Source organism: Gossypium hirsutum, chromosome D10, assembly GCF_007990345.1.
Source record: "Gossypium hirsutum isolate 1008001.06 chromosome D10, Gossypium_hirsutum_v2.1, whole genome shotgun sequence".
Classification (NCBI taxonomy): domain Eukaryota; kingdom Viridiplantae; phylum Streptophyta; class Magnoliopsida; order Malvales; family Malvaceae; genus Gossypium; species Gossypium hirsutum.
Genome location: NC_053446.1, coordinates 21,263,426 through 21,335,514, shown reverse-complemented (window position 1 = coordinate 21,335,514; position 72,089 = coordinate 21,263,426). Strand labels below are relative to the sequence as shown.

At 33.7% G+C, this 72,089-nt stretch overlaps 1 protein-coding gene across 1 annotated transcript; it reads left to right on the top strand.

The window, feature by feature from the left end:
• The first annotated feature begins 44,242 nt into the window (after positions 1–44,242).
• Positions 44,243–49,500, top strand: LOC107914603 (protein IQ-DOMAIN 14). Its single transcript, XM_016843549.2, has 6 exons — positions 44,243–44,980; positions 46,156–46,330; positions 46,795–47,208; positions 47,690–47,929; positions 48,094–48,222; positions 48,586–49,500. Exons 2-6 carry the CDS (start codon positions 46,256–46,258, stop codon positions 49,297–49,299), a joined length of 1,572 nt encoding a protein of 523 aa, XP_016699038.2. The 5' UTR covers positions 44,243–44,980; positions 46,156–46,255; the 3' UTR covers positions 49,300–49,500.
• Positions 49,501–72,089: the final 22,589 nt, after the last annotated feature.

The window sequence follows — 72,089 nt, the reverse complement described above, 5'->3', positions numbered from 1 at the left end:
AGTGACTAGGCTGGTTCAGTTGATGATATAAAGAGTACTTCAGGGTATTTTTTTCACTCTAGGCTCATGAGTTTTTTGTTGGAGGTCGAAGAAGCAACAAATAGTGGCATAATCAACAACTGAAGCATAGTACATTACAGTTTCTGTAGCTGTTAATCAAGCCAATTGGCTAAGAAAACTTTTGAATGATTTGAACTTGAGACAAATGGAAGCAATAGAAATCAAGGTTGATAATCGGTCTGTTGTTGCAATTGCAAAGAATTTGGTGTTTCATGGCAAAACAAAAAACATTTCAAATTAAATTTCACTTTGTAGGGGAAGATGAGCAATTAAAGGAAGTCAGTTTGATTCATTGCAATTTAGAAGATTAGTTTGTTGATATTTAAGCTAAGCCCATTAGATCTGCTAGGTCCGAAAGTTTGAGAAAGAATATTGGTGTCTGTTGCATAGATACCAAGAAGAAGTGTTGAATGTTAGCCAGCATTGCAGCAACAAGGTCTTTTGGTGCACAACCATGAAACTGAAACTTTTGCTATAAGCAAACTAGTCTAGTTCAGTTGTAATTTGTTTTGTTGATGTATAAAGGCTAGTTAGATGATTTGTTTATGTTTAGGTATTGATTTGTCTAATAAGTTAACATGTTTATGTGTACAAGTAATGTTTTGTAAGTTTTAATGTTGTTAGTGGAAATTGTTATGTATTTGGTAAAGTTTGAAACTTAAAAGTTACAATTCCTTTGGAATGGATGATAAGAATAATATTTTCAGCTTCTTCTTTTTTTAGTTTCTCATTTTTTCTTTGCTCTTTGTTGTTGATAACCTCAACAAATGTTCTTTTTAAATCGATTCATTATTGTTTGAACCTATTTTTTATTGTTTGAATCGATTCATTGTGGTTTAAATAGATTCTTTTTGGATTAACTCAATTTAAAAAACCTATAGAACCAATATATGGAATCAATTCCACAATATGAGGCTATACAAATTAAAGATTCTGATGACTTTAATATTCTACTCCTTCCAATCAACACACATACATAATATAATGCGTATGAGCAGATGCTTAAAAAGTAACATGAATAACTTGAAAAGTTGTTGATGAAGCTTTCAAGTATATAGCTTCCCGAAAGCTAGCATTTTCAATCTAAAGCCTTTAGAGAAGTATGGGTGTAGTTAGTGATAAGATTTATTGGGTTACCAAATATGGAGATTTGTTTCGCTAATGCAAGGTTGGAGCTTGAAGATGATCCCTAAAAAGCTAAGTCAAGTTGAATGGGTTCTTATAGTGCTTATAGTGCTTATGTTTACAGATGCTATAATTATTGTAAAGGATAATAGAGAGGAGTATATGGTTGAATTTGCGTTGTTTATTGAAAGTAAATTTATCAATAATCTACCAAACTTGGTTGATTTAGATATTACCATAACTACAAACCATGATGATATCTATGTGTTGGATTGGTTGAATGGAATTCCCTTTCTTGAACTTGAAGAAGTTATTGAATTTGATAATAGCTCAAGAGGACTACCATTGAAGGACCTTGCTAAGAAAGGCCCTTGAGAGGAAAAGTAATTTAAGAATTGTATGAACATTGTCGAAATATAAGGCGTAAGTTCAAGCATGGTGATAAGGTAGATTCCAATAGGGATATGAATATTTGATGGAGAAATTTGTCGGTAAGTGTTACAATAACTGAGGAAAATGAAAATGAAGATATATGTGCTTGTGAAGATGAAGGTAGAAATATCTTAGCAGTAGAACAAAGTGAGATTTTGAATAAAGAATAGAATAAAAAGGTGGGAGCAAATGCTAGTGTTAAAATAAGGAATTACTGAGGTGGAAGCAAATATGAACGTAATGACAATTGCAAATGAGAGCAAAAAGCATGAAAGCATAAATAAGATAGAAGAAGATGAAGAAGACATGGTAGAATTGGTATCCTAATCTCATTCGAGGAGAATGATACATTTTTTTTTTGGATATTAATCGAAATTTGCAGGTTCTTGCTATTGCTAATGAGGATGAGAATACTTAAGTTGATTTGGATGTTGATGAATATGTAGGTTTGCCTAATGTTAATCATGCTCTTCTTAATTCCCTAAGTTTGTTTATGCATGTGTTAATTAATGTTGAGGGTAACCTTGTAAATGATGATACTAGCATGGGTAACTTAGAGGGTAGTGGTGTTAGAGGTTATGTTAATCTAATGGGTTTGTTTGTAAATAAGAGGGTAAAGATATGGTTAAATCTATCGTTGATGACACTATTGAACATGGATTCAGATAGGCTATCCTTGATTGGCCTCTTGATTAGTAATGATTGTTTTAAGCTAGAATGTTAAGAGTTAGCATTATATCAATGCTAATAGTTGACCTAAAGATTTAATGTTTATTGTTGTTTTCTCATGGAAAAAAAGATTAGAGTGGAGGAATGTAAAAGATTAGCTGCTAAGTGGGATTTTAATCATTTTGTCGGGTCAAATTATGTTAGGAAAAGTGTTGGTATTATCTTTTTTATGAGAAAAAATATATGTATTGTGAAGTTATTTATAATGATAAAAAGATTCATTCTTGTATATTGTAACACCCTTTACCCGACTCATTAATAGATATAGAGAAAGAATGTGACATTAAAATTTTCAATTTCAATATCTAACCCTTGTTTACTTTTCTAACATTATATGGACTCCAAAAGATATTAAATCTCATTCTAAAATTTTATATTAGTTTTATATTATTAAAATTTTAATTAGAGAATCCTAAATCCCTTTTCCAGAGTATTTTTAGGCAAATTTATGATTTTAATAACAAAGATATCGGTACCTTATTCATAGTATCCAAACCTATACAAGATTACTAATCATTTTTAGCTTTGAAGTATTCATGTATCAAAACTTTAAAACACATGTATAGGAACTATATTTAAACCTTTTCATTAGCCTATGCAGAACCATTGTAAGATTTCTTTGCATTATCTTGATAATTTATGGATTAAAATATTAAATTTATTACACATATTAATCTTTAAATATACGCCGGCTAAATAGAACAAGTTCAAATATTTCTCTACAAAAGAATGTTTTGTTGATTTGAATTTCGAATACAACATAGATATTGTTGTTGTTTAAATTAAATGCAAATAATTATATTAGAACAATGGCCAAATACTAAATACTTTTAGATTCAGATAAATGAATTTGAATATTTAGAAAATTACAAATAACCAATATCGGTCATTGGCTTTTTTACAGTAATAATATAAAAATAATAATTATATACCAAATTGGTATGTCAACCAGATTATATACCAAAATGGTATATCCATGGCAATGGAGGGTGGTCTATAGGCGGCACCACCCTAAGTTCTAATAGCCAAATTTAAAAAAGTATATATATTTTAATAGGACATGACATGTAGATAGGTGGCACCAAGGAAATATGGGTTTCAGTTTTAGTATATACTTGTGTAGATATACCAGAATGCTATAAGGGGTGGTGTCATATCAATAGGCGGCACCAGTGACCCCTATCTGATAGGTGGCACCGGTGAAGCAGATGTAGGGGGTCCTTTTAATGGTTCTGGGTGAAGAAGAGAAGTAGTTTAACAAAAAAAAAGATATCAGAAGAGAAGAAAGAAGAGAGGGAGAAGAAAGAAAGAAAGAAAGAAAGAATGGAGAAGAAAAAAGAAGGATTATGATGAGGATAAATTATTTTGTTAGTATTGTGTAGCTTGTTTATTGTTATTTTTATATTGTTTTTAAGTTATTTTAAAGTTATTTTGTTAGTAACTATTATAAATTGCTTGTTTAGTTTAATGTTGATGAAGATTTGTTAGGTTATGAATGTAAATTTTTATAAATTTTTAATTTATTTTAAAGTCATTTTGTTATTAATTTTTGTGACTCGGTTAATTGTTTGTTTGGTTTAATGTTTATGGTGATCTGTTAGGTTATGAATGTAATCTTTTATTATTTTTTTAATTTATTTTAAAGTTATTTTGTTAGTAACTATTATAAATTAATTATTAGTTAGTGATGACATTAGAGAAAAATAGATAAAGACTGAAATTCAAAAACAAATTATTTTTTGTCATAGATATTGATAGAAATGGCAATAAATCTGATACTTGATAAGATAAGAACTTCAGCACAAAGGGAGAAAGTTGATAAGATGATGAGAGAATTGCAAGATAATAGAATGAAACAAAAAAAGACATCGTTCAACACCTTATTACCGTAAATCAAAGGATGCAATAAGTGTTATGGAAGGGTTATGAACTGATTAGAAAGAATAAAGTGCAATACTTGACCCTTAGAGGGACATTAATAGAATGGGAGCATCAAATCATTTTAGACCAACTTTGGAAGACATTGGTACTACGAACCTATTGGAATATAGTTATATACTTCATGAAGTTTATAACCTCTTACGGAGCAAGGAAAATAGCGAGACAAAGTGTAGATTCGTGAAAGTTGACTGGGAAGAAAAATGTCTTTGACATGCTATGGATGGATAAATTAATTGTTCAGAAATTACCAAGAGAATTTATAAATTCAATACCCGTTATAAAGAATGAAGAGGAAGACGATCCTGAGGAATTTCCAAATTGGATTGTAGAAGATGAATTTGAAGAAAATTCATAATTTAATATAGAGAATTTCCTGGAGGAAGATACAGAATCGGAGATGGAAGAAAACGTAGAAATGAGTTTAACTGGTTAAATGTAAAGATAAAGTAAACATTAGAGAGTAGAGAATTTTGTACATTTACGAAATGAGAACTGAAAAAGTCTGAGCTTATGAATAAAAAGTTTTGCATATTGATATAATGTTGGTTTTTTTTCATTAAATTTTTTATTTAAGTAATTTTTTTGCTGTTCGAAATTGTATTGAAAATTTTTATTTCTTTTTTAACATATTTAGTATAGAAGATGGATAATCAGGTTTTTTATGCGTTTATTTCGATGAAGTAATTTTGACAACAACAGTTGGATGTATATTTGAATGTCGCCAACAAATAGCAATGAGATTTAATAAAAATGTCTCGTTTGATGATATGAAGGAAATGATTAGTGCAAAAATTATTAAACATTGTGGGAGAAGAATCTCAAAACTTTTCTACAAATTTTCAGTTTCGACAGATCCCATCAAATTCACCATGATGGAACTTGTAGACGATGAAGACGTGGAGACAATGGTCACTCTTTATGAATCTAAATGACCAAAATGCACCGATTTAGTTATTTGTTGAGTTAGCTGGTGTGGAGCCAATTAAAGATTCCACTCCATTAGGTGAAGAATATGGAGCTCAAGAACTGTGTATGGTGGTTTCAATATTGTACGTTGATAGTCAATCAACTATAAGCAAGACCGACATTGATCTTAATGCTGCACCCGAAAGTGAAGTGGTTGGTGATGATGGATATGATAGTAGTGATCCTTCTAATCACAAGGTTGATAGTGATAGTGATCCCGATGTGGATGAGGTCCCGGATGATATTGACGAAAAAGGCGTGAATGACGATGAAAATGTTAACACATCTTCAGTTGGGAACCAGATTCAACGAATTTAGATACACAATAATCATTGGGCACACATGTCGCTTATAGACCCTGATGTGGCGTATGCAGCTAAGTTCTTGGAGTACTTTGATATGCTACTTGCTCACCGTTTGGCCGTAGATTACGATCCTAAGGAGTTGTTCGTGGGCCAGATATTCGAAAGAAAGGAAGAGTGCATATTTGCCATTAAGTGATATAATATGAATGTTGTCGAAACCACCTTTTTTTTAGTTTGAAAATGGGGATCGACTTTTAAAAAAGGAAATGGGAACCGCCACCGATCCTTTATTGAGGTGTGATCGGCTCACCTTGAAAATGATTTTGGTCTGCGCAATTTTAAGAAAATAGGTTCGGGAGTCAGTTACGCACGAGGGAGGGTTAGCTCCCTCGTAATGCCCAAAATTGGTACCGAATTGATTGTTTAATGTCATAGTGTCAAAAACTTGAAAAGATTTTAGAATACGACCCTTTAAACCTGAATAAAATGGATTGTATGATGAGACTCACTTATTTCAAAGAAATAAATTGTCACACTCAGTAAGTTAGAGTGCAACATTTTAAATCCTTAAAATTAAGTTTATCTTTTGACTTTTAAAACCTATGCATTTGAGAAGGATATCTGATTATTTGGGTCAAATGAGGAAATCAAAACCCAGTAAGTTAGGGTTCGATTTCACAAAATTCCTAAATATCGAATATTACCTTTATTTTTATTCATTATTTAGAAAAATCCTCGTCTCGAGAGAACAACATGTTATGTCCAATGCGTTAGGACATAACGTATCGAATTCCCGAGAATGAGCTTTTTATTTATGTTTTAATTAAAAAGGGTATTCGGTTTCTTAGATCCTGAGGAAGATTGGAATCCAGTAAGTTAGGACACAATCTTTTCGACGATCCCAAATTCCGAGTATCGCGTTATTTTGAAAGTTTTTGAATGAAATAACTTTGTAATTTGTAATCTTTTGAATGAATAAAAAACGATTGTATAATAATGTACAACTCGCAATGATAATTCATAGACTAAAGCGTGCACTAAGGAACAATGAATAATCAATGAATACAACAAACAAACATAACAACAATGATCTCTATTGTACATCATGCCAATATCAATATCAACATTCAAAAACTAATAAAAAACGAACCAATTAATGCAAATGCAAACCAAATGTATAAGTTTTGAAATAACTAAAAACAAATGATATGAAAGAAATGGAAATTGTAAATCAATAAAGCATGTACAAGGATTTAAAATAAATAATATACTAGAAAGTGAAATAACCAAAATAGATAATACTATATATATGATGTAGTAGGTGTAAAAAGTTGAAATAAGTAAAATAAAAAAAATAGACAATTTGAAAGAAATAATATATATATAGAAAAATAAGTGAAATATAAAACTTGTAGTCTATAGAATATTGTATATGCATGTACGTATAATGAAAATAATTTAATATAAACATTGAATATGTACAAAAATAACGTTGTATAAGAATATTATTACTTAATGTTTACATGCAGAATATATAAAAAATGGATTTTAAAAGAATATTATAAAATAAAAGTTGCTAAAAATATATATACTATATTGGACTAATGTGAAGAAAATGAAACAATATTCATTGTAAAACTAAATAAGGATATAAGATAAAAAAACAGTTTGAAATGATGATAAATAATAAGGTAATAATTATATATAGAATAAGTAAGTAGAAATATAATCAAATATAATAATATTAATAATACAAAGCGGTAATAATAATAGTAACAATAATAATATTAATAGAAAACAATCAGAAGGACCAATTCGCAATAAGACTGAAATGTAAGAGCAAATTCGAAAATAAATACAAGGGGTGCGAACCACATTGACCACGCGAATAACTAAGGGGGTCAAAAGGGAAATTAATCCCTGCCCTTAAAAACACTGCGTTACATAAGGACCGAAATGAAATTTGCAGGAAATTATGCGGCCCAATTTAAAGAAACAAAAGAAACCAAATTAAAATGAAGTGCAAAGATGGAGGACTTAGGGTGCAAATATCCTACCAAAGTGAAAACACGCGGATCCTCCCCGGGTCGGGTCACCGCGCGGGTCTCCATCTTATACGAAATTGTTCCGACTCTTATGATTCATTGTTAAAACGACGTCGTATCAATGTACCATTTAAACTAAGTTTCTGTTAAAAAAACATTTGCATCAACAAAAAAATAAAAAGGGCTTAAACTCTCTGCTAGGGTTTCTGACCCTAGCTTTCGCGCCGATCGGGGGCTCCTTCAGTCCTCGCCCCACCATTCTTGCTCGAGATCCGATCACGACGAAGCGAACGAGGACCACATCGGCATCGGTGTGAAGGTAAATCCCTCCATTCCTTTCTCTTTTATTTATTGTTATTAAAAATAATATAGGAAACAAAGATAAAAACTGAAAGAAGAAGAAGAAAAAAAAACAATCGCCTTTAGAAACTATTTTTTTCTATTACTTTTCAAAATTTTTTCTTTTATACAATATACGTGTCTATAACCCCCCTCTTACAGATATTTAAATGGGCCTTTATAGCCAAAAATGAAAAAAAATAAGATAAAACAAAAAATCAAAAGAAATCTGTCCTTTGTCTTTTATTTGCTGTCGATTTCTGCTCTTTTTGCTTGCTTGTCCTTCTTGAAGGTACGACGTACGGAGGGTGGACGTGGCGCAGCGCGTGGAGGCATGGTACGGTTGCTACGGCGCTGGGAGCCGAATGTTGCTAGGGTTCTTTGCTCCTGTTTTGTGTTTTGGGCTCATTGGGCTAAAGGTTTTTTAGGCTAGTGGGTTTGATGTAATTTGGGTTATCAGGCTTAATGTATTTAGGTAATTTAGGTTAGATTAATTGGGCTATCAGTTTGTAAATGGACTATTTTATGGGACATTTATTCTATTTATTTGGTTTTTGTAATGTATGTGGGTCGGGCATAAATTGGGTATTACAGCTGCCCCTCTTTTCTCGTTATCATGTAACGGGAACAGAGCAAAGACTTTAAAAATGGCCAATTTCTGCCCGGTCGCGCTGGATCTTCGTGCTCTTCTTCTTCAAGTAGCCTCATTCCAACCTACTGCATCTTCAGAGGTATAGGAATTGGTACCGCAACGTCGGGGAGATAGGATTTGTGGCTTCAATCTACTCCACCGTAACCTCAGGGAGGTAAAATCTGCCGTCTTCAGTTTGCCCCACTGCAAATTCAGGGAGATAAGACCTGCTTAATCAGTCTGCTCCGCTGTAACCTCAGGGAGATAAGAACTGATGCGATCTACTCTATTGCAACTTCAGAGAGATAAGATCTATTATTTTAATCCACTCCACTGCAACTTCAGGGAGATAGGATTACTGTCTTCAATCTGTTTAACTGCAATGTCGGGGAAACAAGATTCGCCGTTGTAACTTTAATCTGTTCCACTGCACTGCCAGGAAATAATATTTGTTGTTGTAGCTTTAATATTTTTAACTGCAATGTCGGGGAAGCAAGATTCACCGTTGTAGCTTTAATCTGTTCCATTGTACTTCCAGGAAATAATATTCGCTGTTGTAGCTTTAACTGCAATGTTGGGGAAGCAAGATTCACCGTTGTGGCTTTAATCTGTTCCATTGCACTGCCAGGAAATAAGATTCGCTGTTGTAGCTTTAATCTTTAACTGCAATGTCGGGGAAGCAAGATTCACCTTTGTGGCTTTAATCTGTTCCACTGCACTGCCAGGAAATAAGATTCGTTGTTGTAGCTTTAATCTTTAACTGCAATATCGAGGAAGCAAGATTCGCCGTTGTGGCTTTAATCTGTTCCACTACACTACCAGGAAATAAGATTCGCTGTTGTAGCTTTAATCTTTAACTGCAATGTCGGGAAAGCAAGATTCACCCTTGTGGCTTTAATCTGTTCCACTACACCACCTGAGAGGTAAGATTCGCTGTTGTAGCTTTAATCTTTTTAACTGCATTGTCAGGGAAGCAAAATCTGCCGTTGTAGCTTCAATCTGTTCAACTGCACTGCCAGGGAAGTAAGATTTGTCATCTTCGATCTATTCCACTACTGTTTAGGGAGACATGATCTACAATCTTCAACCTATTCCACTGCTGTCCAGGGAGATAGGACTTACAATCTTTAACCTATTCCGCTGCTGTCCAGAGAGATAGGGCTTACAATCTTCATCCTATTCCACTGTTGTCCAGGGAGATAGGGCTTATAATCTTCAACCTATTCCACTGCTGTCCAGGGAGATAGGACTTACAATCTTCAACCTATTCCACTGCTGTCCAGTGAGATAGGACTTACAATATTCAACCTATTCCACTACTGCCTAGGGAGATATAATTGGTATCTTTGATTTGTTTCACTGTCTATGTAGGAAGACAAGATCTGCTATCTTCAACCTGCTCCACTGCAACCGAGGGAGGCAAGGCTGGTATCCTCGATCTGTTACGTTGTCAGTGCAGGAAGGCAAGATCGACTATCTTCATTGATCTGTTCTCTGGGGAACATGACCTATATAATGAACCTAATTATGCCTAATAATTAGGATGACATGATCCAAATGAATCAAATGCTCCTAACTAGACATGTGTGAATGGTGTTTGCATGAATGCATAAATTTTTCCGAGAATGATCCTTCTTTATCCCTTAGGTTATCATTGCTCGAAGTTTATTAAGGCTTTATCACTGAAGTGCTATAACACCTTCCTTCTCGGCTGGCATTTTCTGAAGAAACATTTAGTCAGGTTGCCCCCACTCTAAACCTCAAAGTTCAATCCATTGGGGCGCAGAATTTGTACCATCATTCTCCCACTGTAAGCCAAGGGTAGAAATATGTGGCTTTTCCTCAATCCTTTCCTATCACAATTCAAGGATACCAGATTTAAATCTTTCTGGTCCCTTACACCATTCCCAGGGTGTCGCACCAAAGTCTCATGCTCAAATGAAGGCTTTCTTGTCCGAGGAAACCTCTTTCTATTGCCTGGTAATCATTGCTTGCTTGTTTATTTAAGCTTTGTCATCAACACAACATCTTGTCATTTTGTTCAATCAATGTTTTTGACAACAAAATCCAAAGATAAAGTCCAAATTTAGACTCTTCCTTCTCAAATTTCCAACCTTTAAATTTAGTGCGTTCTAAACAATAGTCCTGTTTCAAGTTTCTGTATTATTTAGAAACTTTTCAGAGTAATATGCAAAACTTCCTTTGTGAAAGTTTTATTAGTCCATTAATCATTATTCCAATGTAACATGCTTGCAAAAAGGGTCATATCAATGGATAAGAATAAAGTTGGCTCTGAGCATAGCTCGAAAGGAATAAATTATCAAAAATAGTAAAGAAGGATAACAAAGAAAGTGATTGGGAATGTGTATCTTGAAAACGAATGAAGTATTCCAAGAACAACAAATTTAATATAAATAGTAAGCAAATTGGGTGCCCCAGATATTGCAACTTGAACTTCTCTGTACAAACTTTCTAAAGATCATTCTGAGTTTGACATGTGTTTAGGAGATCTACAGTACTTTGTCGATGCCCCAAGATGTCGCCTACCCTTTCTTGTTGGTTCAAGTATAGCAAGATCATCATATGCCCCAATCTGATCAAAATTCAAGTTGCTTTGATCACCTCATGCCCCATTCCGATCAATATTTGAGCCACCCTTTTTGGGTTTTCAACTCAAATCCACTTTGCTCTCAAAGCGCCTCTCCATTTTCTTTTCTTTTTTTGTTTTTGATTTATTTTTATTTTTTGGACTCAAAGTGCCCTTTGCGGGTTTTCACCTTGGCCTCTCCATTTTCTTTTCTTTTTTTGTTTTTGATTTATTTTTATTTTTTGGACTCAAAGTGCCCTTTGCAGGTTTTCACCTTGGTCTCTTTTTTTTTAGGAATCAAAGTGCTCTTTGCGGGTTTTCACCTTGATCCCTTCTCCTTCTTTAGTTAAAGTAATTCTTGACTAAATCTGAGTTTACAGGATCTGGCAATTTTTACCATCCATCCTACTCAAGATCAGAGCTCCTCAGAAAAGGCTTTTGGCATCCATTTTCCTCTAAAATATTTTTTTGTAGGAAAGATCTTTCTCAACATTAGGTTCCCCTTATATAATTCTCTGAGAGGAACCTTTTTTGTTGTTGGCTCACATCATTCACCTTTGATACATCTGACTGTACTGAATAACTTTTAGCTTTTTCCTTCTGATCAAATTATATTCATTCATCCAACTCTTAGCTTAACTAATACCCAGAGAAAAGGGGTTTCTACTTCAATAGGTAGAACTACTTCCGTACTATAAACCAGAGAGAAAGGTGTTGCCCGGGTGAAAGTCTTGATAGATTTTGACAAGTAAGGAGGGCAAATGGTAATTTCTCATGCCAACCCTTGTAAGTCTTAATAATTTTTACGCAATTCATTTTTGGACAATACAATGATGAACTGTACTGTCTAATTTTGAATTGATTACAAACCTCAGCTATCGCGCTATCATTCAAATACAATGCATGTTCCAATGCCATCATCTCTGGAATTCAATATAAGCATATGATGACATTGACATATGAAGCAGCCTCTATCCGTTTGATGAAGTAATTAATAATCTCAAAAAATGAAGCCATGCCCATTAGAAGCCTTCGATGATGATGACGTCCAGGCCCCATTTTGCTCAAAATTTGAGTCGCCCTTTTCGGGTTTTCAACTCAAATCTGCCTTTGGTCACAAAGTGCCCTTTGCGGGTTTTCTCTTTGGCCTCTCCTTTTCTTTTCTTTTTCTTTTTTCATTTTGATTTTGATTTTTTTCTTTTTTTCTTTTTTTATTTCTTTTTTTTATTTTCATTTTTTTATTTATTTTTTTATTGATTGATTTTTTTTTATATTTTGATTTTTTATTGAATCTGAACTCATAGGATTAGGCAAGTCCTTGTTATCCCTTTCGATCAGAACCAATGTTTTTATAGATAAAGTCTTCCACCTAAGATCTTCCACTTTCATCCTGTATGAGAAAAATCTTCTTTGGTATCAGATTTCTTTCATAGAGCCTTTTAGGACGCAACTACGATAGAAAACTTTGGATCTTCCTCTTTAATCAAGATAAAATCCAACAGAAACTTGAAGAGATAGAAACTCGACTTCAAACAGGCAAAGCTATGATGAGTCAACGAGAAAGGCATTGCCCCAGTAAAGAATTACATCGTTTATACTGGAAATTTCTGACATCTTGCTGTTGTGCAGATTTCATTATCAGCGTTTAACCCGGGTATATCCTGGTAGGATCAAATGAAGACATCTTTGAACTCTAGAGGTAACTCAACAAGATCTTGCGTTGTCTTTGTAGTCAGGTCAATTCTAATCTTCACCAAGCTCCCAATTTCTGATGATTCCTTGTGATGTAGAATCTGTCTATCCTCTTGTTCTACTATCCTCAATAGGTCCGAAGATAAGCTATGATCTATGTCATTTTCAAAGTCATGAGGTCCCTCTAAACATATGCCTCGCTCAAAAGGAAAATCTGCGTCTGTAGCAACGTCATTCATGTAATTGATATCTAGGGACCCATAATAAGTACCAAAAAATATACAAAAGAATGTATAAATTTATGAATAACTATTTGAAGAAAATCCAAAAGAATGAAAGAATAATTATTCAAAAAAAATAAAATAATATTGGCTCAAAAATGAATGCAAAGATGCATTTTATTAGAATAATGACGTTCAGACATGAGCCTATTTCACAAAGGAATTTCTATCAATTTTAGGCTAAAAACAAAAAAAATGTTCTGAACATTACTCTAAATAAGCTCTAAAAACTGCAGGGATTTCTTCTGCAGTCCAATTGCTCAGAACACTCCCAAATTTATAAGGGCGGATATCTAACAAGGTCCCCTTTCATTTGTGTCTTCACATATGTCATTGATGTGAACACTTCCCAACACCTCTTCATATATTGCATTCACCCCATTTGTCAATCATGATTGGGTAGAGGGTTTTTTGCACTAGAGTCATCAAACTTGACAACACCAATGTTAATGAGCCTTTCAACAAGCTTTTTAAAGACGGTGCAATTTTCTATCGAATGTCCCACAATTCCCGCATGATAATCACACTATGAATTTGCATCATACCATTTGGGGTACGGAGGTTGCAAGGGCTTTGAGTAGAAAGGGGAAACAATGTTCGCATTGAATAAGCATTGATACAGCTCCTAATACAACATCGGAATTGGTGTGAACTGGAGCTTCTCAGTACCTGGTTTCACTCCAGATTCTTGTCTCAATGAACCTTGTTGACTAGCGACCCCTTTACCTGGATGACTTACTGACCTTGAGTAACCTATGTTATTCATCTCATCTTCCTTTCTCTTTGAGACTGACTTTTTGTTGCTCTCTCCACCGTCTATTCTTCCACTTCTGATGGCATTTTCAATCATTTCACCATTCATGATTATATCTGAGAAACTCTTTGAAGCACTTCCCAACATGTGTGTGATGAACGGGGCTTTCAGTGTGTTGATGAAGAGCATCGTCATTTTTTTCTCTAAGAGTGGCGACTGAACTTGGACTGCAACCTCTCTCCACCTCTGTGCATACTGTCTAAAGCTTTCATTAGATTTCTTTTCCAAAATTTGCAAGGTGATTCTATCAGGAGTCATTTCTGATACATGACTGTACTGTCTCATAAAAGCCTACGCCAAATCTCTCCAAGTACCAATTTTGGTTCGGCTCAACTGATTGTACCATTTCGACGCTGCTCCAATGAGGCTATCCTGAAAACAATGTATTAATAGCTGATCATTGTTAATATACCCAGTCATTCTCATATAGCACATGGTAATATGGGCTTCAGGGCAACTGGTCCCACTATATTTCTCAAATTCGGGCATCTTGAACTTATAAGGAAGCACCAAATCTGGGACCAAACTTAGATCTTTTGCATCTATTCCACGATAGCTTTCAATGCTCTCCATTGCCCTAAATTTCTCTTCAATCCATTTCCATTTCTCTTCAAACTATTTTGGCAATTCTTCCTTTACTTTATCCTTCTCAGCTATTTCATCAAAATTCGGGACAACAAGATTAATCGGATTATCACCGGGGGTTAGAGCTTGATCTAGCCTGGAAGTTCATAGGTATTGAAACACCAGCTTGAAACTACTGAGGCCTAATTGAAACAGAGGATCTGCGCGGATGCACCTCGGTCTAAACTTGTGCATGCGAAGGCGTAAAGCCTGGAGGATATAGAGGTTCATCCTTGTCTTCTTCTTCATCATTAACCATAGGGCATTTCCCCTTATTTACTCCTTTAGTCAGTAATTACGTCAGCTCAGTCATCATGACCTTTTGAGACTCCAACATCCTTTCTGTCATGTCATGTTGAATTTTTTCCAACTGCTCCTTCATTTGCATCTGTAGCCGTTCCTGCATTTCTTTTTGCATTTGCTCCAGTTTCTCTAATATTTGACCTATTTCTTTAGTTTTACGACGAGTACCGTAAGGGTGTTTGGTTGGTTGGTTTTCCAAATTAGCTGAAATAAATTTACCTAATTAGACTCTTTCAATGGATTTTATGATGTCATGTAATGCAAATGCATGAAATGAATGCCTAGAGAGACGTTGATTTTGATTCAATTACATTTAAAAACTTTACTAGAAAGAAAATTTCTTTACATAAAGCGAATATATATACGACCTCGCCCTCATATTCCAAGAGACAACATCGATCCCTTCCTTCATCCGTGTGCTAAGATAAACCTCGTGAATTCTTCAAAAGGGGTGCCTCATCTATCTCTTTTTGCTTGATCTTGGTCGCAATCTGTTGTCTGCCTATCCTCATAATGCTGATTAGCTCCTTTTTAGAATGTCGATGGCTCTTAGATAATCATCTTGAATCTTTGGGCCATGAGGTAAAGTCACGAACTTTTCCATCACCCTTCTTGTGTTTCTCAGAATATATTCAGGAAGCCGTATTATTTTCCAATTTATCAAGAAATCCGTATTTCATGACAAGCTTTCTAATTTAGTAATCGAACTCGAATCAACATCTCTTTCCTAAGATGCAAATGCAATGCAATCATAGTCAAATCAACACAAAACGGGTTAGTACAGACTACAAGCAAACAAAAGAATACCTAGTCAGGAAACTACTAGGGGTTTGGAGTAGTTCTACCTAAGGTGGGCTCTTAAGGTCTTTTACATGTGGTTTAGATCTAAAGTCAAGGTATCCGGACCAGCAGATTCCTCGATCTTCACCCATTATAGGCTCATACAGACTGAGTTCGGTTCAGGGGAATACATTTCCCTATGGTTGCACGAAGATGAAAATCTCATGAAGACATAGGTACGAATGTATTTCGAAAGTGATCCACTATCCTGCACGGAGGTGAAAACCTCACAAAGAAGTAACTTTTCACTCTCACTTAAAAGGGTAAGACTAAACAGCCTTTATGCAATATGATGCCAAGATATAAAACTCAATCCATAATATACAAACAAATGCGACAAGAGGATCGTAATTTTTCAAATCAAATTTTCAATTTTCGACAATAAGACAGAAAACAATCAATTTTACAGCTTGACTCTCTAAGTATCCCTAGCGGAGTCGCCAAGCTGTCGAAACCACCTTTTTTATTGGTTTGAAAATGAGAATCGACTTTTAAAAATGGAAATGAGAGTCGCCACCGATCCTTTATTGAGGTGTGATCGGCTCACATTGAAAACGATTTTGGTTTGCGTAATTTTAAAAATGGAAATGAGAGTCGCTCCCTCGTAACGCTTAAAATTGGTACCGAATTGACTGTTTAATGTCTTAGTGTCAAAAATTTGAAAAGATTTTAGAATACGATCCTTTAAACTTGAATAAAATGGATTGGATGATGAGACTCACTTATTTCAAATAAATAAATTGTCACACTCAGTAAGTTAGAGTGCAACATTTTAAATCCTTAAAATTAAGTTTATCTTTTGACTTTTAAAACCTATGCATTTGAGAAGGATATCTGATTATTTGGGTCAAATGAGGAAATCAAAACCCAGTAAGTTAGGGTTCGATTTCACAAAATTCCTAAATATCGAATATTACCTTTATTTTTATTCATTATTTAGAAAAATCCTCGTCTCGAGAGAACAACATGTTATGTCCAATGCGTTAGGACATAACGTATCGAATTCCCGAGAATGAGCTTTTTATTTATGTTTTAATTAAAAAGGGTATTCGGTTTCTTAGATCCTGAGGAAGATTGGAATCTAGTAAGTTAGGACACATTCTTTTCGAGGATCCCAAATTCCGAGTATCGTGTTATTTTGAAAGTTTTTGAATGAAATAACTTTGTAATTTGTAATCTTTTGAATGAATAAAAAAACGATTGTATAATAATGTACAACTTGCAATGATAATTCATAGACTAAAGCGTGCACTAAGGAACAATGAATAATCAATGAATACAACAAACAAACATAACAACAATGATCTCTATTGTACATCATGCCAATATCAATATCAACATTCAAAAACTAATAAAAAAAGAACCAATTAATGCAAATGCAAACCAAATGTATAAGTTTTGAAATAACTAAAAACAAATGATATGAAAGAAATGGAAATTGTAAATCAATAAAGTATGTACAAGAATTTAAAATAAATAATATACTAGAAAGTGAAATAACCAAAATAGATAATACTATATATATGATGTAGTAGGTGTAAAAAGTTGAAATAAGTAAAATAAAAAAAATAGACAATTTGAAAGAAATAATATATATATATAGAAAAATAAGTGAAATATAAAACTTGTAGTCCATCGAATATTGTATAGGCATGTATGTATAATGAAAATAATTTAATATAAAAATTGAATATGTACAAAAATAACGTTGTATAAGAATATTATTACTTAATGTTTACATGCAGAATATAAAAAAAATGGTTTTAAAAAAATATTATAAAATAAAAGTTGCTAAAGATATATATATTATATTGGACTAATGTGAAGAAAATGAAACAATAGTCATTATAAAACTAAATAAGGATATGAGATAAAAGAACAATTTGAAATGATGATAAATAATAAGGTAATAATTATACACAGAATAAGTAAGTAGAAATATAATCAAATATAATAATATTAATAATACAAAGCTGTAATAATAATAGTAACAATAATAATAATAATAATAATAATAATAATAATAATAATAATAATAATAATAAACAATCAGAAGGACCAATTCGCAATCAAGACTGAAATGTAAGAGCAAATTCGAAAATAAACACAAGGGGTGCGAACCACATTAACACGCGAATAACTAAGAGGGTCAAAAGGGAAATTAATCCATGCCCTTAAAAACACTGTGTTACATAAGGACCGAAATGAAATTTGTAGGAAATTATGCGGCCCAATTTAAAGAAACAAAAGAAACCAAATTAAAATGAAGTGCAAAGATGGAGGACTTAGGGCGCAAATATCCCACCAAAGTGAAAACACGCGGATCCTCCCCGGGTCGGGTCACCGCGCGGGTCTCCATCTTATACAGCGTTGTTCCGACGCTTATGATTCATTGTTAAAACGGCGTCGTATCAATGTACCATTTAAACTAAGTTTTTGTTTAAAAAAAACATTTGCATCAACAAAAAAATAAAAAGGGCTTAAACTCTCTGCTAGGGTTTCTGACCCTAGCTTTCGCGCCGCTCGGGGGATCCGTCAGTCCTCGCCCCACCGTCCTCGCTCGAGCTCCGATCACAATGAAGCGAACGAGGACCACATCGGCATCGGCGTGAAGGTAAATCCCTCCCTTCATTTCTCTTTTTATTTATTGTTATTAAAAATAATATATGAAACAAATTTAAAAACTGAAAGGAGAAAAACAAAAAAAAATAATCACCTTTAGAAACTGTTTTTTTCTATTACTTTTCAAAAAATTTTCTTTTATACAATATTCGTGTCTGTAACCACCCCTCTTACAGATTTTTAAATCTGCCTTTATAGCCGAAAATGAAAAAAAGAAGATAAAACAAAAAATCGAAAGAAATCTGTCCTTTTTCTTTTATTTGCTGTCAATTTCTGCACTTTTTGTTTGCTTGTCCTTCTTGCAGGTACGACATACGGAGGGTGAACGTGGCGCAGCGCGTGGAGGCGTGGTACGGTTGCTGCGACGCTGGGAGTCGAATGTTGCTAGGGTTCTTTGCCCCTGTTTTGTGTTTTGGGCTCGTTGGGCTAAAGGTTTTTTAGGCTAGTGGGTTTGATGTAATTTGGGTTATCAGGCTTAATGTATTTAGGTAATTTAGGTTAGATTAATTGGGCTATCAGTTTGTAAATGGACTATTTTATGGGACATTTATTCTATTTATTTTGTTTTTGCAATGTATGTGGGCTGGGCATAAATTGGGTATTACAAATGTGTTACTGGACTACAAAGTCACCGTGTCTAAACCGACATTATATATTAGAGAGTGTTGGAGGTCGACAGAAGGCTACAATTGGTGGGTACGATTTGCATTGATCTAGAAGTCGAAGATGTGGGAGATACGAAAATTTGTTGGGCCTCACATATGATAGAAGATTAGCAAAAACTTGTTTTCAAAAATATCTGTACGTGTATTATGCCAATGGTGAAAGACATGTCGACCATTAAAGTTTCGGTACTGATTGCCAAAATGCTGACATAATTCCAGTATCGAGTATCATACCAGAAGGCATAGATAGTTAAAAAGATGGCAATTGAGCAATTGTACGGAGATTTTGATGTGTCCTACAATGAGCTACAAGGATTGATAGCCACTATGCGAGAGTACGTGCCAGGGACTGTAATTGAGTTATAGACAGGACCTTATTACGGTTTGAATAACCAACTACAAGTAAGAAAAAAGTTTCCAACGGATGTTTTGGACTTTTGATCCATGCGTACGCGTATTTTCTCACTGCAAGCCGTTTGTGCAAGTAGATGAGACCTAGTTATATGGTAAATATACGTAGATCCTATTTCTCACGGTTGCTGAAGACAGGAACAAGAACGTGCTTCCGATAGCATTTGCCATTATGGATAAGGAGAACATGAAATCTTGGAATTCTTCCTTACGAACCTGCGGAGGCATGTTAGTAGTAACGATAATATTTGCATCATCTCCGATAGAGGGAAAAGATTAATTGTTGCATTAAGCATTCGGTGTACCATGGAGATCCGTTTACTGCATCCGGCACATCGCAGCTAACTTTCACTAAGATTATAAGAATGCAGATTGGCGGAGACAAGTTGTGAGAATGAGTAAAGGATGACCTTATATTTTCAATATACGTTTTAATGTTTTAGGGCGAGACTGTAACTTATGTTTTATTACTATATACACAGCGTACGAGTTAGAGCCACACATTTTCCAGAAAAGGATGACTCGACTTGAGCGTGACATGGAGGGTGAAATGAACACACCTTTTCGATAGTGGTTAGGTACCATGGAGTTATGGCAATAGGCTCAAAGTTTCAACGAGGGCTTTCACTATGGTTATATAACCACCGACTTGGCAGAGGGTGTTAACTCCGTATTGATGAAAACACGACATCTTTCGATTTCATCTGTGTTCTCGGCTACGTTCTACAGATTGGCTACCTTGATGCCAAGAATGGGGCAACAACAAGTCAACCAGATAGAGGCAGGACACGTGTTTGTTGAAGATGTTAGGGATGCAATGGTTGCAAACCGTCAAATGGCAAGGTCGATGAATGTAGAAGTATATTCATGACGTCTTGAAACATTTTAAGTTACGGAAACCATCGGTTGTCGACCCAGTATACCACCTAGGTCCTATGGAGTTGATCCTTGAAATAGATGGTGCGATCATAGGAGGTTCCACAAACTTCATTATCCCTGTGCGCATGTCCTGGAAACTTGTGCTAAAGTCTCACTCAATGTGGAACAATTTATTGATGAGGTGTACACCCTTGAGTGCACGTTGCATGTCTAGGAGAACGAATTCCCTGTCTTGCCTGACCTGTCTACATGGGAGGTACCTTCGACGACTTTCGAGCTTGTCTTAGACAGAGGATTGCGTAGGAATCTAAAAGTTCGTCAGAAATCATCCAGAATCCATAATGAAATGGAAATTAGGGAGAAATTTGACGGATAGCTTTGTGGCATATGCAGATTAGCTGGTCATAATCGGAGTAAATACCTGCAGTGAAACTACTATATTGGAAAATCATTGCAATCGGGTAGGAATTGAGTTAATGTACTCTAATGTATCTAATTTATATTACAAAGTTTGTTCCTCGTTTTAATGTTGCAATTAATCTAATTTAAATTACAAAGTTTGTTCCAAGTTTTAATGTTGTAATAAATCTCAATTAAATAAATACAAAGATTGTTTTTTTTTTCATTTATATTTTTGTAGAATTAAATAAATACAAACTTGACTATTTAAATTGTAAAAACCCCTAAAATTGATGGTTTGATGGTGTACTCCTAGGGGTATATTTTTGTGGAGGTCAACGTTCACGTTGCGAGTGATCGCAACGATCAACATTCTCTGTACCCACACATGAGGGTGTGTGAAACATAGAAGAAAAATCATATGTCCCAAATGCCATCGATGAACTTAAGTCGGGAGGAGTGAAGTACTACGGTGGATACGAGCCGAGAGGAGTGGAGTACCGCAATGGATACGAGCCAGGAGGAATAGAGTACTGTAGTAGATACGGGCCAAGAGAAGTAGAGTACTCCAGTGATGGTGGGTTGAAGATATCAAACTCTGACTGATTTCCATGTCCTGACGAACCTAGGATATAGTTATCGACCTGCAACTCTGGATGATAAAAACTATCCCCAGAATGTGTATGAGACCTCTTGGGCTCTAGCTCTGGCTTTAGCTCAGGCTCTGGCTCGTATGCCCCAAGTCAGTGCATGTGTAAGGGGGCTGCAATCCATTGCCCATAAAGTAAATACAATTTTTTCGTAATAGAGTACCACTGTATGTACTCTAACGAGGGTTGCAAATCAAAAGAAATATCCATCTGAGGTCTCTGCCCCATCCGATTGTCCTACACTGCAATATATTGTTGATGCACAACCCCCCAACTATTTCCATGTTTTCCCCTCTTGTTAATCCCATGGATCTTCCCCAATTGCATTGGCGAAACTGGGATATACTATATGCAACCAAACTGCCAGAGTACTCAATCCCCTTTATACCACTCCACTGTTGGGAAATTGATAATGGGTGTGTTAATGCACCACAGGTGTGAGTGAATGTAGGCAGATGAGGGAACAACAGCTGCAATTTCCAGTCTTTGATAGGGCATCCAGATGAACTGCACATTAATAACATGGTTAAATTCTAACACGGCTCAGTAAGATATACAAAGTAATTACGTGACACGAATATTGGAATAGCTTACCCCTTCCCCGACATGTTATTCAATCATCAGACGGTTTATCGAAATAATGTATAACCTCTCGATACCTGGATTGATACTCCATCTACGAAAACAAATAACTTTTCAGAATAATATCATTAGAAAAAAATGCCAATTGATTACTATAACGGGTACAATTTTGTCACCTATTCACTAGTGGAAATACATATGCTTGGTGACTAACCGATGCCAAGAATGGCATCTGGTAAAGAGCCCAAAACTGTAGTAATATGAGGCATCCACCTATGTACACGACAGAAGGCTTTGTTGTCTGGCAAAGCTCACAATACAACATAGCCAGTACTGCGGAACCCTAACTATACGAGCGGACATTATGAAAATCAGTTAATAGGGGTAAGTACATCAAATGAACCTTATTGTTGTTTGCATCCGGTATGAGTACACCCCTTATGATGTGCATAATGTACACTCGAGTAGTGCACATCACCTCCTGCTTAGTGACATTAATTGATAAATGCTCAAAATTAGATTTCAACCATGAAAATTTCAAACCTGTAAATTTTGACTCAGCATCACCGGACGAGACTCCTAGTAGGTTATATCAAAGGGGAGTCGACTCAGAGATCATACTTACGCCCGTTACCGCATTCCCGTTGATTGGGAGCCCAAGTTGCAATGCAACATACTCTAGAGTGATAGTCCACTCCCTACACGGTAAATGAAAAGTGTGAGTCTCCGGGCGCCAATGCTCAACCAAAGCAGATATTAAGTCGTACCACAAATCAAACGTCCAGGTCAATGCTACTAACTAGAATCAGGCTAACTCCAAGTATGGCACTAGTCGTTCAACTGGGGGGTATCCTAAACCATTCACACAACCCCTCAATGCGCAGTACAAGCCCTGGCATTATTAAATTACAGAAAATAGTTTTATAACAGAATTTAATTTCGTAAATAACATGGAGCTTTTTATAAGGGAACCCATGAATAAGAAAACAATATTTTACCATCTTATTAACTGTGTTTGATAAGTGACCATCGTATCAAAGAACCCATTTCGATATCTACAATTTTAAAACAAATTTTGATAATTAATTTCTAAGTTTGATCCATTTTAAATATTTATCAAAAAACCTAAATGTGATATAATAAATTTTACAATAAATACAGTACAAAAATTTCATTACAAAAATACTAAACAGTTTTGTCCACATCATATTTTTTGTTATGATATTGTAGTATATAATTAACAAAAATAAATATATCTCATAAATTCTAACTCAATGGTCTCATCTTTTACCTACATAAAAAAACAAAAAACTTATGTTAAAATAATAAAAATAACATGCCAATAAAAAAAATAACAGAAACATAACATAAACTATCTCAACATAATAAACCTAATAAATACGAATGTTGTTATTATTATTTTTTTGAAAAAAACATAATAAATTTAAAACACACATAACAAATAAATTACATAAAAAACAAAACATAGAGGATTATACATAAATACGAATATTGTTATTTAAATATAATAAAAAACATAAAAAAATTTACGAATGAAAATATAAAATAGAAACATATCTTACCAAAATAATATCTCTTTTTAACGAAATAATACCTTACAAAAATAAAAATAAAATCATAAATAAATCAAAAACAACTAAAAAAATTAATTTTTACAACAAAAAAAACCACTAAATTAAAAAAATACCTTTTATAATTTTTTTAAACACCAAACCCTTATAACCCCCAAATACAACTTCTTAATTTTTTTTCACACTCTAAACACAACCCTAAATTAAATCCCTTTTTCTTTCCCATTCTCTTTTCCTTCCCTTTCTCATTTCCTTTCCTTTTCTTCTATTTTTTTTCCTTCTCATTCTCCTCTCTTTACCTATTTTACTTCTATTTTTTTCTTTCTTTTTCCCTTGCTTCCCTTCCATTCTCTTCTTCTCTTCTTCTCTTCTTCTCTTCTTCTCTTCTTCTAAACTATTTTTTTCTTTTCAGATCATAATGGGATTGGGGACCATTATAAGGTCCCTAAAACACAAGTCATGAGACCAGTGATGGTCCCGTTCCATCGCTGTAGGGCAATGCAGTGTCCCATCATCGTAGAAGAGCTTGGTGCCGCCTACCAGTTGGGCTTCACCAGCTCAGTGCTGCCTACCAATTAGGCATCACAAACTCTCAGTGCCGTCTATGAGGTGGCCTTCACCTGCGGTTGTCAAGGTCACGGGGTTGGGTTGGGTTTTGGTGGTATATGGGTCATATTTGACTTGTATTTCTTTGGTGTCGCCTATCAACATGCCATATCTTATTAATATATATTTTTTAAATTTGGCTATCAGAATTTAGGGTGGTGCCGCCTATGCACTACCCTCCATACCATGGATATACCATTTTGATATATAATCTGACTGACATACCAATTTGGTATATAATTATTATTTTTTATATTATTGCTGTAAAAAAGCCTCTATCATCTTTATATAAATTTATTACGAAAAAGTTTAAAATTTGAATATTTATTTGTTAAAAATTAAATGTAGATTTTAAATTATAAAATTTGTGGTATATTACTTAAAATCAAATATAGAATATAATTAAATTGTTTAATAAATATAAAATTTTAAATTATGAAAGTTTTCATTTTACATCTTTATCTTTAAAGGTGGTAACGGGTAAGCTCTGATTGAGCTGTGTTTGGATTCGCATTATTTTGGGCTCGAATATCTCTGGTTGGGATCAGTTGAGCTTTCTTGGAATCAAATTTTTCTCAAATCCATATTTTTCAAGTTTGGGTTTTCTCAAACTCGGACCCTCTCGAATTCAAATATTTTCAGGCTCAAATTTTTTTAGGGTTAGGTCGAGTGAGCATAAAGAGATTCAAATAATTTGATGTTTTATAATTTATATTCGTGATAATAACATATTTGCCTCCCATACATTAGAAAAAATTTTAATGTGGTATCTAAAGTTTTTTAATGTCTAATGTGCCTCCTATACTTTGCTTTTGTTGTCTAAAAAAGTACCTGGGTCTAACGACGCTAAAGTATGATGTGGCAGTACACGTAGACTGCTAAAATAATACCATGTGGTACTTTACTATAAAGAAAGTTAATCAAGTTAAATAGGGGCATAGTAACAATTTTACCATTTTATTTCTAAAGCCAAAGAAATATTTATTTTTTCTTTCTTTTCTTTTATTTTATTTTTCTTTTTTTTTCCTTGACCAATTGACCAAAAAAGCCTTTTTTTTCAAAAAATTACAGAAATGGGCCGATTTTTTTTAAATGATGGGAATGGTCCGTTTTTACAAAAACGCGTTAAGTTGGCATCATTTTCAGGGGAAACGCAGAAAAACGCATCTAGCTCAGCGCTTCTTTCCCTGATGTCAGGTAAAACACGCTAACGTGGAAACATTTTTCTAAAAAGCGTCCACGTGGGTGTGCTTTTACCTGTGTTTTCCCAGTTAGGGTTTTTTAATTTTTAATTATTTAGGGTTATGGTTATAATTTAGGGTTTATGAAATTAGAGTTTAAGAGTTTTTATTTTTTTAACTGTCTAGGTTTAGGATTTCCTTTATTTTTAAGGTTTAGGGGGTCTGAAAAAATAATTTGTATATGATGAGTTTTAAAAAAATATTTTTGAGGGGTTGAGTTCTGAAGATATAATTTTGACGAGAGGTTGAGTTCTGTAGAGAAAAAATGCTTTAAGTAGGATGCAAAGTCAGCAAAAGAACTAAAAACGCTTCCAACTGGACACCCTTTCCAGAACTACTGCTTCTCAGAAAATAAATTTGATTAGATGGTTCTAAAAAATATCCTAGGATTCCCGGGATGAGGTTTGTGAAAAATGCCCTGAAGAGTGGGGGTTGAGGTTTATAAAAGAAAAATGCTCCAAGCAGGATGCACTGTCAGCAAAAAGCACTGAAAGCACTTCTAATTGGACGTCCTTTTCAGTACTGCTGCTTTTGAGAAAATAAATTTTATGATATGATTATGAAAAAATATCTCGGGATTCCTAGGGCATTTTACAGAAAGGAGTGAGATGCATTTTGTTAGTCTATAAATGACTCATATTTCAGCATCTGATGGCATAAGTTGGATCAATAGAAATTGAAAAAGTTCAAAAGAATAGAAGTTGGAGTTGAAGGTATAAGTTGATTTTCCGTGTTAATTTTATACGAAGCATTATATTTATTGCATAATTTTTTGATTTTTCGTGTTAATTTTGCTTGTTTTGAATTTCTCTCGATAGATAAATTGGTTAACAATGAGTGGACGAATTAATTTTATTATTTATTACGATGGTGAGGTCCGTGACACTGAGAACTACATGCTTTTTTTATCGAAGAACACAACGCAACTAGCTTTTAACCAGAACATAAAATTGACGGAACTTCGAAAAAGAATTAGGCAAAAAATCTTCGGATCTATAACAATGAGAGTTTCGTCTATTAAGTATTGGTTTTTTGTTTCAGTAGATCCCATGAGATATGACTCATTTGATGTTAAAGGTGCTCAGGGCTTAAAGCCGATGGTGTAGACGCACCTTGAAAGTGGAACACCATTTCTTGAATTATATGTGGAATTTTCAAAATCGGATGAGGGACTTGCAACTTCAATGTCTCTTCCTGTCCGACACGTGAGAACGATTGAAAATGTCGATAGTACAACCAGTTTATTAAAATGTTCCCATTATGATATCTCGGATCATCAATGGGAAGACACTCATCTCTCTTGGCCTTAGATTTCAATCGTGGGAGGCAGAACACTGAACCATCGGGTTTTAATGGTAAAACAAAATACACAACCTCTACACACACTCAATTAGTGGATGGAACATGCACCTCGGTGGGTTGATGTTTGACACTGGGAATACTTACTAGGGAATGACATCATCTTCCAGTGGTTGGTAATTGACATGTGATTTTAGATGTTCCGGAACGTACACGAGAAGGGATGATTTACTTCCTACGATGTCTACCGGTGAGGGGACCTCCAACATGGCAGATGTTAGTGGGTCTGAGAATGAAGATGACAATGTATCCGATATAAATCCTTCTTGAGAGTTTGGTTTCGATGGTTCAGAAGTTGGATTATTTTCTGAACTGGAGCCTATCCCAACTGAACTTGAAAACGGTAAAGGGGGTGATGAAGATGAAGATGAAGAAGTAGATCTACGATTCACATTGTACTTGTTACCAACCCACATGCATAATGTCGATCTTTTGGTAGAGGATTCTTTGGAGTTTGCAAAGAGGCCTGGCCATAGAAGTGCATCGTTGGATTCGGGTGATTTGGAAATGGGTAAGGAGTATTCCAGTAAAGATGGTTTTCTCGCAGCATTGAAGTAATATAGCATTAATAATAGGGTTAACTTTCACGAGGTTAAATCCAAATATGAGAAGTTTGAGGGGAAGTGTGTAGTCTAATATGGCAACTACTCATGGAAAATCATGGCTTCTGTTAGGAAGAAGACGAAGTTATAGAGGATTAAAAAGTTTACCGGTTCACATACATGTGTTGCCTCGGGTACATTATCACTGGGTTATTAGAGCTTGCTCCTTTTAAATTGTTACTTGATAAAGATCTACATTGCAAACCAAAAGGTCAACTGTGCTCGACCCTAATACGCGACAACATAAATAGCCGGGAGCTCTCAAACTAACAGAGGTTATGCGGGTTGTGTAGGAACCCGGGTCATACAATGTCGTCCTGTCCACATTGAAGTTAAACATTATAATATGTCTTCATGGGAATTGTTAGCCATTTTTAATCCAAAATAAATTTAATATTTGTTCATGTGAATTTTCAACAAAAACATTTGATATTTCTGTTCAAATCAAACCTTATTGCAATGCTATGTGAAAATATTCAAGGTACATTCGAATTTTGATTAGGGTTTAATAGATAGCTAAATTAGACAGTGTACAAAAAATATTCAAAAGAAATTATATTAATTTAAATGATACAATTTACAATTCATTAGTGCATATGCCAGTCGAAATCTCTGCCACATTGGGGTGGTTGGCGGTTACGCGCTAGATTTCTTCTAGGTTCCGCTTTCGACCGAGGTTGTGGTTGTTGGGGTTCACCTTCAGTTGGTGTAGATCCTTGCATTTGTGCAACCCCCGGCCTATTACTAGATGGTTGAGAAGATGACCAACCTTGATAGAACAAAGATGCCAGAGGTATTTGCGTTACCCATAGTGAATAAGCGTCACTATGTTGAGCCCCATAAGTTGATGGGATAATGAGTGGACTCCCCGTTGGTGCCTCATGCATAGATGCCTATACATTGTCGTATACATCGTCGTCATCAGAAAATGAGATGGCCCAGACGTGTACCACATCGGTGATGGATGACCAACAATCTAACTTGACATAGGATTAGAAACAGAAGAATGAGGTGTAATATTTTATGCTTGTGTGTGAAAACAAAAGAGTTATGATAATGACCAGAATAAGATGATGCACAATGAAGGGGATGTGGTGAGGGTGGCTGTGTTGATGCCGTCGGGGTTGGTTCTTGCGTGGGCGTTGATGATGGGGCTGTCTCGCCACACCTTGGATTTAAAAGGGTCTGTCGTAGCCTACTCATATGAAGACACTAATGCCTATCCTATTTGGTCAACAAATATGGCTTGCCATGGATCCTAAACCATGTCATGTAATCTGGATCGCATGTTAACTCCAAAATGAGAATTGCGTCACGAGAAGGTAAAAAATCATACCGGTTGTTCCACATCTCGATGGATTGTGAGTGGAATACCGACCAATTAGTATCCGATCACTATAAGTCGAAACGGTGAAGATCATCAAGCTCTTGAGGTGCCATAGGAATCGATTGCCAGAATTTGAACTGTCGCAACATTTTATCCGCCTCGTGCATCTCGAAGGTAGCGTATACTACCAATTGGACCTTAACGTGCCAGGCGTTGAGATGCACAAAGAATGCCTCAAGAATTACTGCCCGAATTGTCGGGTCCTCATATGGTGTTCATTCAAACTATATGAATGTGATAAAAACATTAGCTATATATATACTTCTAAATACGAAATCGACTACCTTATTTGTATATTGTTCAAAATTAAATAAATACATACATCTACTTCCGATCGCTGGTCCAATAGAAGCCGTTTATCTTCAAACTCAATAGGTAATCCCAATGACTTAGGTCATGGTTCCACCTAATTAAATAATTTATTAGCATAATAATTTTATTTTAAATCAATTTGATAATGGTAATATATACTGAATTTTACCTTGTTACGAGTGGAAATGTATACGGGTAGTCCACTCGAGGACGTAAAAGTGGAAGGCAGTACTGAGCCTATGATTGTAGTAGTAAAAGGAAACCACCAATTTTGATTTTTTCTGATTTCGTCGCCTAATACATCTCCTACTACAATGTCGGCAACACTGTGGACCCCCAACTAAGTTTCGCTAGCCTGTTTAAAACTGATGAGTTTCAGCAATCACCTTAAATGTACAAGGTTTCGTGACTTATCAGGTATCAGAATACCCCCGATAATATGAAGGATGTACACCTGAGCGTATCGTACTCTTTTCTCTTCAGTAGAATCCTCCGCCAGTTCCATGAAATTATTTCGTAATAAGGCCATTTCAATTTGACCTCCGATAATCATCTTCGGTACTACACCCAAAAGCTCGTAACAGACGATCCCTCAATTAGTAGATTGAACAAACTCGATAACTACCGATCCGTCCACGGGTAACCCCAACTGTAATTGCATATCCTCTAGAGTGATAGTACACTCGCAGCATGAAAATAGAATGTGTGCGTCTCTAGTCTCCACCTCTCCACCAACGCAATTATGAGTTTCGAGTCTAACTTACACCCCCCGCCTAAGTAGGCCACGTGGAAAAAGTCAATTTTCCTCAAGTAAGTTTTGCTTAATGGTGATGAAGGACTAGGTAGATTACGAATATGGCATTGCAAAATTCGATCATCCACCTATTTACATAAGAAGTTATAAAAAATATTAAGTTCAATTATAATTATGAAATAAAAAAATAAAAAAATTATTTTTACCATTTGCAATTGATTGACGGAGATGTGCTTGTCATCAAGATGGATTAAAGACCCGACCATTGCTAAAATGAACACAAACAATTTTTTAATAAAAATACTATTTCTTGGAATTAATAATAAAAAATAATATTAACTTAGATAAAAATAGAATTTAGGATAGTAATTTGAGAGCTTTTTGAGAATTGTGAGAAATTTGAGAAATTAGAAGAGAATTTGTGAGAATTGTGTGTGAAAAATTTATTGTGAGGGGTTTATACTCTTTTTTTTGGACCGTTGGGGGTCTAACGGCTAGTTCAAATAGCCGTTGGAGTATGGGCAAAAGAGTGCCCATGTGGACGCTTTTTAGAAAAGCGCTTCCACATTAAAGCGTTTTACCTGACATCAGGGAAAAAAGCGCTAAGCTAAACACGTTTTTCTACGTTTCCCTTGAAAATGACACCAGCTCAAAATATTTTTGTAAAAACGGATCATTCCCATTTTTTTTTGAAAAAATCGACCCATTTTTTGTATTTTTTTTTGGAAATGGGGCTTTTCTGGTCAATTGTTATTTTTTCTTTGCAAACTAGAATGCAAAATTGAAAGAATAACAAAAACAAGAACAAAAATACAAGATTGAAAGAATACAAAACAAAATGCAAAATTGATTATTATGAACCATGTAACATTTCCAACATTTTTTTAATCACATCTCCATTGATTTAATCACAAACCTAAAAATTTAATCATAAAGAACAAGCATTACAAACATAGTCAGTAGCTTGTTCGGATCTACACACTCCAAAGTCCCAAAATCAGTAGGTTTTTTGCCTAAAAATCTAATCTATTTGCCATTCAACTGCAGTAATGTTCTTCAAATAAACATATCTTTCTTTTCCATCATCCAGAAAACTTCTAAAACCCATTAAAATCAGATTATAATACTCTTTGTTCCACCTTTGACAACCATGAAAACAACGAAAATTGACATCCAAGAACCATCACTTACCATCAACAACACCCAAAGAACATCATCACCACAAGCCCTCAGTTCAACTGAGATCCAAGCCCCGTCCTCGTAAATTCAAATCAAACCTTAGCATACTTTCACTGAACTCATAACGAGACCACCGAACACCAAAAATAGAGGTTAACGTGGTGGCTCGATGTTGGTTCTGGGTATAGGCTGCTGATTTAAAATTTGAACAAAGAAAAATAAACAGTAGACCTAAGTGACTACCATAGAAGAAGATAATCAATGGTGATAGTTTTCATCGTCGATGATGGTTTTGGACATGGGAATTGTCTGTTTGGCTGCTTAGAAAATCAGGGGAAAGCAGAAGAAGACCAAAAGATGATCAGTAGAAAAAAAGAAGAGAGAAAATGAGAAGAAAAATGCTTTTGAGTATGGATGTCGTCTAATTTGTGCTGTGGAGGAGAAAAACTACAATGGCTAGGACCTTCGTTGGAAAAGGTGAGAAGAAAAGTGCCATGTGGCAGTATAGCGGTTCAAGTGCAATTAAAGTCAAGTATCTTTTTGGAAAATGGAAGTAGAGTTGGCCATGGTCGGACTGGATCGGGTTCGGATTGAGTTCTAATAAAATTTTAGGTCTGATTGATAGGTTTGGGCTTGGTCCGATCCGAAAAATGAGTTTAAATTTTTTCTCAAACTTGGCCCAAATAAAAATGCTAAAATCTAGGTTCGGCCCGCCCCTATTAATTTTTTAATTTTATTTTTTATATAATTTTTTCTTAAAAATATAATACACTAAAAATTATTAAAATAAATTTTCCTCAACAATTTGAAAATAAATTTAAAAAAAAAGTATTTATACTTAAATAACTAAGATAAGTGCAACTTAACAACCAAATGTCTCTAAAATAGTTACAAAATTAACAATAAAACAAATGTTGTACAATATCCAAACATTAACAACAAAATAGTAGCAATATAATAGTGAAATAGTAGCAAAATAATGGCAAAAAGTGGAAAAATAACAACAAAATGACACATTATTGCAAATTCGAGCCGGGCCTAGGCCAAAAAATCCTTACCTGAGGCCCGACCTATTTTCTAAATAGGCCTTATTTTTTGCCAAAACCCATTTATTGGGCCTATATTTTTGCCCAAACCCTCCCATTTTTCGGACGGACTTTTGGGCTAACTCTAGATGGAAGCAAAGTATATGGGACACATTAAATATTTAAAACTTTAGATATTACATTAAAAATTTTACTAAAATATAATGGACAAATATGTCATTATCCCTTTTTATTTCGAACACAATAATTAATTTCACTTTGATATGATGATAACACAAAATTGTCACACTTGATTTTCATCAAGGATCGAAAATTAAAGAAGGTTTAGGAGTAAATTGAAAGAGATAGTAGGTCCGATAGACTCTTCTGAAAATCTGGAAATTTTAGTAGCTGGATGGTAAATATTTGAGTCTCAATCTTGGTTTAATTAAGTTGGAACTGGCTGGTTCTTTAATGGGAAACAAAATGATTAGAGATGAATCGCTTATTTGGGACTTTGGTGACTGTGCGTGAAATGTCATATATATGTATGAGGAGGATTATTTTGTAGGCAGAATTCTTCTCATTATTGTTTTATTTTCTTCTCTTCTGCATCATCTTCTTTAATTGCTCCAAAAAAAAACAAAAAGTTGAGGAAAGCTTTGCATGGGACAATGATCATGAGGTTTGAGTTTGGAAAGTAGAGAATCCAGTGAACTAGTAAGTTTTTTAATCTTTTTGTATTTGTGGATTTGAGAAAAAAAGAAGTAAGGATTTTTGGAATCTTTGAAAAGCTTCTACATGATACTGGATTCTAGGTTTTAAAGTTTGAATACGTTTAGTTTTATTGGTATATGGGTTGTCGTGTTTAGCTTCCAATATGAATGAGACTCTAGCATTCGAAAAAGCTAAGCTAGCGAGGATGAGGGATAGTAGGTGAGTTTCTAAACTCCACTATTTAGGGTGTTGTTTTGGTTGTTGTGCTACTTGTATCTTCTGGTCTAAGTTCAGCTTGAGTTATATGGTTGTATATGATTTTGGTAAATGAGAAAGTTGTGCATGCATAAAGTTGTGCAATTACATGAATGTTTGTTAGCATGTTCTTGAATTGCATAATAGAATTGGTTTGTGTCGTACTCCATGATATAGTATGATTTCTAAAATGTAGAGTACGGAGGAAATTATTTGATTGTTTAGTTGAAGATAGGAAAATTGGTGATACGAACCTGGTCGCATCATGTCACGATACAACTCGACGGCATCAGCATTGGTCCAAACATGAGGGTCCCAAGTGCAAAATAAAGTGTTAATTCCAGTTTGCTAGTTTGGTTGCTAGAAAAATAAGGATGTTTAACACTTTCAGTTCTCTTAGCTATAGTTTAATTGTTGGAATAAAAGTTAATTCGGTTTTAGTTATATTAGTTAAATTATGTTTCGATTTGGACATTAATAATTTAGGTTTTAAATGTGTCAAAATCTTGACATTTTAAATGTGTTTTAAACTTATTAATTCTTTCCGAATTCATACAGCTTTAATATATGATTTAAATTGGTCTTAGTTTAGACGAATTAAATTGAAATTAGTTTTGACAAATTAAATTGGTCTTAGTTCAGACACCTTAATTGTGTCTAGCGTCTAGACAAATTAATTGTCTCAAATTTATTTTTTATGTTGCATTAAACCGACCTTTAAAAGTGTTTTGTACGTTGGCTGAATGTGCTGCTCACAATGGATTCAATGAACTCTGGCTGCACCTAGACGTGCATGAACCTTGCAGCTTCTGTTTACTCTCTCCCAAGCATCTTTTCGTGACAACCAACAGCCAAGAGTTCCCTCACCTAATTCAGCAGTTGAACAACATCAATTCACATCTCCTGGTCGATTATATGCCTACTTAATTCAGCTCACCTACAAGTTCATTAACCGACTGTTCGTGGAATGCAAAGGTTATGTCCATTAGCGTTTTCCATGCTAGATACATTCATTTTGCTGTTTTGTGCATTCGTTGCACCAAGGATACAAATTACTCCAGCTTTCAAAGCAAAGATCAAATAAGTTAACTGAACTGCTCAACTCAGCTGATAAGTGCATTCAGCTGACCATTCGGGTAGTGCAAAGGCTAAAGCTGTTGACTTGACCAATGATTAGATGCATCCATTTATTGACTCCATTATTTCAGCTCAAGAATCGAACTTGTCAAGGTGAATTGCTCAGCCATTAAGTCAGCCCTATGGCTGTTCGGGTATAGCAATAGTCAGTTGAACATTAAGTTAACTCTTGGTTAATTTCAGCTGAAATCTAAGTCAACATTAGAGTGTAATTATTTGCAATTAAATTGAGACTATTCGGTTAGAGCTAAGTGAACTTATAAATAGCTCATTGTAAATTGATTTGAAGGTTACTTAACTTTGAAATTTTATGAATATTAAGCTTAGTGAGTTATTCAACTCCCTTCGTTCTTTTGAGACTCGATTGACTTATCTAACCTAGTCTAGTGGCATCAACCCATTTCTTTCCGAACTTATCACTTCCAGCAAGTGTGGCGTTCACCCCTATACCATAGGTTCCTATCTCCCTAGATAGCGGGTCTCAGTTTGTTATCTTTTAGCCATTTTCGTTAACAAGTGTTGATATAAGAGTAGGGTCGATATTCGCATATAATATCGGTTTATTCTTTCAAACTTGTTCTACAATCACATTCAGCTGAAAACACTCACCTATCACTCCTTTACAAAGCCAACCAACCTAGAAACCCTATTGTTCAGCCTTCATTAACGACACTTCTCAATTTACGATCCGGTATTTATGCAACTCATAATCAACTTCGAGCATGAGTTCGTATTATTTGGTATCAGAGCTAGCCAAATTGAGTAAGCAAATTCGTTCTTGAAGCTCCCGAGATTGTTAAAAAAGAAAAAAATTTGAAAAAGAAAATCAAAATTAAAAAGAAGAGGAAGAAGAAAGTGGTTACAAATTTTGAAAATACAAAAAGGGAGACGTGACTTGTGTTAAAAAAAGAAGAAGAAAAAAAGTTAGCTCAAAAGTTTCAATTTTTTTAAAGTAAATTTTCTTACTTAAAACCCTGTTCAGCCACACTTATAAACTTTTTTTCTTTCTAGCCCACCTTCTTACCTATATATTTCCAACCTTCACATTAAATTTTGAAGCCGACACCACCAAGATCGTGCTATTTAGACAAAGTAGTCTCTTACAAACTTTGGGAGGCAAATTTGAGTGGTAAAAGGCAAAAGTGTGTGTGAGTGCAGTAGAGTGAAGAAAAATCCTATATTCAAGTGCAAACACGAGTGTTGAGCGTTAATTTTTTTTATTTTTTATTTCTTTATGAATGAACTTGTAAGGTTTGTGGTGAGGTTTCTTTTCATTACATAATGTCGAGAAGTCTTAAATGACATACGGCGGGTGGCGGTGCATCCAGGGGTGGTTGCATGCAGCCAAGAAGGAACGTAGCCAAAGGAGGAGTTCCTGACCTTCAAGTTCAAGCCATCATATGAAAAATATCTCGCTTGTTCCAATCGCAATTCGATTCTATCCAAGAACAAATGGATCAAATGGATGAGCGAAGTCAGAGAGAAAACACCCCTCCAAACCCGAGAAGAGAATGAGGTCAACGGTGGCAACACGATAATGACCTTTATAAGGCCAACGACGTGGAAAGCAATCAATCATCCAACTAAAGTAGAAGACAGCGAGATCGTAGAAATTGAGGTCCTAGGGATCGTGAGCGAATCAATGACGATCTCAAGAATATTAAGATGGACATCCCTCCCTTTTAAGGCAAAACTAATCTGAAAACGTATCTTGAATGGGAAAAGAAAATAGAGCTCGTCTTCGAGTGCCACAATTACTCGGAGAGCAAGAAAGTTAAGCTTGCAGCCATTGAGTTCTCCGATTATGTTGTTGTATGGTGAGACCAATTAATAACAAGCTGGAGACAAAACGGTGAACGACCCATTTCTACATGGGACGAGATGAAAGCTTTTATGCGGAAGAGGTTCATTCCGGCGTACTACCACCGTGAGCTCTACCAAAAGCTACAACACCTTACACAAGGTAATCGTAGCATCGAGGATTATTTCAAAGAAATAGAGATTGCCATGATCCGAGCCGACATCGAGGAGGACCGGGAAGCCACCATGGCAAGATTCTTAGCTGGATTGAATTCAGATATTGCCAACATAGTCGAACTACAACACTACGTTAAAATTAAAGATATGCTGCATATGACTATTAAAGTGGAGAAGTAACTCAAAAGGAAAAGTGTCGTTCAATCATATTCAAATTCCACTCCTATAATGAAATGAAGCCAAGGAACTAGCAAGCAAGAAAATTTTAATCGAACGAAGAAACCCACTGTAGCCACAAAAGCTAATAAGTCGAGTGGAGAAACGAATAAAGACACAAATGAATTCGTGAACAACTTTACCTAAGACGTTAAGTGCTTCAAGTGTCTTGGAAGAGGCCATATTCCAAATCAGTACCCAAATCGAAGAATAATGGTTATGAGACCCGATGGTGAGATCAAGTTGGAAGAAAAAAAAGAAAAAGAATTAGAATCACCTACCGAAGAAGAAGAAGAACTCGAGTTTGCTGTTGAAGGCAAAATACTCATTGTTAAACGGAGCTTGAGCATTTAAAATGCTGAAGATGAGCAGCAATGAGAGAAATTTTTTCACACACGATGCCACGTTCAAGGCAAAGTGTGTAGCATGATTATCGACTGAGGAAGCTACACAAATGTTGCTAGCAGCATGCTAGTAGAGAAGCTCGGGTTGCCAATGACGAAACATCCTCAACCATACAAGTTACAATGGCTCAACGACAGAGGTGAGTTGAAAGTCACCAAACAAATCGTTATCGCTTTTTTCATCGAAAACTATAACGATGAGGTCTTATACGACGTGGTGCAGATGCATGCGGGCCATTTGCTTTTGGGGAGGCCTTGGCAGTTTGATTGAAAGGTTATTCACGATGGATTCAACAACCGATATTCATTTAAACATCACAGAATGAATGTCACATTAGTGCCCCTTACACCGAAACAAGTCCACGATGACCAAATTCAGATGAAAAATTCTTTTGAAAATTCGAGAGAAAAAAGAAAAATAGAAAAAGAAAGAGTCAATAAAAGAATTGAGTGAAGAGAGCTTTCAAATAAAAGGGAGGATAATTTTTGCTAACCGGCATTTAAATCTTCCTCTTGAATCTTCTTCATTTCAGGTTTGTAAAGCTCTAGCAAAAGACAAGTTCCAACTCCATTATCTACCCGAGGAACGACGATTTCAATTGATTAAAAAGGGTAACTTGGAAAATACACATGTTCTTGACATTCCCAATGGTAATAAAGGTAAGGAACTTATTGATATTCAATCATATTGGAACTTTGTGACTTCCGATGGCATGATTCAAATAAGTCCTTTATAATGATTTGTTTAGTTGTTATATGTTGAAAAGAAATGCTAAATTTGATTCGAATAATGATTTGAAATATTTTCTTAATCATTTGTTTTGTGTTGAATTACAAGATGATTTGATCTTTACTGCTGAATCTAATTTGGATTGTGTTTTGAATTTGTTTGTCATATATAATACACCATCGACACAAACAAGTTTCAATCTATTCAATTTAGAGTGTCATGCGAATTATTTAGTTTCATGCAAGCCAATTTTGAGGTTACCTTTGCCTATTCAATGGGATTTTGAAAATTTTGATCGATCGCACATACCTATGACTAAATTCTATTTCACTAACATATTTGCATTGTTGATAAATGAAAAGCTTACATTTTATTTGAGAATGAGCCAACACAACCGTGTGTTCAAACCTGAATCAAGTTTCCTTAAGATATTGCTAAAAGAAGATGATGGTTTGTTCCCATTGATTAAGCCAAATGTTGACGATTCGTATTGTTTGGACCTACTTGGTGTGTATCATTTCCATAAGAATGTTAACGTATCTAATTTGTCTCTTCTTAATGCAGGCGCTGATTTGAGGACAAATCATTTTCAAAAGGGAGGGATGATACGAACTCAGTCGCATCATGTCATGATACAACTCAACGGCATCGACATTAGTCCACACACGAGGGTCCCAAGTGCAAAATGAAGTGTTAATTCTAATTTGCAAGTTTGGTTACTGGAAAAATAAGAATGTTTAACACTTCCAGTTCTCTTAGCTATAGTTTAATTGCTGGAATAAAAGTTAATTCGGTTTTAGTTAAATTAGATAAATTATGTTTCGATTTGGACATTAATAATTTGGGTTTTAATTGTGTCAAAATCTGGAGATTTTGAATCTATTTTAAACTTATTAATTCTATCCAAATTCATACAGCTTTAATATATTATTTAAATTGGTCTTAGTTTAGACGAATTAAATTGGACTTAGTTTTGACAAATTAAATTGGTCTTAGTTCAGACACATTAATTGTGTCTAACGTCTAAACAAATTAATTGTGTCTCAAATTTATTTTTTATGTTGAATTAAACTAACCTTTAAATGTGTTTTGTAGGTTGGCTAAATGTGCTACTCACAATGGATTCAATGGACGGTATTAAAAAGACTGTCTGCACTTGGACGTGTATGAACCTTGCAGCTGTTGTTTACTCTCTCCCAAGCATCTTTTCGTGACAACCAACAGCCAAGAGTTCCCTCACTTAATTCAGCAGCTGAACAACATCAATTCACACCTCCTGGTCGATTATATGCCTGCTTGATTTATCTCACCTACAAGTTCATTAACCGACTGTTCGTGGAATGCAAAGGTTATGTCCATTGGCATTTTCCATGCTGTATACATTTCTTTTGTTGTTTTCACATTCGTTTCACCAAAGATACAAATTACTCCAGCTTTCAATGTAATGATCAAATAAGTTAAATGAACTGCTCAACTAAGCTGATAAGTGCATTCAGCTGACCATTCGGGTAGTGCAAAGGCTAAAGCTGTTAACTTCACCAATGATTAGATGCATCCATTTATTGACTCCATTATTTCAGCTCAAGAACTGAACTTGTCAAGGTGAATTGCTCAGCCATTAACTCAACCCCATGGCTGTTTGGGTATAGCAATAGTCAGTTGAACATTAAGTTAATTCTTGGTTAATTTCAGCTGAAATCTAAGTCAACATTAGAGTGTAATTATTTGCAATTAAATTGAGACTATTCGACTAGAGCTAAGTGAGCTTATAAATAGCTCATTGTAAACTGATTTGAATTTTACTTAACTTTGAAATTTTATGAATATTAAGCTTAGTGAGTTATTCAACTCCCTTCGTTCTTTTGAGACTCAATTGACTTATCTAGCCTAGTCTAGTGGCGTCAACCCGTTTCTTTTCGAACTTATCACTTTCAGCAAGTGCCGCGTTCACCCCTATACCATAAGTTCCTATCTCCCCAAATAGCGGGTCTTGGTTTGTTATCTTTTAGCCAATTTCGTTAACAAGTGTTGATATAAAAGTAGGGTTGATATTAAATATAATATCTGTTCATTCTTTCAAACTTATTCTACAATCACATTCAGCTGAAAACATTCACCTATCACTCATTTACAAAACCAACCAACCTAGAAACCCTATTGTTCAGCCTTCATTAACGACACTTCTTAATTTACGATCGAGCATCTATGCAACTCGTAATCAACTCTGAGCACTGGTTCGTATCAATTGGCGTAATGGAGGAATGAACATATTGAAAGGAGATTTAAGGAGGCTTGGTTAGATAAATGGTCTACTAGCTTTATGGAGTGGCATCATGGCAATGGTCTACTGGCTTTATAGAGTAGCATTATGGTAATGGTCTACTGGCTCTATGGAGTGGCATCACAGAGATGATCTACTGGCTCTATGGAACGACACCATGAAAATGGTTTACTGGCTCTTTGGAATTGAAAGTCCACGACTAGCCTTGACATGATGTAATAAAAGACAGGTTCGCCTTATGAAAAAATGAAGTTTGCTAGGACAGTAAACAGGGAAGTCTGCTAGGGCATATAAGTGGAAACTGCTTTATGACTCGCATAGTAAAAAGGTCTGTCATAATAGTTATGGCGTGTATGGGAACGTTGGCAAGTGTATTGATAAGAGGTCTAGCCAAGACGCTAAAGCAAGAGGAATATATGAGAACGTCTAGAATGGGGATATACGTGGAAAAATGGGGTTATCCTTAAGAATATTTGCAAATATATATTTGTTATTAAGAGTCCGCTAGAGGTAACAAACAAGCTAACATTGGTTATGAGAAAGTGATACGATTCTCCAAATCCTATTTCTAAGTGTTTCTTGACAAGGGGGTCACCAGAAAAAGAGATGTCCACCAAGGACTATCTTATGCAGGAAGTCCGCTAAGAACTTTTTTATGTGAAATGTTCGCCAATGACTATCTTGAAGACGGAAATGTTCGCAACAATCAACGGATGAAAAGGGATGTCCGTTAGGACTATCTAGCGTTGAGAAGCCCACTAAAGACTATCTTATAAATTGGAAGTCCACCTTACATGATCTAGCATGAAGATAGTCTGTTAGGGACTATTGGTGGCTTTGAAGTCCATTAGGACTATTTAATTAAATAAATATCTATGTATACTATCTTGAAGAGGGAAAGTCCAATAAGACTATCTTATAGGTACAGCTTCGCAAGGAAAGAGTAGTGCTTAAATATCCACCAAATCTTATATTCGAAGGCTACATACGAGAATGGAAGTAAATAGGTTCCCTCTAAAAATGGTATACACACAAGTTAAATTACAAGGAAGTGGATGACTGGATAATACAGTAAGTAGATTTTGAATTTGACGTAGAATGAAGGAATTAGGGTAAGAATCTGTCATTACAATAAAGTGTGTACTAGTCAGCCAAAGTTAACCAATGATACGAGATGAGATATCTAACAAGTTTATTAGAAAAGAAAGGCTATAAATCTGAGATGAAGTTTAAGTCTCTTGTAAGAGTCGTCGAGGCACATACAACTTAGAGAAATTCTGCCACAGATGTACCCATCAACAGTTTGTTCAAGAAGAGCGTATAGGTGTCGACCACGCCAACCAAATTGCGAGAGCTTATATGAAACTTAAGGAGTTATTTACATGCATTAATCCTTGTTGCTTGTAACATCAATACGCTATTATTTAATAATTTATATATGGAATCTCACTAAGTTCATTCGAACTTATGAGTGGTTTGCCTTAAATGCAAGATCGAAGGCTGTTATGAAAGCTATGAGAAGGGACCAAGCTAGACCTTGCGAAATCTATGTAGGTTTCTTTGAAGCTGTATCATGCATATAGAGTGGCGCCCTTAGAGGCTATGCCTCTGGGATTGAATATGTAATGAAGCAAAATTCAACTTGTTAAAATTACATATATAGGTATATTCAGTAGATGGGTATGTTGTAAAGAACATTTTTCTACTTAGTTAATCGTATAATAAGAGATTTCATACGATGTTCATTTATGAAAATGCTTTGCTTAGTTAATTGATTAAGTCAAATTTGTATGTGGACGTAGCATTGAGTCTAGCATAGAATTAAATAAATTGGAAATATGTTGTTATGTAACGAATACATTGTGACATTTAGTACCCGAATTTAACGATCGGTTTGGGTATAGTGTTACAAAACAAATTTGCTTCATATAAAACATAAATTTTATATAGATGTTTTATTTAAATAGAAATATTGTATATAACATAACTAAAAAATGTTTATTACAAGCTATGTTTATGATTATATAATATATAAGAATTTATAAACATAATTAATATTATTCTATAATATGCATATGAACTTTTATGATTTTTTTTGTTTATTTGTATGTAATATTAATAGTTATATGGTATGTACATAAATTTTAATTATTTGAATTATTATCTAATATATATATATATATAAAAGGTACAAGTTTGGAAAAACTTTTAAATTGGTAAGAATAATTTTTATTATTTATTATATTACTAAAATGGTATTTGAATAATTTTTATTTTATTATTAAAATTTTAATATTAAAAAATATTTATTATATTTAGGCTTAAGGGTAAAAAAATGTCTTTAGTAAAGAAATAAAAGAAAATCAATTAAGCCCTTAAAAGAATGTACTCAATTGAGCCCTCAATTCAACTAGGCTTTGTCGATAATGAAAACCATTATTGACCGGCTTGATTATTAACAGATGCTCACGCGATTGACAAAATCAATGAGAAGTCAACACATGACATGCCACTTGGACAAGTATGCTGATGTGACATCTTTTAACCTAATTATTAATGTCACATTAATAAATTTAACAAAAAAAATAGTATTAACAATATGACTTGATTTTTAAAATTTAAAAAGTAAAGAGACTAAATTTTTGGAAATAAAAGTATAAGAACTAAATTCTAAATTTGTGAAGAGTACAAGGACTTATGGTATATTTTAACCTAATTATTAATGATTGTTTCGTTATAAATTTGGACCTTTTCAGATTTTAGATTAGATCTATCTCGGGTTTTAGCTCGAATTGGTTTCGAGTTTGAGCTCAAGCTCGAGTCGGCCTTAGGCTTAGGATTTTTCAGGCTCGGATTCTTCAAGCTTGAGCTTTATTAGGCTCAAATTTTGATCGGACACAAATTTTTTGGGGTTTGGATTTCTTGGGCTTGGATAATTATGGGGTTAAATTTTCTCAAATTTAGATCTTTACGAGCTTAGATTGACACAAGCAAATTTTCGGGCTCGAGTCTATTTTGTCAACTCTATTTATCGTTACTCTTAAACACTTCATTTTATCTTAAATGACATTAAATTTTAAATGATTTTGAATACACCTATAAAATGCTTGGAATAAATTACATGAATGTTTCAATTTGAATGTTAGATGTTAGAAAAATAGAATTACCAGACAAAGAGGAGGAAGATTCAGAAAAAAAAACTCAAAAAAAAAAGAAAGAGAATGTAGAGTAAATAAAGAATAAAGGTAAGATTTTAAAGGATGATATAGTCATAAAAGAAAAATAAATAAAGGGTTAAATCATTATTTGGGGCCTAAACTTGGTAATTATTCTCAATTGGAACTTTAACTTTTTTTGTGTGTGTCAAAGTTAAGTCTTGAATTTGATAATTGTTCAAACATTGGGGTATGAACTAGGCAACTATTCCCATATTGGGGTTTGAATTGTTTTTTTTTTGTCTAAGTTAGTTCTTAAACTAGACAATTGTTCTCATATTAGGATCTGAACTTGATAATTATTTTCACATTGAAACCTAGACTTTAGAATTTTCAAAGAACTATTAAAGACTAACTTGGATTAAAAAAAAATTTAAGTGCCAACGTGGGAATAAATATCAAGTTCAGGATCAAACTTGAAAAAAAAAGAAGTTGAGGTCCAATGTAAAAAAATCATCAAATTTAAAGCTTAACTTGAATAAATAAATTTTAAACCCCATTATGAGAATAGTTGCCAAAAATTAAAAGAATGATTTATCCCATAAATAAATGAAGTATTCAACACATTGTTATTAAAAAATAAAATTTGGAGTGGTAAATCAAACAAGTAACAAAATCCGTACAATCAAGTTGCTTACACGGCACTCTAAAGTGTAAACAAAAAACCATATGCTGAGCTTATAAATAAAGGATAGTAGTTATTTCATCTATATCACACTTACCATTCTTTGTGAGCTATGCACCACAATGCTTTCCTGCAACAACCACTTTCCCTTCTCTAATTTTATAAATCAAAGACGAATAATTGTATTTTCATCCTCTCCTATGAGGATCACCCCCACATTATCAGTTTCTTCATTTTATTACGAGACAAAAGTTAATGCTTGAGTAGGTTTACTATTTGTAGCTCCACTGCAATAAATAGCAAGTGTTGAACACGCTCCTCCTCTATTGCACGTTGGCAATGCCATTGATAATCTTATTAATTTCACTTTACCAAAGACTAAGGTAACTTGAGATAGTTGTGGGCTGCCAAGTTTCCTTTACAGTAGTGCATGGATCATTATTATTACCAAAATAAATTTGGTTTTTCATAAAATCTAGAAAACTAAATAATATCCAAAAATAAGATTCATTAATCAGAAGAAAACATTCTTTCTTACTGTCTGTTTGAGCTTAAAAGAAAATCAAAGTAGCGATAAAATAGAAACCAGGTCAATAAATGAGGTAGGTATGAGTAAAAAAGGGACTTAAAAGAATATTGGTAAGATAAAATGGCATTTATCATTTGACCATTTTCTCCAAGGCTTGAGACTCGGGCAAGCCGAGGTATCCATGGTTGCGAATCTCAGACAGAAACTCGAAAAATCTTCGTGTTTCTCCTTGCAGGTCAAACCTATCAGACCAGACAGATAGTTCACACTTGAAGCATGTCTGGTATGTGAAATACATTTTAATATAAAATTTATATTTACAACATTAATGGTTAAGGAAAAAAAGAATTGAAAGAGTACCAAACCTAACCGTTTAAATCAGTGAGTGGGCATGGTTGCTGTCCAAATAGTCTTCCTATTCAAGTAAAGGTGGTTGAAGTTTGGCACATTGAGTGAAAAAGTGGGCAACCCTTTTTCTCTCAACCCTTCCCTTTCTTATACTCGTTTTCTGATATGAATGTGATCATCATCATCAACTGCAGCAACCCCTTTGATGATTTCTTTCTTTTAAAAACATGTACACAGCCACCAAAAGTTAAAAAAAGGTGGCAAAAGAAAAAAAAATGAAAAAGTTGGACATTTCCATACCCACCCAAGGGAAACAAAAAAGGTTAAAGAATTTGTGTTTGGAAAGGTAAGAAACATTACAATAGTGAGTAGAAAGAAACAAAATAGAAACTCTCCCCCATGTGTTAGATAAAAAGGCTAGGACCAAGAAAAAGATTATTTGAAACAACAATGTTGTATGGGATAGATGGAGGCTGTTTGCTGCTGTTCTTCTTTTTGTAGCTTCTCATAACTTAGCTTTTTGAAGGGTTCTTGCAGAATTTGGAAGTTTGAAGCTCTCTCTTAAAGGTACATTACGCGTATGTTTTAGTTTTTTTAGCATTTTTGTTTATATAAAGTTTTGGGCTTTTGTCAATTATGTTGTTCATGATCAAAGGTAATCTTTTTTCTTTTGGCTCTGTGTTAATTATGTTCTTGGGGAAGGAGTAGAAAACTATAATTTTCAAAAAGTGAGCTTTTCTTTAAGGTAGTAAACTTTTAGTATTAAAATTTTCCTGTCTTTGGATCTTTTCTGTACGAGTGTCAGATGTTTTGTTGGAGAATTAATTGTTGTCTTTTAAGCTTTAAACAACACAGATCCCCCCCCCCCTCTCCATGGCAAGTATTATATGTTCTCAAAACCAGGAGTTTCTGAAAATAAAAAATCTCTAGCATTTGAGTATTTATGGTGAACTTTTTTTGTGGGGTTTCTACTAGGAGAACTCAAGCTTCCCAGAAGGAAAAATTTCTGCGGAGAGGAAGTTTATGCTGATTGTCAAGGATTTCTGTACTATTATTTTAATTATATAAAAAGTGACAAAATTATCTTTCATGGGTGATTAACAAAACAAATGGACTTTCATGCCTGCTTGTATATGTCTGCAAGGGTTTCTATACTTGGACTGAAATGTTTTGAGCTTAACTTGGAACCATAAGAAACAAACTGGTGGGTTAAACCCAATTTACTTATATCCTGTGAGAATATGGAGGCTGTTTTTCGTTCAACTTACACCGAATTCTGAATCACCATACCAAAATTCCCCTGTTTCTTCTCGTGTCATCTGTTCTTTTCATTTTGCTTTTTGTTCGATTCATTCATGGTGGTGGATGACCTTAGTTTCAGGCCTATAGCCTCCTTTGTGAGAAGTTTTAATTCTCTTTTAATGAGTAGTTTTGGGACCTTATCCTTATGAATAATCAAGCTAATTTACTTGTTATTGTGTTTACAAAAGTTTCCATGTCGTAACATTTGTTCTTTATTTAAGAACTTTTGCATCATGAAAAGCCTGAAAAGTTTCCAAGTCATAACGCTTATCAAGCATTTTAATCAGATTTCATGGTTGAAAACTTGAATTTTAGAATCTGCATGAAACATTAAATGTTTTGATTAATGCATTGTTTTTCATCCTTATCTTTCATGATGGACACTATGCTGTATAGCACTGTAATTACATTAGATCTTATGCATCTCTTTACGACTCCAGATAGGACCGTCGTTTTGGCCCTTGCACGAGTGGATTTGCTGGCTTTTTTTGGTTATTCTGTTTCTTCACATGCTTAGACCAACAAAGTAATGCTGGCAGTATGGGAAAGAAAGGAAGTTGGTTTTCTGCAATTAAAAGGGTTTTCATACCACACTCCAAGGAAAAGCTAAGTAATGTAAGTTCGTATTTTTAACTAGGTGCATATGGACTTCGCTACTTTGTCTATGGTTTTGATTAACTATATGAAAAGAACGTACTAATTGTAGATGTTTTTTATTGTTTAATTTCATCATCTATCTCATATTTTTGTTAGAGAAAAACTTACATTTTGTGTATAAGGTTCAAACATCCAGCAGATAGTTGTGATTGCTGATTAGGTAAACAAAAGAACCCGGCATTTGGAAAGATGTCAAAATAGAAATGGGTAGAATTAGTTGCCTTTGGAGAGTGAAATTTCTGATTGAAGACATTTTTGTTGCATAGTCAGCTCTTGAAGTCAATGTGTTTGTTTCATAGATCAAATGTATCTCATGCATCGTAAGAAGCACTCTGGATTTAGTTCTTGTAAAGAATGAACCTTTTTCTACCTAAATGTTATTGAGAAGATGCCTTCTGTTTTTCTATGGTTAAATCCTTCAGGAATCGGATAAACGAAGTGGTAAAGAAAAGAAGAAGAAAGGCCTAGGAAAATTAAGGCATGGAGAAACCAATTCCTTTATTCCCCTCTTTAGAGAACCCAGCAGTATTGAGAAAATTCTTGGGGAGGCTGAAAGAGAGCATAAACTAGTATTCAGGCCTCCAACACCTCCAGAGCAGCCAACGACACCACCTTTTGTGCCTCATAAAGATGCTTCTCCAAGAGTTCCTTCACAGAGGATTGCCTCTCCTAGGATTGCTTCCCCGAGGGCTGCTTCTCCAAGAACCGTTTCCCCTCCACGAGCTGCTTCTCCAAGAGCTGCTCCACCTAAGGTCGTCTGTCCTCGACCAGAACCAACTTTAAGGAATCATCATGCTTCTGCTACGAAAATTCAAGCAGCCTATAGAGGTTATATGGTAAATCTTCACTTTTCTTATTAACAAAAGATTTCAAAGTGCAAATTTCATGGAGGCAACAGGTTTTGAATAGACGAACAATGACAAATTATATGGCCATAAACTGAATAATAGTTCAGCAGAATTAATCTGTTAAAGATTTCATATTTTAAGGACTTATGACAAGTACTGATGTGGGATATTATTGTTTGTGCAAGTCTGGTCTATATTTAGTCACTTTCCCCTCCACTCACATATTATAAATGAACATAATTCCCCTTAAAACCTTTATAGGTAGAAAGGTTAAAAGCCATTTGCTATGAACAACTTTCTAATGGGCTCAGTAATGGCTGAAGTTTCCTTGGGAAAACAGTTAATCGCATTGCTCTTAGTTGTTGGTGATATCATGTTGTATGATGATACACAGTAGAGTCCTTTGCATTGATTTGTCTTGCATCAATAGTTGATTCCCAGATTGATTATCTTGGAACTCATAATACAGGCGAGGAGAAGTTTTCGAGCTTGGAAAGGCCTTGTGAGGCTTCAAGGAGTTGTTAGAGGTCAAAACGTGAAACGTCAAACTTCAACTGCAATGAAACGTATGCAGCTTTTGGTGCGAATACAGTCTCAGATTCAGTCACGCCGGATCCAGATGTTAGAAAACCAAGCACGACAAGAGGTTCATTTTAAGAATGATAAAGAAGTGGAGAGTACCTTGGGTAAATTGGCCTTCAGTCAGGCAGTAAGTTTTCATTTGTTTCATTTCTGGTTGCATATACTCTTCTTTCTAGTCTCATAAGACCTCAGGAAACTTGGTGAAACTTGGAGATAATTCATGCCTGTTTCGTACATATTTACTCTTTATATTCCTGTTAAAATGAGTAACTTAGTTGAGCATTGGATCAGTCCGAGGCAGGCAATGAAGACTGGGATGATAGTGTGCTACCAAAAGAAGAAATCGAGGCAAGAATGCAGAGGAAGGTAGAGGCAGTCATCAAGAGAGAGAGAGCCATGGCCTATGCATATTCCCACCAGGTATTTTTACTACCCCAAATCCAGTTTCAGTTGGATCATGCAGGATGGTTAGTGTATAAACTCATATTTTCAGCATATCTTTTTGCTGAAAGCTGCTAGTTGAAACAATACTTTGTCCTTCAATGGACCCCTCTGTTGGTTAAGCATTCTAGTTTTTCTGTCGTATTGGTGTATAATTTCCTATGGGAATTAAACTGATGAAGCGATCTCGAATGATCATCTGAAGTGTGACTTGGCTTCTGAATATTTTACGTCCAACATTGATAGGGTTGAATGTCAAATCTAATCAAACCTTAGCATTCATCTCCATTTAGTTTGACTTGTATAAGCCTAACTACCGTTGATTTACCTTTCTCCATACAGCTATGGAAAACTACTCCAAAACCAGTTCACGCAGACATTCGCACTCGTGGATTTCCATGGTGGTGGAACTGGTTAGAACGTCAGCTATCTTCTAGCAACACTCCTGAAAGCCAAGGCATTAAGAATTTCCCGCTTACACCACCAAGGCCAAATTCCGAATTGAAGCCTAGTCCAAAACCGCCATTGAGCAGCAAGCAACATCAATTTATGTTTGACAATATGGACACTCCAACACCGAAATCTACAAGATCAACTACACGACCTATGCAAACTCCACCTAGTAGAATCCTACAAGGAAGCAGTTCAGGATTGTCAAAATATTCAAGACCGAGAGCTAGTGGAGCGGATTCGCCATTCGACTTGCCCTTGAAGGATGATGACAGCCTTACTAGCTGCCCACCATTTTCAGTTCCAAATTACATGACACCAACAGTTTCAGCGAAGGCCAAAGCAAGAGCCAACAGCAATCTGAAGGAGATGTTCATGGGGACTCCAGGAAGCGAGTCATCGAAGAGGCGGGTTTCATTCCCTTTGACACAAGGGATAGGATCATTCAAGTGGAGCAAAGGGTCTTTGTTTTCAGGCAAGGATTCAAGCTCTCAAAAGGGTTTAGATAAGAACCAATCGCTTCAATCTATAGGTAATTTGAGTGTGGATTCAACCGTTTCAATGCCTGCTACGGTTGGAAGAAAGCCATTTAACCGATTTGTGTGATCTTCTATTGTTCCTTATTTTTTAACCTTTGATTTCTTCATTTTGGTGTTTATCTGAGTGTATGGTGCTATGTTGAGTTGCACAATTTACTGGTTGTAAGATAAAAATAAAAAAAATTTAAAAAAAAAACCCTATAGGAAATGATGGTTTCAATGTAACACGATTTGGGGTTTGGTAAGCTATTATAGTAATTTTTTTTAATTCTTTATTATTTTTCTAGGTTGGGGATGAGATTTATGGTTATTTGGGATGACAAAATTTGAAGCTGTGAGATCAATTTTAAATTGATTCCCTTCGAATAAAGTAGATTTAAAAAAAAATTGTGGACGGAGTGGACTAGGATGAATTTTTTATTTTGGACCTTGCGTATGGAGTAGTTATAATAACCACTTTTTTCGTTTCGTCTCGTCACTATATGAAATTACTATTTTTTTTTCTTTGTATATATAAGGTAAAAATGTAACAAAATATTATAGAAGAAAATTCATATATTTTATGTTTAAATAATTTTTTAAAGAATTATATTTAGATGTTTACTCGACTTTAAAAAGATTTAAAAGATTAAAGATAAGTACAGAAATTAAATTGAAATAGAGCATGTTTGGGTGGGAGATGGATGTATCTAACATTCATGGAGGTGATAGTGGTTTTTAAGACTATACGTACATAGTGGAGCGGGGCATGTAACATTTTTAAAGTTCCCTTAGTAGTAAGAAGAGTAAACTCTGGAATATATGTGTTAAGATTTCTTAAAGTAAATAAAATGTGAATTATCAATGTTAGTAGAAAAGAGTATCGGATATTGAAGGAACTTAAAACAAGAAATCTGTTGTGAGATAATGATTTGAAGGACTAAATTATAAAAAAATTGAAGAGTAATGGGGCCAAATCGTAAATACTCAAAATTTAAGGGTTTAAAGTGAAAAAATAGAAAAATTTTAGTGACTAAAATTGTCATTTTTCCAAAAGTGTGAATAACAAAATTGTAAATATAAAAAAGTTTCAAGAACAAAATGGTCCTTTTGCAAGAAAAATAATTTTAAGAAATTTACTACAATACCCTTGAGTGTATGGATGAATCAAGGCTATTGGATTTACTTGAAGATTAAGAAAAGGGATATGAACCCTTAGATTATAATTATTATGTTGGTGATATTTTATTATTTAATTATTATTTTAATATATATGATAATTATAAAGGAAGTCTTCATACTTTCAAAAAGCTCTTAACGTCCATGAAAGGGAGAAGAACAAAATTTTGCACTTTATGTAATTTAGTCATTTTCCATTAAATTTACTATTTTCATCCAAAATTCATGAAAATTTCTATAATCACCAAAAAGGAAAAGTGAAGTAGGGATCCTAGAGAGTTCGATTATCATTTTGGAAGTAAGAAATTGGAGTTGGAAGTGAAGGAAGTTAAAGAGAAGTTAGGAAATCAAGGTGTCAAGGCTTGAAGATGAAGATGGAAGTGTGAGAAAGAATGTAGTCAAGAAATTAAGCTAAGTGGTTTTAATTATTATGTTACATTTATTTGAGTGTTTAAATTGATGAGATATTGTAAGAATTAATTTTGTATAATTATTTTTCATGTTCTAAATAAAGAAAATATAATGTTTATGTATGCAGAGAATGGTGAATAATTTTAAGAATAATTGATGAATGATTTTAAGTGAATAACTAAAAGCAAGTGTGAGTTGTTTAATTATGAAAATTTGTAATAAAAATTTTATTAGTGTGACTGATAAATTGTGCATTTGTGATGTTGAAAGTTGTAAATATTTATTTTGATTATTATTTGGATGAGTAAATTGAAAAATTATCTGTTAAAGTGATTAATTTGATAAAAAATGAAGTAATGAGTAAATTGTAAATTTGGATAAAATTCTGAAATTAAGGATTTAAATAGAGAGATTAAATTTTGGATTTTTATGATAAGACTATGAGAATATGATATATTGAAAAATTATATTTAAATTAACATGTTTTAGATTAAAAGAACTAAATTGAAAATTTTCTAAAAGTTCAAAATTTAAGAATTGAAATGTGGAAATCTAAAATTTAAATATTAATTGTTATGTATGGTTTTTTATTTGAAAACTTATAAAAGAGAACATTATGAGATAATGATTGATGTTATAGCAGACTTGTCCATGGGTTGGGTTATCTGTTTAGGCTCGAAGGTCCATCCAAAATTCGAGAGGGTTTGGGTAAAAAAACAAGCCCGAAAAATGGGATTGGGCAAAAAAATTAGGCCCCTTTAAAATATGGGTTGGGCTGGAACATTCAAGCCTCGAGCTTGGCCTGGCCCATTTTAAATTTATAATACTTTATATTATGTTATTTATATATATATATTATGTAATTTAGAACACATGAAAAAAATAAACCTATACTAAATATATAATACTACTCTAATGTAAACATTAAAAAAATGTTAAGATGACTATATAAAAATTTTCAATAAATAAAAAAATGTATAAAATTATTAAATATTAAAATAAAAAAATATAAATATTATTTTTTTTAAAAATTAAAAATAATATGGGTGGGCATAAAATTGGCTTGGGTTAGTATTTTGTAAATATGGGTGGGGGCAAAATTTTAGGCCCAAATTTTGGGTCGGGCCCGGCTTGAGCAAGAATAAAGTATGTTAATATCATGATTAGGCATGGCCCGAACCCGACCCGACCCATTTACACCTCTATGTTATAGGGACTAAATTGTAAAGATTTTAAAATCTGGAAATTTGAGAAAAGGGGACTGACTTATAAAAATCTGGGAATTCTGGGCTGTTTTTGGAAGAAACAGATTCTGTTTTTAAGGACTAAAATCATAAAACAGTAAAAATCGAACTTCAGGGACCAATTTGTAAAAACTGCAAAACTAAAATTTTATGGACTGTTTGTAAAATTTGTAATATTGAAAAATAGGTCCTGTTTAATAAATTCTAAAAAATACAGGAGTGGAAATGAAGAAAATAATTATATAAGTGGTTAAATGAAAATTTTGGAAAATTATTGAATTAAGTCTTAAATTAGAAAATAAATAAGTAAAAGTATATATATACATATATTGAGAATTAATTTAGTAACAACAATATGAAGGTGAAGTGAGTTATATTATGAAGTATTAGTTCATCTTGAGAAATGATTAAATTGAAAAGAAGTTAAATTTAATATAAAATAAATAATATTAGGATGCAAAAGTCACGAGAAGTTTTGATATACGAAGACTTTGAAGTTAAAAAGGAATAGTAATCTAGTATATATTCCGATACCTTTATTCTTTAAATTGACTTGAAATCTAGATTCTCTAATTAAAACTTAATTAATGATGAACTTTTAAAAGGAATTTAAATGTCATATGGAGCCTCGATGCCAGAAAAGTAAGCTAGGGTTAGAGATTAGAACTGTTAATTTTAATGTGACACTTCTTATTCGTATTTGTTAACATGTTGGATAAAGGATGTTACAGGACAAGTGATAAAGCAACGTGTGCCAACTGTGAAGTGGTGATAAATTTAGCAACCCACTCTATGGTCATCCTTATAATTACTTTGCTTGTTATATTTTGGTTGTTCTCTGAATTTGAAACTTGTGTACAAATAGTTTAAGCTTAAAGTAAAACATGGAAATCAAATTTATTTTTATTAAATAGATAAGTTCAATCAAACTTATTCATTTAAATTTATCAAGAGTTTTAAATATTAAATGAAACAAATTAATTTAAATTGGGAGTGAAAATAAATTTAAATAAGGAAATACATGTAATTAAGAATATTAAATGCACTCTATTTTTTTTTACTCGTATGAACATTTTTCTATAGCACGAAAGCATTATTTAACATGTTATCAAAATGTAAAAATGTTATCATGTTGGTGAAAGAAAATTTCAACATTAAAAATAGAGTTATGAAATGGTTATTTAACAATTGAATCATAGGTAGAGTACTAACTTACTTTAAAAAAGCTTGCATCAATTTTGAGTTGGTGTTGAGTTGATTTGTGACACCAACTCCATAAATGATTCTATTAATAAAGTTTTAGTTGAAGTATTAAAGTCGAGGTGCTATTGATGTTGGTGAAATGGGTTAAAATCTCTTTATATGCAAAAGTTTTATTGGTTTTTCTTTAAAAAATATAAAAAAGAGAAAAGTACCCTTGTAATAATATAAATTACAAATATGAAAGGGTTAATTAATAATTTATCCAAATTAGTTGGTGTCACTTAACTTGTGACACAAAACTCAGTAAATGACTTAATATTGGTAAAGAAGTAAAGATACATAGAACACGAAGAGGGTGGAAAATAAATTTTATGTTAAAGATTGTCATATTAAACAATGATGAGATTTTTGTTGGATGGCAAAGTTTAAGATTCTTAATGTTTTGAGTTTAAATCATATAGTTTGCATATTTTCTTAATTTAAAGTTATTTTTTTATTAATTTTTATATAAAGTATGAAAATACAAAAATACCTTATAATACTATATTTTACATGTTTCAAATATAATTTTTTTTGGTGATTTCCTTGACCGAGTTGGTATCAAGTTGACTCATGACACCAACCTAATCACAAACTTAATAATAGTATAGGTAACACAAAAGTATTTTCCTCATTAGGTATTGTTAAAGAACTGACATATCCTTAAGGTTTTGTACCATGAGGCTAAAGAAAACCTAAAGGCATCTATTGAATTTGCTGAAGAATGAAAACTAATGCAAGCCCAAGAGCCATTCACAATCTCATTCGATAACCCAACAAAGTGATGGACTTAGTCTTCCTAAAGGTCCAACCACTCGAGCAAGATCAAGGTAGATTCAAGCTAAGTTAAACTTGGTCGCACAAGATACCGTGATGAGTGGGCTTAACAAGCTTGGAAGAGTTGAAATCAATGCGAAAGACAATCAAGGTTCCAAATCTTGGTTTCTTACAAGCAACATTGAAATGAACTTTGATATTGGACCTTTACAAAAGAAGGGATCAAAATATGTGTATACAAGTAAATGTGTATATGGTTGGGATATGTCTTGGTAATTGGAAAAAAGGTTATAAGGAGAAAAATGTGAGGATATGATTCAGGTACAATGTAAGGAGGATTGATTTGATTTAAGTCAATGTTGAGTACAAAAAGATGTTTTATGTGACTGTGATGGATAATGATCATGATAAAAGAAGAGAGAGAGAGAGAGAGAGAGAAAGAGAGAAAGAGATTGTGTAATTTGTCAGTGAAAGGAAAGCACAAATAATTTTGAGTTTGAGATTTGGCATTGCCAGTATAAAGTGATTAATTTGATGGCATAATAAGTGGCTAATGAGGAAATCTCTATTGTTTACACAAGCAAATTATGAACAGGTTAGGATTTGGATATGACTATGATATTTTGAATTTAAGGAAATTGCGACTTATGTGCAAGATCATCATAGGTATACGAATTGGAATTTATGAATAAAGTTAAAATATATGATTTAAAGAAAATCGAAATAAATCATGCGGACTCTAAGGAACAAGTAAGGATTTCAGGTCAATGAAAATGTATGCAACATGGGATTGTGAAGTGGACAGATAATATTAAATGGATTCTCTATAACGATTATAGGCTATGATCTGAGACAAACTGTGTGCATAAGAAGATAGTAAAGTAAGTATATGACATCAAGCGAACTCCCAACAAAGTACTTAGACGCCTTTACATTGAAATGAGATATTTGTGTTATAGGACTTCGAGATTGGATCTAATGATTTGGATTTCCCCTAAGATAAGAAAACTATTGAATAAAGGTTATCTATGTGTGATGTCAAGGTTGATGTAATTATGTCAATTTATGCCTCGGTTAAGAAGAATTAGTGAAGTTTAACGTGCCATTGTTATAATGAGTATTTGACAACCATTCCTGAAATGTGGACTAAATATGTTTAGGTATTTGAGGAATAAGGATAGTGAGTCTACTATGTACCTCCATTCTTAGGTGAAAAGTTATGATTTTGAGATGAAACTAATTCGTGATATGACACTGCAAGGATAAAGCAAAAATTATTTCATGCATATGGTATTAAAAAAAATTGGCTACATGAGGTCCAAATGGTGTTATGTTATCATGATAAATTTGGGATGACATGAAATATCAAGGTGAGGTCCAAATAGTTACAAAAAAATGAGCTAAGTAAAAGGAAGTCAAGTGGATTTGATCCATTTTAAAATCTAGGATGACATGAAATGCAATCAAGATTTGGTTGAGCACCACATGTGTTAAGAATGCCTAGAAGAACTGTTGTGTAGTGAGTCTAGAATGGCAAAGGAAAGAATTGAATCAAGAAGCCTATGAACCTTATGGAAAAGACTTAAGTATTAAACTTCTGAAGTGTGATGTAAAACTCATTCTTGTTTGCTCTGATTTCAGGGTAAGCCTTTATAGGTTTTGTTGGTTTTGGTGGCTCAACAATCAACACAATCTGATATCTATCAAGAATAAGATCATATGTATAAATAAATGAAATAAAGGGTTTTAGAATCGATGCCTTAAGTGAGTAATAAGGATTATAAGAAAGAACCAATACATCAATACAATTTCTTGATAACCTTTTATACGAAATTCGAAGGATGAAATTTTCATAAGGAAGGGAGAGTTGTAACACCTTAGAATTTTCGATTAGACACATGGCATTATTCTGGTAGAGGATATAGTAAATTTGCAAGAAAATTTGGAAATGAGCCAGTTAAAGGATTCTTATGGAAGAAAAGTTGATATTTGAGATAGAAATTTATGAAAAGAATTTTATAAATGAAGATGCGACAAAAAGTGACTAAATCATAAATTTGCAATGTTTGAGGAGTAAGGTGTAAATTTAACCAAAAGGGTAAGTGTGAGTTATTATTGGCCATTTGACATAAGAATAAGTTGGAAAAATGCAATGGTGTGATAGAAATCACTTTTGAAACCAAATTGGAAATATTGGAAAGCAAAAAGACTAAACTGTAATTTTTTATTATTTTTGTTAAAACAAGTTTAAATGCATTTTTTTCATTAAAGGATTCTTATTAATTATCAAATGTGAATTATGAAATTGAAGTGGTCAAGTGTTTATTTATTGTGAAGAAATTAAGTTTTGAAGTAAAAGAAGCAAGATGATAATTTTACGACATAAGAGTATTTTGGTGATTTTTTAAGAATTTTATGATGAAAATAGTAATTGGATAATATATTTTATGTGTAGGATGAATTTGGACCATTTGGGTAATGTATTGGATTAGTGGATCACAATTTTAAAAAGTTGGACTTAATATTGTAGGCTTAGGCTTTCGGCCCATTTAGGTGTTTTTAAAAGAAGAAAATAGGAAAGGAGGAACCCCCATCAGCCTTCTCTTTGTTGTTGCCAACCAGCTCCTTTCTCATGGAGTTTCTCTTCTTCTTCATTCATTTTTCTTGTTTTTTCTTAAAACTTCTGAAAACCCAACATTCAAACTTTGAGAATTTGCTAAAATACTTTTAAAAAGGCCTTTCGAAAATCATTTTCAACTTCAAATATATTTTTTTTAACAAAGGTTTTTCTGATTATTGAGATAGAAAATGAAAGCTAGAGAGAGAAAACTTTAAAAAGGTAAGGTGTAATAGTCCATTTTCAGTGGTGTCGGAATAGTGGTTTTGGGACCACAATTTCAATGATTTATTATTTTATTATTTATTTAATGTTTACAGGATTATATTAAGGTCGTAGTAAAATTTTGTTAAGAAATTTTGATGTTTAAATGGCTAATTAGGTGAAAAGGACTAAATCGTAAAAGGTGTTAAAGTTGAATTCTAATAGTTAAAAGGGCTAAATGGCTATGGAAAGGAAAGTTAATGGATTTGAATGGTAAATCTACCATATTTAAAATTAGTGGATGTGCATGGATATGTTTTATTGAAATTTTTAATTAGTAATAAGGTTAATATGGTAATTTAGTAAATAAAATAAAAATCAAGATAATAAAACATAAAGTAAAGATGATATCTTTTTCATTGTTTTGTTTCAAACCTTAAGTTAGCCATTGGAGAAGAATAAACTTTCGGTTTAGCTTGTGTTGATGCATGTAAGTGAATTCAAGCCACGTTTTTAATGATTTTTATGTTTTTGAATTCGTTTTAGCTTAATCTTGCTAGCCCGGGGTTAATTTGTAAAAATATTAAAGGTTGAGGGACTTGCCATGGATGTTTTTTATTTGGTTTTGTAGTTATTTGATAGATTATTAATCTTGGTTGTGAAATAAACAAGTTTTGTTAAGTGATTTTTGGTGAAATTGCATTTAGGGTTTTATTTGTGAAGATAGTAAAATTTCATGTTAAAATTATGAAATGTTGGATTAAGTGAGTTGGTATAAGTCCCTATGAAAATTGGCTAGTTAGTATGGAGGATTAAAATGGTTAAATTTCAAGTTATGTTAAAGACTAAATTATGAAAATTTAAAATGTTAGGGGTAAAATCATAATTTTGTATAATTATGAACTATGGGTTAAATTGAATACTAGAAGTACTTAATTGATTGAAATTATCTATTTAGATCAAGATAAACCACATTTAGACTTAAATCAAGGAAATATTAAAGTTTTGGATTAGTGTTCTATTCTACTTCTACGCCTTAGTTATTGAGGTAAGTTCGTATGAACTGTGATCGTTTTAATGTTAGTTAAATTGACTATTTTCCATGTTGTTTTAATAGAAATGAATCTATATATAAATGTATCCATATTATGATAAATTGACGGATAACGAGTCTTGGTTGAACCTTAAGAATTCTTAGGATACAAATGATATGTCATTAGGGATTTCATGTTTCGGGTGCTGGTCTTGAATGTCCTACCAATGGCTGAGGTCCTACATTTGTTGAAATTCTCCACAACTCGTGTGAGCAGCATCGTGTAGCTTATATTCCGAACCATAACTTGTGTAAGCATGCCCATTTCACAGCTCGTGTGAGCATTGATGTAAAGGAAATATTACAGTTATATGTAAAGGCACACTATGTGTGAGCTTTCCCGAGTATCTGATGTAATTCTAGATGATTCAACAGGTAAGAAAAAGAAATAAAATGGTAAGAATGCAAATGGAATAAATTATGAATCTATCAAAAGGTTGATGAGTTCATTGTATACATATGTATAGAAATCTACTAATTTATGGTTGAATTCATTTGTATTATGGACAAGTACACTAACTTGTGAGTTGATGATGTTTGTATAGGCTTATGTCAAGCTTATGGTTTTGGTTGATATCATACTTATGTTATATTTGTGCAAATGAAATGGTAAGTTATGTTTAAGTTTATACGAGCTTACTAAGCACTTGTTGCTTACGTAATTATTTTCCTTTGTTTTATAGATAATCGAAAACTCGATCGGTTAGAAGATCATCTAAGACCTATCACACTATCCAGCAGTTATATCGGTAGATTTTGCGTATTTTGGCCAAGGTTAATAATTGCATGTATAGGATCTTTGTAATGTATGTTTTGATATGTTTAAGCTTTTGATGTTTTGTTGGTTTGGTGCACCTTAATGCCTTACCAAGATATGTCATATTGGTCACTTTTAAGTGCTTGTAAATAAGGTTCTTTTGGTATGCTTTAATGGCTTGCAAATGATCATGTATGATAGTTAATTGAACTAGGTTATTATGCTTGGGAATATGCAAAATTGACTTGTTTTGGTAAATGATGTTTTGATATAATTGTGGTGCATTTGAATGGCATATTGGTTAGGTGATTTAAAATGATTGGAATGACATGTTTATGCATGTTTGAATGATATTTGAATCCTTTGAATATGTGCCCAAATGGTTTAAATGATTAGGTATGAATTGGACTTCAAATGGCTTGATTTTAGGTAAGTTTTTGGGTTCACATGGCCTTAGACACGGGCTATCACACGTCACACAGCCTGGCAATATGGTCTTGTGTCATTTGTAAAGTTCTACGGTTTTATAAGTTAGTGAGTTGCACAACCTAGCACATGGTCTAGCACACGGGCGTGTGTGGCAACTCAGAGAGTTACACGGTCTGGCACACGGCTTACGACAAGGCCATGTGACCCTACTCAGTGAGTTACATGGGTGAGGACATGGGATGGGACACGGCCATGTATCCCTTAGTTTGAATGTTACACAGCCTGGGCTATGTCACACGGCCATGTGATCCCTATTTTCCAATTTTTGTACATTTTTCTTATAACTTCTATTTTGTTTCGATTTGGTCCCAGATTGCTTGTAAGATATTTTTAGGGCCTCGAAGGCATGATATAGGGACAAAACGTATATGATTGCATGGTTTATAACTTGTTTAATTTATTTAAATGTTATGAATTTAAATTTTTTTCGATTGATCGGTAATGCTCCGTAACCTTCATCTGGCGATGGAGACGGGTTAGGGGTGTTATATAAGGAATGGTGTTTTTCACCCTTCTTAGCTTGATTATTAAGATTGGTTGCATGGGAAAACTTGGAAAGCTTTTATATTAATTTTTCATTATATTTAATGGTGTATGAAAAATGTGGAAATGATGAGGGATGATATTCCAAGCTATTTTAAGGTTGGATTCAAGTGGTTGAAAGCTTGATTTGTGTAAAAAAGCATTCAAAATATAAGTACCCTTGGATACTCATGCTTATCTTATTTTAATATGCTGAGGAAAGTTGATAAATTTTTTATTTAAAATGAATATGATATTGTAAGGTATGTATATAAATTCTATGAATTGAAGTGTCGGAAATAAGTTATTTTGGAAATATATGACTTAATAAGCCTTAGTTATAAAGTACTTTAACACCTTGTAATATATTATGAAAATTGGTCGTCATGGAATGTCTAATTAATGTAATATTATTATATGTGAAAATGTATGAAATGGTCAAATATGAAATTTGAAAATATGTTTAAGTGATGATATGCCTAAGGGTTATAAATAAAGTAGGTAAAATGATAAATATGAACCTAAAAAAAACAGAGTTCCAAATTTGTTTAACAACAAGAAAGACTTGGTGACTCGGTCACCTAATAACCAATTGAATATGTGAATGAGAAAATATACAAGAATTAAATGATTGTGTAGGAAATTGATAATTAAGTGTCATTAGCACAAAAAAAGTGAATATGGTCATTAATGGAACCTTGGATACATGACACCCCTTACCTGGTCCAATCACTGAACATGAGCTATAGGATGTTGCCACACGAGGCTCACATAACATATGCATACTCCATACATACATGGCTGGACCGTACTGCAGACTAATATGTGGTGGACCAATCCTGCAGGTTGTTTAACTGAGTAATGAATCACAGATGGCTAAACTACAGGTTATCTCATGAACACAAAAAATGCAGAAAGTAAGACGGACATCTAATTTCATGATTTCTTGCGAATACCTAAATGGTGGATTGTTTTGCGGATACCCCATACTGTGATAGGTCCTGCGAAACTTATAATGAAAAAGATAACAGAACTTGAGTTCATTTTATTTACATACATCAAGAGAGTCCAAAGTAATCACCTTCAAAATTTAACATATTTGTTTACAAATAACCAAACGTCTATATACATGCCACTTAGATCGAACAAAACAAACTCAAGACTCCTCCACAACTTTGGGTAGAGAGTGTGAACTTCTTACTAATTCGATTGAGAATACTTTATTGAGAAAAATAGATTTTTGGAAGCTTTGAGGCATATTCTCGATTGGTAAAGGTGAGGATTTGAATCATAAAATTATGGGTTTATATTCTGCTATGTGAGACCTTTACAACAGTATATCATATGCTTAAAATGGTTGAGTGATGAAAGAGAAATTGATGCTCAAAGTAAGCCACTTGTGAATTATGTTGAGGCAAATGGAAAGCTTAGTTTCCTATTGGTTAGTTATCAAGTGTGGAATATTTTTATATATATGAACCAACTTGGTGATTATTGAATGCCTAAGTTAATGATTTACCTCGCACGTAAGGGGGGTGCAAATCCAAACCTGTCGGGGTTAGGGGTGCACCCGCACAATGTAGGTGACAAAAAATGTCTAGATCGATTGGGCCTTTCTAGGCCTGCAAATATTTTAGCTCAATACGTAATTTTATTTTCCTCAATAGAGCTTATCTCTTCAAATTCTGTTTGGAATTAAAATGACAAATATTAAACTGAGTTTGATGGCTCCTTTAATTTAGACGTTAATTTGGGTTTTTAATGACTCTTTAATTCATGGACGTTAATGGCTCCATTAGTCAAAAAATATTCAAAAGTTCTTTCATTTTACATATTTTTATTTAAACCGAAATAATTTGCAGGAGAAACATACACTGAATTTTTCTCTATTTTTCTTACAAAAATTTCGAGATCTTTTCCCTGCATATTTTGAAACTATTTTCGATGATAGAAGAAAGCTAGGCTACAGTTCGTTGATTACTGCGGCCGTGCTACTGTCAGGTTCATCTTGTTGTTGTATCTTAGGAGACAATTGACCAACATTTCTCCAACACCAAAGGAGCGGCCAAATTTGTCTTAAGAAAACTGTGAAAATAGGCCTCAACTACCAGTCGAATTTCTACCTACCTACGAGTACACAATTTCGATCCAATTTTATTTCCAATTTCTGTTTTTCAAATTTTATATATATATCTATATTGTTCTGGTTCGATCTTATGATTTAAATCGATATTTTACATTACTGTTAATTTCACTAACGTATCTGCAACAATCTTAAGATAAAATCGTTACCACTTTCTAATCCGAGACGAACAAGACACCAAGGTGAAATTGTATACTTTTTGTAAACAAAAATCAATTGAACAATTTTGTTTCAGGATTTTATTCTTGTCGTTCAACAGAATTTGTTCGATTTTCTGTTTCCAAAAAGAAATCAGTTGGACAATTCTATTTCAGGATTCTATTCCTGTCGTTCAACAGAATTTATTCCATTTCTATTATTAATAGTAACAGTTTGAGAGTAACAATTATGTTACCAGAAATTGGTTATTGATTTTGTTTCAAAATTTTTTGTTCCTAACTAAATTTTGCCATTTAACAAAATCAAAGGGTGGTATAAACTGGAAATTAAATTTTCTGTTTATTATTATTACTAATTCTAGTTTTGTTTTTGAAATCTTAACAAAAAATGGAAACTACCACCAATTTACCCAATTTGTGATCTGGAGCGTTGGTTCCAACTCTGGCTTCGACTTAAAATTTAATGTTGCCGGTGGTTGTAAGCCACAACGAGAAGCCTACAAAATTCTCTCGACAGAATTTCAAAACATGGCAACAGAAGATGTTGTTCTATTTGACCACATTGAACTTGGCCAATTTTTTTAAGGATGACCCTCCTATTGTTAAAGAGGTGAGGTAGATGATGTTACCGCATTCACTACCGTTAAAGCTTGGGAGCATTCTGATTTCCTGTGCCAAAATTACATCCTGAATGGGTTGTTGGATGCACTGTACGAAGTGTACAGTGTCAAGAAGATGGCTAAGGAATTATGGACGTCATTGAACCATAAAAACAAAAGCGAAAAAGCTGGAGCTAAAAATTTTTTAGTTTCCAAATTCTTAAATTTTGTAATGGTTGATTCTAAACTAGTTGTGAATCAAGTGCATGAACTTAAATTGATCATTCACAGAATTCTTGCTGAAGGGATGATCATAAGTGAATCCTTCCAGGTGGCAACCATTATTAAGAAGCTACCCTCTGCTTGGAATGACTTCAAGAACTACCTAAAGCACAACAGAAAGGAAATGTCAGTAGAAGACTTGATTATTAGACTTTGGAATGAAGAAGGCAATAGATGAATTGGAAAAAACTCAGCAAAACAACAAATGTTAATGGTGCTAAGGCAAACGTGGTAGAAGTCAAGAAGGACTTCAAGAAGGGAAAACAACCTCAAAATCGGTCTAAACTGGGACCAAAAGGTGGTGTTTCCAAGAAGCAAAATTTTTAAGGGAAATGCTTCAATTGCAACAATATGGGGCACAAATCATCTAACTGTAGGCTTCCAAAGAAAATTAGAGCTAACGAGGCTAATGTCGTGGAAGAAATTTCCAAGGAAGTGTTTGATATGGACTTATGTGCTGTGATTCTAAAGTTAACATGGTTGACTGAAATCTAAGAGAATGGTGGTTTGATACTAGTGCCACACATCATATCTGTTGCGACAAAGACTCCTTTTATTGGTTGGTGCATTATGACAAAAGGGAGAAGCTCTATATGGGCAATGTCGCGACTTCCAAGATCAATAGGAGGGCTACTATGGTTTTGAAGATGACTTCTGGTAAAGAACTGAAGCTTCAAAATGTGTTGTATGTGCCTGGCATACTCAAGAACCTTGTTTCTAGGACACTTTTAAGTGTACATGGCTTTAGGATGGTGTTTGAATCCCAGAAGCTAATTTTTTCTAAAGGGGAAAAGTTTGTGGGAAGGGGATATGTATTAAATGACACGTGAAAAATTAATGCAATCTCTGTAAAAGCAGAGACAATGAATAAGAATGTCAAAATGTCCCGTGTGCCAGGCCGTGTAACTCTCAAAATGGCCTCACACGCCCATATGCTAGGCCATGTGCTAAATGACTTGCTCTCTAAGCATTCAATAGATGACATACGGCCGTGTCACCCAGCCATGTGTCTCACACGGCCAAGTCACATGCCCGTGGGTCTAGCCTTATGGACCTAAATTGTACATTAAACAACAAGTTTACCATTTCCTACTTGCTTGGGCATTAAGCAACACAAAAACCAATTATTTAACCTATCCAAAATATGATCAAACATACTCCACACATGCCAAAACAATCATTTTAGGTGCCTAACCAATGTACCTTCATTGGTACTACATTTATATCATCAAAACATATCAACAATGCATTATTCAAATCAAAGTTTTAAACATGCCAAAATTACTCAATTGACACCCAGTGTCTCATCGGTTAAACTGAAGCAAATTGGCACCCAGTGCCTCATTGACTCGAAGTCGAAGAAATCTCTGAACTCTTCCTATCCTATGGCATGTCATCTATATCCGACTTCGTCCGAAATAGTTAATAGGGTTCCATTTCACTTTCAAATATATCCAATGTAAATTTTCATATAATCACATATACACATACATTCAATTCAATCTAAATTCAATAAATTCATAACATATCAAATCAATCCATTTCAATTGACTATGAATTCAATTCAATTGTAAAGCCCAATAGTTCTCACCTCCAATGCTTACCATATGCAATAAATCAAAATGTAATAATTTACAACTTAGTTCGGATTATAGAAACACAAACCGTGGATTCCGAGCTATTCGACGTCCATTTTATCCTTCCCCTTTTTAGTCAACAATTTCGGTACGACATTAGCTGTGAAATTAAAACAATTAAAATACATCAAAACAGCACAATTCAATTCCACCTTGAATATTTTAATTTTTACTCAATATTTACTTAAATTTCAATTTAGTCCTTAAATCGAGACTAACTTTTAATCTTCACATTACATTCTATATTTTCATACTCATTTCATTTTAAACTAAATTTAGCTCCCTATTTTCAATTATACCCCTAAAATTTGAAATTTTCACAATTTCATCCCTATACTCAAAATCAAAAATTAACTTCACTATTTAATCATTTTTCACTTTATACATTGAAATCTACCAATTTAATCTCTAGTATTTGAAATATTCAACAATATTACCATCCAAAATTCTAAGCAATAACAAAAATTACAATACGAGTCGACTAACCCTAAATATTGGGATTCTAAAAACATAAAAATTACAAAAAAGAGACTAAATTGCACTAACCAATTGAGTTTGAATCTTAGCCATGCATCTTTCTTTTCTTATCTTATTTCTTTTTCTTTCTTTTATTCTCTATTTAATTTGCATGCTTTGTTTCATCCATTTTCACTTTCATTTCATTTATTATACTTTAATATTATTATTTAATACATATATACATTCATTTAGTTTTTCAATTACTTAATATTATAACATATATATAACACATGTCGTCCACCACATTAAGTAATTGTATAGTTACTACTTTAACCCTTTAATTTATAATTCAACTTTTATCCTATACGCGATTTAGTCCTTATACTATAATAACTCTTAATTCAGGCAAAATCACATAAACAAAATATAATTAACTACACAACTGACTTTGTAAATATTTTTAATAAATATTTACGAATCTGATTTACTGGAATGGAGTCCCGAGAATGCACTTTTCGACACTCCTAACTATCGGATCGTTACAGCATTGTAGGCTCGGACATGTTAATTATGATACTTTACGTAGATTAATTAATTTAGAGCACATTCTTTCATTTCAGATTAATTATAATCATAACTGTGAAACTTGTGTTGAGGCAAAATTAACAAGGTCTTAATTTCAAACTATTGAAAGAAGTACATAACCACTTGATCTAATATATAGCGATGTTTGTGACTTAATTTTTGTTCAAACTAAAGGAGGGAATAAATATTTTATTACCTTCATTGATGATAGCACAAAATATTGCTACGTATATTTTCTTAATAGCAAAGAAGAAGCTATAGAGAAATTTATTCTCTGTAAATAGGAAGTTGATATCCAACTTAATAAAAAGATTAAGATGGTAAGAAGTGATCGTGGCAGTGAATATGTTGAACCATTTGGTGAATATTGTGTATAACATGGTATTATTCATGAAGTGACACCACCAAGCTCTCCTTAAGCAAATGGAGTAGCCTGGCGAAAATATTGGACTATAAAGAAAATGATGAACACATTGCTAGGAAGCTTTAGCTTATCATAGAACATGTGGGGGGAAACTATTCTATAAGCTAATTACCTTTTAAATAAGGTTCCCCGCAAGAAAAGGGACAAGACACCATATGAGTTATGGAAAGGTAGAAAACCTTCCTACAACTACTTGAAAGTTTGGGGTGTCTTTCAAAGGTAATGGCTCCGTTACCAAAGCAAATGAAAATAGATCCTAAAATGGTGTATTATATTTTCATTGGCTATGCAGACCATAGCAATGCATTTCGGTCTCTTGTGTTTGAATCAAAGAATCCTGATATTCACAAGAATACAACACTAGAATCAAAGAATGTCTCATTCCTTGAAAATATCTTCCCTTGTAAAATTAGGGAAGTTGATTCAAGTTCAACGGAAAAAACTTCAGAGACTATAGTTGAAAATAGTCAAGACATTTAACAAGATGTTGAAACTGAGATAGAGCCAAGAAGGAGTAAACGAGTAAGGGTGGCAAAATCTTTTTGATCAAATTTTCTAACATTTATACTAGAGGCCAAACTTCAAACGTATAATGATGTTATACGGTCATCCAAAACAACTTTATGGGAAGATGCTATTAAAAGTGAAATTGACTCCATCATGCAAAATCATACGTGGGAATTAGTATATCTTCCTCCGGGAATTAAACCATTAAATTCTAAGTGAATTTTCAAACGAAAAATGAACGCAGATGGAACAATTGATAAGTACAAGGCTAGATTGGTTATAAAAGGTTATATACAAAAGGAAGGCATTGACTACTTTGATTCTTTTTTTTCTAGTATCTAGGATAACTTCTATAAGGATGATACTTGCAATTGTCACCTTATGGAATCTAGAAGTACATAAAATGGATGTTAAAACAACTTTCCTAAATGAAGATCTTGATGAAGAGATTTATATGGAACAACCTGAAGGTCATGTAGTTCCAGGATAAGGAAGGAAAGTTTGTAAATTGGTGAAGTCTTTGTATGGACTTAAGCAAGGACCAAAGCAATGGCATGAAAAGTTTAATAATGTCATGATGACAAATGGCTTTAATATTAATGAGTGTGACAAATGTGTGTATGTCAAAACTACCGACATTGGATATATAATCCTATGCTTACATGTTGATCACATACTCATTGTTGGAAATAACAATGAAATGGTAAAACATATCAAAGACATGTTAAATTCAAGATTTGACATGAAAGATATGGGACTAGCTGATGTGATTTTGGGCATCCAAATCAAGAGGTCATTTGAATGCCTCATATTGACTCAGTCACACTCTGTGGACAAGATTCCTAGAAAATTTAACAAGGATGGTTCTGGTATAGCCAGAACTCCAATATATATGAGCCAACATTTGTCCAAAAACAAAGGTAAAAATGTTGACCAAGTGGAATATGCAAGGGTCATGGGTAGTTTAATGTACCTTATGAGTTGTACTAAATTAGATATTGCTTTCAATGTGAGTAGTTTAAGTAGATTCACAAGCAATCCAGGGGAAAATTATTGGAAATCAATTGTAAGGGTACCGTAGAAAAATCATATGCCCCAAATGTTTTCCCGGGAGGAGTGGAGTACTGCGGTGGTAATGGGTCAAAAGGAGTGGAGTACTGCGATGGTAATAGGCTGAAGATATCGAATGTCTGACCTCGGATCCAGATAATCAGAACTGGATTCAAGAATCTATGAATGATATTAGTGGCCAAACAAGCCCGAGAAATAATTATCGACCCCCAAGTCTTGATGATAAGAACTACCCCCAAACTCGGACATCGACTCAATTTTGAGCTTGGGTTTGGGTGTAGGAGGCAGATGTGGGATGGGAAGCGAGGGTTGCCCAAGCCGTGACATGTGCAAGGGGACTAACATCGATTGCCCACCAAATAAATACAATTTCCCCATCCTAAAGTACCATTTTATGTACTCTAATAAGGGCTCCAAATCGAAAGAGAGACCCATTCGATTGTTCCACATTGCAATATATTGTTGATGCACTACCGCCCAATTCAATATTTTTTCCCCTCTTATTAATTCCATGGATCTTCCTTAATCTCACTAGCGGTGCCGAGATGTACTGTATGCACCCAAATTGTCGCATTACTCGATCCCCGTGATACCACTCCACTGTCTAAAAATTGATAATGGGTGCGTTAATGCACCATAGATGTGAATGGATGTGAGCAAATGTGGGAATAATAGTCGAAATGCCCGGAAAGGAATAAGGCATTTAAATGAACTACACAATTAATAACATGGTTATTGTAACACGGGTCAAATAAGATAAATCAAGTAATTGCATGTCACGAATAACTAGCCTTCTCCCTGGCATGTGTCTCAATCATCTGACGCTATATCAGAACTGTGTATGACCTCCCGATATCTGAATTCCCACTCCATCTACGAAAAATGAACACTTGTTAGAAAAAATTTACACAAAAAATGTCAAATAATTGTACTAATGCTTAAATTTTTCACATATTCATGAATGGAAATACATATGCTTGGTGACTAACTAATTCCAGGAAAGGTATCTGGTAAAGGGCCCAATACTGTAGCAATATGAAGCAGCCTCATATGTTCATGGCACAAGGCTTTATTGTTTGAAAAAGCTCGCGATACAACATAGCTAGTACTGCCAAACCCCAACTATACGAACGGACGTTATGCAAATCAGTTAACAGGGGCAAGTACATCAAGTGGACCTTATTGTTGTCTACATCCAGCATGAGTAAACCATCTATCATGTGCATAATGTATGTTCAAGCGGCGTACTCACCTCTTGTTCAGTCGCAGTACTCGGTAAATGCTCCAAATTAGCCTTCATCCATGAAAACATTGAACCTGTAAAGTTTGACTCAACACCACAAGGCAAGACTCCCAGTAAGTTATAGCAAAGGGCAGTCGACTCAGAGGTCATACTTACGCCCGTAATCGCACCCGCATCGGTTGGGAGCCAAAGTTGCAGTGCAACATCCCCTAATGTAATGGTGAACTCCTTACAAGGCAAATGAAATGTGTGGGTCTCCGGGCGCCACCACTCAACCAAAGTGGATATTAAGTCGTACCACAAATCAAATGTCTAGATCAATGTTGCTGATCTGAATCTCTCTAACTCCAAGTATGGGATAAGGCATTCATTCGACAGAAAACCTACACTATTCACACAACCCCCTCAATGCGCGGTACGAGCCCTGACAATATTAAATTACCAATTAAAGAACCCGTGAGTTAATATAACCTAAATAACTTTGCACTTTTTATAGGAGGACCTGTAAGTAACAAATAACAATTTTAGTACCATCACATTAACTATTTTTTATATGCGATTATTGTCGTTAATCAAAGAATCTATTTAGATATCTGCAATTTTAAAAAAAAAATTAGTTCAATTAGGTTGTTGCAATAATTACCAAAACACATTAATATTATACATTAAATAATACATTAATATAATACATTAAATAATATAATTACAATAATTACCAAAACACATTAATATAATACATTAAAAAATACAATAAATATAGTACAATAATATAATTACAAAAATACTAAACAATTTGGTCCACATCAAATTATTTGTCTTACTATTTCAGTATATAATAAACTTATCTATACTACTTAAGTAAATAAATAACAAAAAAAGTCTCATAAATACCAACTCAATGATCTCATCTTTTACCTACAAAAAAAGTATGTTAAAAGACAGAAACTATCTAAATATAATAAACCTAATAGGACTAATGTCATTATTTGCACCTAATAAAAAAAACATACAAATAAAATAAGAAAACAGAAACATACCTGCAAAGTTCCATTCAGAAAACCTTAATTTCTTAACAAAACACCTTACAAAAATAAATAAAAGAAAATTAATCAAAATCTCAATAAATCACAATAAATGCTAAACTGAACAAATAATTTATAACTATTGTTGACACCATTTTTTGGATAAAAAACGGGGTCGACTTGGATTTTAAACAAAAACAAAAATGGGAGTCTCCACCAATCTTTTTTTGATGAGGTGTGATTGGGTCACCTCGAAAAAGTGGTTGTTTTTAATAAATGATTTGATTTTATTAAAACAACGATTTTGGTCCACGAAATTCAGAAAAACGGGTTCGGGAGTCGGTTACGTACGAGGAAGGATTAGCACCCTCGTAACGCCCAAAAAATGGTACCTAGTTGATTAGTTAATGTCTTGATGTCAAAAATTAAAAACTTAGAAGAATTTTAAAAATACGATTTTTGTATTAAAATGTTGAAAATTTTTTAGAAAAGGGGATATTTCACGTTAATCGAGAAAAAGAATCATATCCAGTAAGTTAGGACACAATGTCTTGAATTCTCGATGCGCGAACGAATGCCAAAATTTACTTATTTAAAAAAGATATTTAATTATCTTGGATTTTAAAAGAAATGGATCATGCCCAGTAAATTAGGACACGATCTTTTCTTAATTCCCGAGATCATTTTAAACTTTGAGAAAAAAGGATTATACCCAGCAAGTCAGGACACGATCTTTCTAATTCTCGAGATTGGTTTAAAACTTGAGTTTGAAAAGATTCGTGTATTTAAATTTATTGTGAAAATTGAAACCCAGTAAGTTAGGGTACGACCTTCTCGAATCTAAACACGAGATTTTGCTTATTCAAAAAAAAAAATCGTAATTTATGCATCAAATAAAATTAATCTAACATAAAATGGTAAAAATAAAACACGGTGTCAATATGCGAACAAAACAAAAATGAATACGATGATGTAACATAAATAATACGAGTAATAGCAAAGAAAATAAATTAGATAAAAAGGACAAATCAATGACATACAAAATAATAATGCATATAAGCAAATAAAATCAAAACATTCTTTCAAAATAAATAATGAAAATGTAAATAAAGAAATAAACAAAGAAAATGTATAAAACTATAAAAATATAAAAGATATATATATGTATATACATGAAATTATGGAAATATGAAAAATATATGTAAGTATATACTTTAAAATTATTATATAAAATATATATACATATATAAGTAAGCATATAAAATTGTAGAAGGTATACAAAAGTATGAATATGTATGAAAATAGAATATGTACATAGATATATAGATATGCATATAAGTTGTAAAATATAAAGAATGTACAAGTATATATATGTTATAAAAACGCACGTATGTATATATATATGCATATAAATATTTGTTTCTGATTTGAATTTCTGGGCTAGGGTTAGGTTTGGGCTTATTAGGCTGGTTTTTTTTGTTGTTTGGGTTTTTTTTTAGTTTGTAATGGGTTTTGGGGTGGGCAAAATATTGGGTTGTACAGCTGCCCTCTTTGCTCGTTGTCGTGTAACGAGAACAGAGTAAAGACCTAAAAAGACCAATTTTGCCCAGCCTCGCCGGGTCTCGACTTTTTTTGATGCTTCTCTTCTTCAAGTAGCCTCATTCAGTCCACTATGTCTTGTAACTTCAATCTACTCCACTGCAACTTCAAAAAGACACGACTTGTAGCTTCAATCCACTTTGTTGTAACTTCAGGGGGTGTGGTTTGTGGTTTAAATTTACTTCCCTACTATCTTGGGAAGATAAGATTCACCATCTTCGATCTGCTCCACTACTGCTTAGGGAGACAGAATCTGCAAACTTTAACCTACTCCACTACTGCTTAGGGAGATAGGATAAATGGCTTAAACCTGCTTCTCCACTATCTTGGGAAGATAAGATTCACCATCTTCTATCTACTCCACTACTGCTTAGGGAGACAGGACTAATGGCTTAAATCTGCTTCTCCACTATCTTGGGAAGATAAGATTCACCATCTTCGATCTGCTCCACTACTGCTTAGAGGGACAGAATATGCAATCTTCGACCTACTCCACTACTGCTTAGGGAGATAGGACTAATGGCTCAAATCTGCTTCTCCATTATCTTGGGAAGATAAAATTCACCATCTTCGATCTGCTCCACTACTACTTAGGGGGACAAAATATGCAATCT

What these genes read in the sequence shown, in the direction of transcription:
- LOC107914603 (XM_016843549.2), top strand. Translation starts at nt 46,256, where the DNA reads ATGGGAAAGAAAGGAAGTTGGTTTTCTGCAATTAAAAGGGTTTTCATA. An exon ending in CCAAGGAAAAGCTAAGTAAT is followed by an intron (nt 46,331 to 46,794) that starts GTAAGTTCGTAT and finishes TAAATCCTTCAG; the next exon opens with GAATCGGATAAACGAAGTGG. An exon ending in AATTGGCCTTCAGTCAGGCA is followed by an intron (nt 47,930 to 48,093) that starts GTAAGTTTTCAT and finishes GCATTGGATCAG; the next exon opens with TCCGAGGCAGGCAATGAAGA.